At 45.0% G+C, this 72089-nt stretch overlaps 3 protein-coding genes across 7 annotated transcripts in view; 2 read left to right on the top strand and 1 right to left on the bottom strand.

Moving 5' to 3' along the window:
- The first annotated feature begins 27252 nt into the window (after nucleotides 1-27252).
- Nucleotides 27253-51344, top strand: LOC106568457 (alpha-synuclein). Of its 4 annotated transcripts, none has more exons than XM_014138823.2 (7): nucleotides 27253-27513; nucleotides 28522-28667; nucleotides 28884-28913; nucleotides 41984-42126; nucleotides 47793-47867; nucleotides 48985-49289; nucleotides 49371-51344. In XM_014138823.2, exons 2-6 carry the CDS (start codon nucleotides 28547-28549, stop codon nucleotides 49009-49011), a joined length of 396 nt encoding a protein of 131 aa, XP_013994298.1. In that variant the 5' UTR covers nucleotides 27253-27513; nucleotides 28522-28546; the 3' UTR covers nucleotides 49012-49289; nucleotides 49371-51344. The 4 variants fall into 4 exon arrangements, with proteins under 4 accessions (XP_013994298.1, XP_013994299.1, XP_013994297.1 ...); XM_014138822.2 differs by having other exon boundaries at nucleotides 27268-27484; XM_014138824.2 differs by lacking the exon at nucleotides 48985-49289 and having other exon boundaries at nucleotides 27267-27484.
- A 9033-nt stretch (nucleotides 51345-60377) lies between these two features.
- Nucleotides 60378-63659, top strand: LOC106568456 (desmin). Of its 2 annotated transcripts, XM_014138819.2 has the most exons (4): nucleotides 60378-61682; nucleotides 61987-62664; nucleotides 62922-62966; nucleotides 63076-63659. In XM_014138819.2, the coding sequence occupies exons 1-2, from the start codon at nucleotides 61193-61195 to the stop codon at nucleotides 62661-62663; spliced, it is 1167 nt and encodes a 388-aa protein (XP_013994294.1). In that variant the 5' UTR covers nucleotides 60378-61192; the 3' UTR covers nucleotide 62664; nucleotides 62922-62966; nucleotides 63076-63659. The 2 variants fall into 2 exon arrangements, with proteins under 2 accessions (XP_013994294.1, XP_013994295.1); XM_014138820.2 differs by lacking the exon at nucleotides 62922-62966.
- Nucleotides 63660-68139: 4480 nt separating this feature from the next.
- Nucleotides 68140-72089, bottom strand: part of LOC106568461 (nucleolar protein 14) — a gene marked incomplete at its 5' end in the record, with an annotated part of 15855 nt that continues 11905 nt past the window's right edge. The window contains 4 exons of the mRNA XM_045692787.1: nucleotides 68140-68425; nucleotides 68651-68803; nucleotides 69117-69235; nucleotides 69879-70023. Coding sequence (XP_045548743.1) covers nucleotides 68341-68425; nucleotides 68651-68803; nucleotides 69117-69235; nucleotides 69879-70023 — 502 coding nt within the window. The remainder of the gene's footprint in view (nucleotides 68426-68650; nucleotides 68804-69116; nucleotides 69236-69878; nucleotides 70024-72089) is intronic.

A 72089-nucleotide genomic window follows, 5' to 3' on the forward strand; every position in this document is an offset into this window, starting at 1 on the left:
TACTTTTTACTGAAAACAGACATTAGTGAACTAAAGGGGAACCCCCTGGGCAAAACCCAAGGGAACATATCCAATAGATTTGCCTATCCTCATTAGGAAGGATGTAAATTCACTCGAAACTTGGCTAACGAGACACTGTTTGTTGTGTGTTTGTTACCACTGCAACAGCAATGCATGAAGCCAAGTTTGTGTGGAAGTCAGTGGGAAGATCTGAGATCAAGGGAAATATTGCTACAGGCATGGGTGTAGGGGGAGGAGTATTGCCCCAACAACTGCTTTCAGTGTGTTTGCATTCAAGTGATTCACAGACCTTTAAATGCACGCTGGTATGTAAATACTATCAATAGATCTGGTGAAATGACCTGTGTTTAGACATCAATTACTTGGAGTATCTCTCCCACAAACATCAACACAATAATACATTGCTTTGGGTTTGGTGTGTTTCCCAATATGCAAATGTTCACAGAGCTTTAAATATATGCAGGTATGTAAAAAGTATTAGTGGCCATAGATCCTACCTTCCTCATAAATCAATTGTGAGTGGAAATACCTGTTTTTTGGTATCTCCTCCTCCCTCCAACGGTGTTTCCCTCCTCCTCCCTCCACCGGTCTCTCCTCCTCCTCCTCCTCCTCCTATCTCCACCGGTCACTCCCTCCCTCCTCCTCCTCCTATCTCCACCGGTCACTCCCTCCCTCCTCCTATCTCCACCGGTCACTCCCTCCCTCCTCCTCCTCCTATCTCCACCGGTCACTCCCTCCTCCTCCCTCCACCGGTCACTCACTCCCTCCTCCTCCTCCCTCCACCGGTCACTCCCTCCTCCTCCTATCTCCACCGGTCACTCCCCTCACTCCCTCCTCCTCCCTCCACCGGTCACTCCCTCCTCCTCCTCCTATCTCCACCGGTCACTCCCTCCTCCTCCTCCCTCCACCGGTCACTCCCTCCCTCCTCCTCCTCCCTCCACCGGTCACTCCCCTCCCTCCTCCTATCTCCACCGGTCACTCCCTCCTCCTCCCTCCACCGGTCTCTCCCTCCTCCTCCTATCTCCACCGGTCACTCCCCTCCTCCTCCCTCCACCGGTCACTCCCTCCCTCCTCCTCCTCCCTCCACCGGTCACTCCCTCCTCCTCCTATCTCCACCGGTCACTCCCTCCTCCTCCCTCCACCGGTCACTCCCCTCCCTCCTCCTCCTCCCTCCACCGGTGTCTCCCTCCTCCTCCTCCCTCCACCGGCCACTCCCTCCTCCTATCTCCACCGGTCACTCCCTCCTCCTCCCTCCACCGGTCACTCCCTCCCTCCTCCTCCTCCCTCCACCGGTCTCTCCTCCTCCTCCTCCTCCTATCTCCACCGGTCACTCCCCTCCCTCCTCCTCCTCCTATCTCCACCGGTCACTCCCCTCCCTCCTCCTATCTCCACCGGTCACTCCCTCCCTCCTCCTCCTCCTATCTCCACCGGTCACTCCCTCCTCCTCCCTCCACCGGTCACTCACTCCCTCCTCCTCCTCCCTCCACCGGTCACTCCCTCCTCCTCCTATCTCCACCGGTCACTCCCCTCACTCCCTCCTCCTCCCTCCACCGGTCACTCCCTCCTCCTCCTCCTATCTCCACCGGTCACTCCCTCCTCCTCCTCCCTCCACCGGTCACTCCCTCCCTCCTCCTCCTCCCTCCACCGGTCACTCCCTCCCTCCTCCTATCTCCACCGGTCACTCCCTCCTCCTCCCCTCCACCGGTCTCTCCCTCCTCCTCCTATCTCCACCGGTCACTCCCTCCTCCTCCCTCCACCGGTCACTCCCTCCCTCCTCCTCCTCCCTCCACCGGTCACTCCCTCCTCCTCCTATCTCCACCGGTCACTCCCTCCTCCTCCCTCCACCGGTCACTCCCTCCCTCCTCCTCCTCCCTCCACCGGTGTCTCCCTCCTCCTCCTCCCTCCACCGGCCACTCCCTCCTCCTATCTCCACCGGTCACTCCCTCCTCCTCCCTCCACCGGTCACTCCCTCCCTCCTCCTCCTCCCTCCACCGGTCACTCCCTCCCTCCTCCTATCTCCACCGGTCACTCCCTCCTCCTCCCTCCACCGGTCACTCCCTCCCTCCTCCTCATCCCTCCACCGGTCACTCCCTCCCTCCTCCTCCTCCCTCCACCGGTGTCTCCCTCCCTCCTCCCTCCACCGGTCACTCCCTCCCTCCTCCTCCTCCCTCCACCGGTCACTCCCTCCTCATCCCTCCACCGGTGTCTCCCTCCTCCTCCCTCCACCGGTATCTCCTCCTCTGATAATTATCTTTCTGTACCCCCACTCCCCTCTTTGTTATTGGCAGTTAGTTAGTCAATACTTGACCTACATAACTGATTATGAAGACCCAGGCTCTAATTTCAGTCACAGAGAATGTCCACATTACTAACACTTGCTGACCAGACCAGACAGAGGGGCCCAATCCCACCCATCCCCTTCCCCAAACCCACCCTACACCTTCTCCAAATCCACCCTACCCCGTTCCCAAACCCACCCTACCACTTCCCCAAACCCACCCTACTCATTCTCCAAACCCTCCCTACCCCTTCCCCAAATACACCCACCCACCCCATCCATCCCTTTCCCCAAACCCACCCTTCCCCAAATCATCAATACCCCTTCCCCAAACCCTCCCATCCCATCCCCTTCCCTAAACCCTCCCTACCCCTTCCCCAAACCCACCCACCCCCTTCCCCAAACCCTCCCATCCCCTTCCCCAAACCCCCCATCCCCTTCCCCAAATCCTCCCTACCCCTTCCCCAAACCAACCCACCCCAGCCCCTAACTCCATGGCCTCATCAGTCGTGGTGTTCGGGCATTGAGTATGAAGGCTAGCTGAGTGAAGTGGAGGGGTACAGGACAGGCAGGCAGACCCTCTGCAATGGAGGGGTACAGATCTGGTACTGGTACTCCCTGTATATAGCTCCACATTGATCTGGTACTGGTACTCCCTGTATACAGCTCCACATTGATCTGGTACTGGTACTCCCTGTATATAGCTCCACATTGATCTGGTACTGGTACTCCCTGTATATAGCTCCACATTGATCTGGTACTGGTACTCCCTGTATATAGCTCCACATTGATCTGGTACTGGTACTCCCTGTATATAGCTCCACATTGATCTGGTATTTGTACTCCCTGTATATAGCTTCATTCTTGTATATTTTATTCCTTGTGTACATTGTTTAACTCTGTGACATTGGGAAGGGCTCGTAAAAAAGCATTTCACAGTAAAGTCTACACCCATTGTATTTGGAGCATGTGACAAACACAATTTTGTAAGTATGTAGAGATGTTTTTACAGGTAATGAATGTCATTCCACATGGCAGTAAATCCAACATGACATAGAATTATTCACAGAGTGTCATGTTCTTGTATGTAGGTGGCAGGGAAGTCAGGCGCAGGAGAAACCAAGTTGGTTAACATGGAGTATTTAATAACAAAACCAACTCCAAAACAATTTACAAAATAAATGGGTGAAATGACCCGTCGCACCCCGATACACAAACCCACCTAACATAACATCAAAAACAATCACCGACAAGGACATGAGGGGAAACCGATGGTTAAATACACAACATGATTAATTGGATTGGAAACAGGTGTGAAGACAAAACCAATGGAAAATGAAAACCTGATCGATGATGGCTAGAAGACCGGTGACGTTCACCGCCGAGCACCACCCAAGCAGGGAGGGGCATTGACTTCGGCAGAAGTTGTGACACAGAGACTATGTTTATAGCTGAGGTTAAATTAGAGAGAGACAAATGGAATCCACTATAGCTAGAATATATTTCAGATTGAAATGATTTTGTTCATCAACAAAGGTCCTATAAAATGTGCCTACTGTCTTTCACTCTATATACTACATTCTGTAATGTTAATTGGAAACTTTAGATATGTAATGTATGTTATATATATATAGCTGTATGGTTACAGTTCAATTGCAATGCTTGAAAATCCCACTGAACTACTGACGGTGCCTTCGGAAAGTATTCAGACCCCTTGACTTTTTCTACATTTTGTTATGTTACAGCCTGATTCAAAAATTGATACAATTATTGTTTTCACTCATCAATCTACAACCAATACCCCATAATGACAAATCAAAAAACAGTTTTTAGAAATGTTTGCTAATTTATAAAATAAAAAAAACTGAAATATTTCATTTACATAATTATTCAGACCCTTTACTCAGTACTTTTGTTGAAGCACCTTTGGCAGCAATAACAGCATCAAGTCTTATTGGATATGACGCTACAAGCTTGGCACACCTGTATTTGGGGAGTTTCTCCCATTCTTCTCTGCAGACCCTCTCAAGTTCTGTCAGGTTGCTTGGGGAGCGTCGCTGCACAGCTATTTTCACGTCTCTCCAGAGATGTTCGATTGGCTTCAAGTCCGGACTCTGGCTGGGCCACTCAAGGACATTCAGAGGCTTGTCCCGAAGCCACTCCTGCATTGCCTTGGCTGTGTGTTTAGGGTCATTGTCCTGTAGGAAGTCGAACCTTCACCCTAGTTTGAGGTCCTGAGCACTCTGGAGCAGGTTTTCATCATGGATCTCTCTGTACTTTGCTCCGTTCATCTTTGCCTCGATCCTGACTAGTCTCCCAGGCCCTGCCGATGAAAACATCCCCACAGCATGATGCTGCCACCACCATGCTTCACCATAGGGATGGTGCCAGGTTTCCTCCAGTGACGCCTGGCATTCAGGCGTGACGCCTGGCATTCAGGCGTGACGCCTGGCATTCAGGCGAAAGAGTTCAATCTTGGTTTCATCAGACCAGAGAATCTTGTTTCTCATGGTCTGACAGTCTTTAGGTGCCTTTTGGCAAACTCAAAGCGGGCTGTCATGTGCCTTTTAATGAGAAGTGGCTTCCATCTAGCCACTCTACCATAAAGTTCTGATTGGTGGACTGCTGCAGAGATGGTTGTCCTTCTGGAAGGTTCTCCCATCTCCACAGAGGAACTCCAAAGCTCTGTCAAAATGACCATCGGGTTCTTGGCTCACCTCCCTGACCAAGGCCCTTCTCCCCCGATTACTCAGTTTGGCCGGGCGACCAGCTCTAAGAAGAGCCTTGGTGGTTCCAAACTTCTTCCATTTAAGAATGATGGAGGCCACTGCGTTCTTGGGGACCTTCATTTTTTTGGAACCTTTCCCCAGATCTGTTTCCAATTCATGTCCAATCAGTTGAATTTACTACAAGGTGGACTCCAATCAAGTTGTAGAAATATCTCAAGGATCATCCATTTTGAGTCTCATAGCAAAGGGTCTGAATAATTATGTAAATAAGGTATTTCTGTTTCTTATTTTGAATACATTTGTAAAAAAAAATCTTAAAACCTGTTTTTGCTTTGTCATTATTGCTTTGATATTTTGCTTTGTCATTTTTTCTTTGTCACAGAATTATGTGTAGGCTGCTGAGGATTTTTTTATTTAATCCATTTTAAAATAAGGCTGTAATGTAACAAAATGTGGAAAAGTCAAGGGGTCTGAATACTTTCCGAAGACCTACAGTACATACACAGCACTATAGGTAGGAGGGGTTGAACAGGCTGGAGATTTCGGGGTCTTTGGGCGCCCTCTAGTGAAAAAACATCCAATCTCCACTGTTTAACACCTACTCAGGTATCCAGGCACTTTGAAATGTACCATAACCCAAAACAGTTAGACTGTAGGGCTCAATATTAGTAATATAAGTTAATGTCTTGATTGATTCCTCTTTAGCTCTTCGTAAACAAAAGGGCCTCAAGAGGACTTCTCCAACAAACCCTGTTTTGTCCCAGTTTTCTCAACATAATTCAGGTTATTCCTGCCTTCTCTATCTCTTCATCGCTTGTATATTTTTATTTTTTTACATTTACAGTTAACTTGTCCCCAGTTACACCTCACACTATTCCCTAAATATTGTTTCCAGTTCAGCTGCACCCACGGTTAGGTTATTATAAAGTGCACCAACCAACGCCCTAGCCATGACTAACTGTCCCCCACTCCTTAGAGCCAAATGACCAAGGATGATTCATATGGAAGTTGCCCAGCCGGATGGGATGGTAGCCGGGCACAGGAGCCAACCCGTGGGGGAGGAATTTATCATAATGGGCCTGATCATAAGGGAGTGACTGGTGACTGGAATGAATCCATTAAATAAACTTTGCAAATGTATAACACTCCAAAATATAACGTAACCCTAAAGATCTTTATTTATTAAATGCATTTTAAGTTGTTTAATGTGTTGCATCTGCAATGTTTTGGTCTCTCAGAAAAGATGGTAGCCTAACATTGCTGAGAGTACCAGACAGTTGATGTGCAAGTACACCATGATAATATGACACTACTACACTTCAACAGGCTTAACTGAATGAACAACAAAGATGGAATGCAATATGACATTTTACTAAATCGTTTGGAGAATGGCCTTGTCTCCGAGGGAAGATCCTCGGAGCCAGATGATGTGATCGAAATCAACACAATATTAGGCACTTTCAATGCAACATACCGAAACAAAACAAACTATGCATGACTTAGTATGCAAAACTAACTATGCAAGAGATTTTGTTGTAGGCAGAACGCATCAGAGTGGGATTCTATTGCATTGACAGGCAAGACTCAGGCCCGTACGCTACACAGACCGGTGCGCCATAACCAATCAGAGCTGCAGAAGGCCTATATGCAAATAGACCACTGCCATATATGGATCTGTGCCAGTCACTTTGAACTGGACTGTGTTTACAGCATGAGCCGTCATGAGTAGATGAGCTTGTTTTGAGATCAAAGCGAGAGCTACATGTAGCAACATGTGTACATTTGCTCATAACATTTGCTAGTTAGTGAGTTATTAGCCCAGATATAGATCCTTTGTAGTCATCAATGGGGGAGTGATTGCTTCATACAAGAACACAAAACATGTACATTTCTAGACATCTTTGAAAAGCAAGTCAGGTAACAAGCTTTTCTTTTGTCTTAAAGGGGCAGTTTTTTATTTATTTTGAGACAGGTTTCAATAAGCTAAGTAGCCAATAGGCAGAGGGTAGCATAATTTGTCTGATTCTCTGTAATAATGAATGGTATGAGAATAATAATGCATTTTATTTTGTAATGTGGTTTATTGCTTCAAACAACACAGCAACATTTTCAGTCGCCTCCTTGTCTGAAGGACAGGTGGATAAACAGGTTAATGTCAAGCCCTGCATGTTTTTTTCAAAAATCTCATGGATTGTAGGTCTACATTGAACACAACACATTAGCTGCTACTGTAGGCTGAACGATAGAACAGCTATTTCTATGTTAAAATATAATGGGATGCATTTTCTCCATTGTTTTTTATGGTAGGCCGTTGTGGTAGGCCAATATTATGATCAAATAGCCACAGTAGCCTACCTGACCACTGTTTAAACTAACTTAACCATTGTTAGTTGGGTAGGATGTTTTGAAGCTTGCATAGAGAAGCATTTCCCCAAATCATTTCAGGCAAGATGTAACATGATGAGTGAATAAGATTGCCACCAGTAAGCATTTCATTGAACTGTGAATCCTACACCACTATCCTGTACTTGATTTGTGCACTATAGCCACTACAATGAAGGCTACAGTATTTTATAATAGCCAAGCCGATGCATTGTATGCAGAACATATACTGTCTGAACATGTCCAATAAGAAACACTTGTTTTTGTTTTCCTTAATGAACTGTGACTCAGTAGAGGAAGGTTTCAGAGCACTCTGGGTTCTCCACCAGAACAGGTTTCAGAGCACTCTGGGTTCTCCACCAGAACAGGTTTCAGAGCACTCTGGGTTCTCCACCAGAACAGGTTTCAGAGCACTCTGGGTTCTCCACCAGAACAGGATTCAGAGCACTCTGGGTTCTCCACCAGAACAGGTTTCAGAGCACTCTGGGTTCTCCACCAGAACAGGTTTCAGAGCACTCTGGGTTCTCCACCAGAACAGGTTTCAGAGCACTCTGGGTTCTCCACCAGAACAGAGCAGCTACATGACAGGACAATAGGTGGCACTGCATCACCAGACATGTAACGTGGGTCGTATAAAGGGGACCAAGGCGCAGCGTGTAGAGTGCTCATATTTACTTTTAATGAATATACTTAAACAAAACGACCGACAACAGTTCCGTCAGGTGACATACACTAAACAGAAAACAACTACCCACCAAACCCAGGAAGAAAAACCCCTACTTAAATATGATCTCCAATCAGAGGCAACGAGGATCAGCTGCCTCCAATTAGAGATCAACTCAAACAATCCCAACATAGAAATACTAGAACTTAAACATAGAAATAGAAAACATAGAACCCAAAACACCCCCTGTCACGCCCTGACCTACTCTACTATAGAAAATGACATCATACTAGGGTCAGGACGTGACAGTACCCCCCCGCAAAGGTGCAGACTCCGAATGCAACATAATCAAAACCCAACAAAACAACCACAAAAACATAAAGGGAGGGTAGGGAGGGTGACCAAAGTCTATGGCGTAGGAGGCGGCTCCGGTTCTGGGCGTACTCCCCGCTCCACCCGCTGATCCTTCTGCTTTATTACCACCTGACCGTGGATCGTCTTCGAAGGAACCGGACTGTAGATCATTGCTGGAGGTTCTGGGCTGCAGGCTGCCGCTGGAGGTTCCGGGCTGCGGGCCGCCGCTGGAGGTTCCGGGCTGCGGAGCGTCGCTGGAGGCTCCGGACTGAAGAGCGTCGCTGGAGGCTCCGGACTGAAGAGCGTCGCTGGAGGCTCCGGACTGAAGAGCGTCGCTGGAGGCTCCGGACTGAAGAGCGTCGCTGGATGCTCCGGACTGAAGAGCGTCTCTGGAGGCTCCGGACTGGGGAGCGTCGCTGGAGGCTCCGGACTGAAGAGCGTCGCTGGAGGCTCCGGACTGAAGAGCGTCGCTGGAGGCTCCGGACTGAAGAGCGTCGCTGGAGGCTCCGGACTGAAGAGCGTCGCTGGATGCTCCGGACTGAAGAGCGTCGCTGGAGGCTCCGGACTGAAGAGCTTCGCTGGAGGCTCTGAACTGAGGAGTGTCGCTGGAGGCTCCGGACGGAAAAGCGTTGCCGGAGGTGCCGGACTGGGAGGCGTCATAATAGGTTCCGGACTAGTGACCGTTGTTGCTGGCTCCATGCCATGGATCATCTCTACAGGTTCCGCGCCAAGGATCATCACTGGAGGCTTATCTCTACACGTGCCGGGCCATGGATTATTCATACAGGCTTCGTGCCATGGAATATCCCTACAGGCTCCGGGCCATGGATCATCACTAGAGGCTTAGTGCCATGGATCATCTCTACAGGCGTCGGACCATCGATTATCACTGGAGGCTTTGTACGTGGAGCAGGAACCGGTCTCACCGGACTGGTGAGATGCACTGAGGACCGAGTGCTCAAAGCAGACACCGGCCGTACTGGGTTATGGATGCACACTGGAGGGAGAGTGCGAAGAACAGGCACAGGACGTACTGGATTCCGAAGGCCCGCTGGAGGGAGAGCGCGAGGAGTAGGCACAGGACGTACTGTGCTATGGAGGCGCACTGGAGAGAGAGTGTGAGAGGCAGGCACATGCTCACCACAAAAAGCACGAGGAATTGGCTCAGGTCCCAGTCCTGGCCCAGCCAAACTACCCGTGTGCCCCATCCCAAAAAACAATTGGGGGCTGCCTCTCGTTCTTCCCAGGTAGGCTCCGATATCGCTCGATTACCTGGCCCCAAGTCCAGTCTCTCCTCTCAATCCACTCCGGATGCGACCAGGTGTCCATTTCTGCCCGGGCACACCACTTGATCCAATCATGTTGGGTAGTTCTGTAATGGGGGTCGTATAAAGGGGACCAAGGCGCAGCGTGTAGAGTGCTCATATTTACTTTTAATGAATATACTTAAACAAAACGACCGACAACAGTTCCGTCAGGTGACATACACTAAACAGAAAACAACTACCCACCAAACCCAGGAAGAAAAACCCCTAGTGTCACGTCCTGACCAGTAAAGGGGTCATTTGTAATTGTAGTATGGTCAGCGCGTGGCAGGGGGTGTTTGTTTTGTGTGTTTTGGGGTTTTTGGTTCTAGGGGATTTTGGTTCTAGTTTTCTATTTCTATGTTTCTTTTTCTATGTGTGATCAGGTATGGCTTCCAATCAGAGGCAGGTGTCTTTCGTTGTCTCTGATTGGAAGCCATACTTAGGCAGCCTGTTTTTCCTATGTTTTTGTGGGTGGTTATTTTCTGTATAGCCTGTGTGCCTTATAGAACTGTTTCGTCGTCAGTTTATTTTGTTTTGAGTGTTCTTTCTAAATAAAAGTAAGAAGATGAACACTATAACCGCTGCGCCTTGGTCTGTCTTCTTACGACGCCTATGACAGAACCACCCACCAAAGAAGGACCAAGCAGCGGAAGAAGGAGCAGCAGGAGAGGTATTTGGAGTCACGGACGTGGGAGGAGATCCTCGATGGCAAGGGTCCATGGAGCCAGGCTGGGGAGTACCAGCGCCCGAAGGCGGAGCTGGAGGAAGCAAAGAGGGAACGACGGAGGTACGAGGCGTTGTATCCTCCTATTCAGGAGGTGGAGAGGCATAAGGGGAGTGTTGCTAGGTCAGGGGGGGAACCCTGACCTAACTTCCCAGGCTATTCGGAGGGAGCCGTGGAGCAAACCGGAGCCGAGAAAGGAGTCGAGTGCCGAGCTTAACGCGAGATTCCGGAAGGAGGTACTGGCAGAGAGGGCACGACTGAGCAGGTGTGCAGAGGGGCGAGCGATGCATTACGGGGTGATGCGCACTATCTCGCCCATCCGCACGCACAGTCCGGTGCGGTCGGTTCGGACTCCGCAGCGTTGCCGTGCTAGAGTTGGCACTCAGCCAGGAAGGAGTGTGCCTGCTCAGCGCATCTGGCCGCCAGTGCGTCTCCTCGGCCCAGCTTATCCTGCGCCTGCTCTACGCACGGCAGCCCTCATCCCCCAGCACAGCCCAGCTCGCCCTGTGCCAGCGCTCCGCCCGTGCCGGGCTACAGGGACCATCCAGCCAGGACGGAGTGTGCCAGCCCTGAGCTCCAGACCTCCAGTGCGCCTCCACGGCCCAGTGTGCCTCGTGCCTGCTCTGCGCACCCAGTCTCCTGTAAGTCTTCCCAGTCCGGGGAGACCGGTCTCAGCTCCACGCAGGAGGGCTCCAGTGACGCTCCTCAGCCCGGAGCCTCCATTGACGCTCCTCAGCCCGGAGCCTCCAGCGACGCTCCCCAGCCCGGAGCCTCCAGCGACGCTCCCCAGCCCGGAGCCTCCATTGACGCTCCTCAGCCCGGAGCTTCCAGCGACGCTCCTCAGTCAGGAGCCTCCAGCAACGCATCTCAGCCCGGGGCCTCCAGCGACACCTCTCAGCCGGGGGCCTCCAGCGACGCCTCTCAGTCCGGGGCCTCCAGTGACGCCTCTCAGCCCAGAGTCTTCGGAACGGGAGCTACGCCCAGCGCCAGAGCCACCTCCGTAGTGGGAGGATTGGCGAAGGGGGGTGTAGCTCAGGAACCGTCGTTGACGGTGGCCACCCTCCCTTCCCTCCCTTTAAGTTTGGGGTTGGTTTTGTGGGGTTTTTTGTTTTGGAGGCGCAGTCGGGGTCTGCACCTTTGGGGGGGGTACTGTCACGTCCTGACCAGTAAAGGGGTCATTTGTAATTGTAGTATGGTCAGGGCGTGGCAGGGGGTGTTTGTTTTGTGTGTTTTGGGGTTTTTGGTTCTAGGGGATTTTGGTTCTAGTTTTCTATTTCTATTTTTCTTTTTCTATGTGTGGCCAGGTATGGCTTCCAATCAGAGGCAAGTGTCTTTCGTCGTCTCTGATTGGAAGCCATACTTAGGCAGCCTGTTTTTCCTATGTTTTTTGTGGGTGGTTATTTTCTGTATAGCCTGTGTGCCTTATGGAACTGTATCGTCGTCAGTTTATTTTGTTTTGAGTGTTCTTACTTTTATTTAGAAAGAAGATGAGCACTGCGCCTTGGTCTGTCCCTTACGACGCCTATGACACAGAGGCAACGAGGATCAGCTGCCTCCAACTAGAGATCAACCCAAACAATCCCAACATAGAAATAGAAAAACTAGAACTTAAGCATAGAAATAGAAAACATTGAACAACCCAAAACACCCCCTGTCACGCCCTGACCTACTCTACTATAGAAAATTACATCATACTAGGGTCAGGACGTGACACCGTGATTAAGTTTCATTTTTGCATCTTTTACTTTTGGTTTTGTACACCAGCTTCAAACAGCTGAAAATACAATATTTTTGGTTATGGAAAATATATTTCACAGCGGTTTAGATGGTACATTGATTCTCTACACTCTACTTCCTTGTTTTGTCACAAACTAAAATTAGACAAACTATTAGAATTTTAGTAACCAGGAAATGGTGGAGCGATTTCTGCATAGTGCATCTTTAGAGTGTTAACTTTAACGTTAGATTTAACTGCCCTCTGCTCTGTCCCCCTATAAAGCCAATGTATCTATAATGAGAACAGACCAGACCAGACAGAAGGACTGTGGAATTAGTTTTACCGATGAAAAGTTATCTTCTCTCGCTCTCCTACCTGATTCCCCCTCGCTTCACATACCAATTACTGCGTCTATGTCTGCTACTGGAGATGGCAGAGAGAGAAACCCTGTGTGTGTGTGTGTGTGTGTGTGTGTGTGTGTGTGTGTGTGTGTGTGTGTGTGTGTGTGTGTGTGTGTGTGTGTGTGTGTGTGTGTGTGTGTGCCACAGCTCACTGTCATGTCATGTTTAATGTCTCTCCATCCATAATTACTTGTTCTTTATGCTTCACTAATCACACGTTTGTTTCTCTACCTTTTCGTTGTCCCAATTACCCAATGTCATGATATTGCTAATTATATATTTTATGGGTGTACATTTGCAAACCTGAATTGTATTGTGACCGAGGCACTCGGGTGTAATATGAACAATAAGTATTGGACATTCTGTGGTTCTTTAATGTCCAATACTAAATTTGGACACCCAGTCCTTGCATCCATAACTCCATCTATGAATTTGAGAGTGGTTTCATTTATCCAGCCCCATCCTTCAGCTTAACAACAAAAAAGTTGCAGTACTACTCTTTGACTGAAAAACAAATGAAGGATTCTACCTAGGGCATTCTCACGTAATTCTCCTCGACAATGACACAGCTAAGAATGATTGTCCATTAAACACCTATTTCTTTCCTTTTTCTGTAGACATACCATTTATAACATTAGTGTCAATAACCCTAATGATCTCTCTGCACACCTCCCAGGTCTGCTTCAGAATAATGACTATCTGGTGACATCGCAGGCTGCCCAGTTCCGAACACATTCCTTGGTGAAAAACATGTCACAGCGTCTGAGAAATGTCTTTACACATGCAGACAAATTCTGATTATTATTATTTTTTTACTAATTGGTCTTTAGAACAATCAGTTTTTAAAAAGAAGGTGTAATTAAAGGTGACTATTGGGTGATTTGTCACGAAACCCAGACAAAACATGAAATGTAATCCATCCTTTCGAGGAAGGATTGTTGACATACAGTGCCTTCGGAAAGTATTCAGACCCCTTGACTTTTTCCACATTTTGTTACGTTACAGCCTTATTCTAAAATTGATAAAATGTTGTTTTTTTCTTATCAATCTACACACAATACCCCATAATGACAAAGCAAAAACAAGTTTTTCGAATTTTTTGCTGATTCATAAAAAAATTTAATATCACATTTACATAAGTATTCAGACCCTCTACTCAGTACTTTGTTGAAGCACTTTTGGCAGCGATTACAGCATCGAGTCTCTTTGGCTATGACGCTACAAGCTCTGTCAGGTTGGAAGGGGAGCATTGCTGCACAGCTATTTTCAGGTCTCTCCAGAGATGTTCGATTGGGTTCAAGTCCGGCCTTTGGCTGGGCCACTCAAGGACATTCAGAGGCTTGTCCCGAAGCTACTTTCTCATTGTCTTGGCTGTGTGCTTAGGGTCATTGTCCTGTTGTAAGGTAAACCTTCGCCCCAGTCTGAGGTCCTGAGTGCTCTGGAGCAGGCTTTCATCAAGGATCTCTCTGTACTTTGCTCCGTTCATCTTTGCCTCGATTGATACTAGTCTCCTGGTCCCTGCCACTAAAAAACATCCCTACAGCATGATGCTGCCATCCTCATGCTTCACCATAGGGATGGTGCCAGGTTTCTTCCAGATGTGACACCTGGCATTCAGGCCAAATATTTAAATCTTGGTTTTCATGGTCTGAGAGTCTTTAGGTGCCTTTTGGAAAACTCCAAGCGAGCTGTCATGTGCCTTTTACTGAGGAGTGGATTCCATCTGGCCACTCTACCATAAAGGCCTGATTGGTGGAGTGCTGCAGAGATGGTTGTCCTTCTGGAAGTTTCTCCCATCCCAACAGAGGAACTCTAGCGCTCTATCAGAGTGACCATCGGGTTCTTGGTCACCTCCCTAACCAGTTGCTCAGTTTGGCCGGGCAGCCAGCTCTAAGAAAAGCCTTGGTGGTTCCAAACCTCTTCCATTTAAGAATGATGGAAGCCACTGTGTTCTTGGGGACCTTCAATGCTGCAGACATTTTTTGGTACCTTTCCCCAGATCTGTGCCTCAACACAATCCTGTCTCTCCATTCAGGCAAATCTGACCACAACTCCATTTTGTTCCTCCCTTCCTATTGGCATAAACTCAAACTGAAAGTATCCGTGCTAAGGACTACTCAACGCTGGTCTGACTAATCAGAATCCACACTTCAAGAATGTTTTGATCACGCGGACTGGGATATGTTCTGGGTAGCTTTCGAGAATACTATTGATGAATATACTGATACGGTGACTGAGTTTAACAGGAAGTGTATAGGAGATGTTGTACTCACTGTGACTATTAAAACCCACCCTAACCAGAAACCGTGGATAGATAGCAGCATTCGCGCAAAATTGAAAGTGCGAAACACCGCATTTAACCATGACAAGGTGACTGGGAATATGGCAGAATACAAACAGTGTAGTTATTCCCTCCATAAGGCAATCAAACATGCAAAATGTCAGTATAGAGACAAAGTGGAGTCGCAATTCAACGGCTCAGACACGAGACATATGTGGCAGGGTCTACAGACAATCACGGATTACAAAAGGAAAACCAGCCACGTCACGGACACCGACGTCTTGCTTCCAGACAAGCTAAACACCTTCTTTGCCTGCTTTGAGGATAACACAGTGCCACTGACGTGGCCCGCTACCAAGGACTGTGGGCTCTCCTTCTCCATGGCCGATGTGAGTAAGACATTTAGGCTTGTTAACCCTCGCAAGGCTGCCGGCCCAGACAGCACCCCTAGCCGCGTCCTCAGAGCATGCGCATGTGTTTACGGACATATTCAATCTCTTCCTATCCCAGTCTGCTGTCCCCACATGCTTCAAGATGGCCACCATTGTTCCTGTACCCAAGAAAGTAAAGGTAACTGAACTAATCGCCCGTAGCACTCCTGTCACCATGAAGTGCCTTGAAAGACTAGTCAAGGATCATATCACCTCTACCTTACCTGTCACCCTAGACCCAATTCAATTTACTTAACGCCCCAATAGATCCATAGACGATGCAATCTCCATCGCACTGCACACTGCCCTATCACATCTGGACAAGAGGAATACCTATTTAAGAATGCTGTTCATTAACTATAACTCAGCATTCAACACCATGGTACCCTCCAAACTCATCATTAAGCTAGAGGCCCTGGGTCTGAACCCTGCCCTGTGCAACTGGGTCATGACGGGCCAGCCCCAGGAGGCTGAAGAAATTTGTCTTGGCACCTAAAACCCTCACAAATCTTTACAGACGCACAAATGAGAGCATCCTTGTGGGCTATAACACCACCTGGTACGACAACTGCACCGCCCGCAACCGCAGGGCTCTCCAGAGGGTGGTGCAGTCTGCCCAACGCATCACCGGGGGAAAACTACCTGTCCTCCAGTACAGCTACAGCACCCGATGTCACAGGAAGGCCAAAAAGATCATCAAGGACAACAACCACCCGAGCCACTGCTTGTTCACCATGCTATCATCAAGAAGGTGAGGTCAGTACAGGTACATCAAAGTTGGGACTGAGAGACTGAAAAACAGCTTCTATCTCAAGGCCATCAGACTGTTAAATAGCCATCGCCTAGCACATTAGAGGCTGCTGCCTATATACATAGACTTGAAATCACTGGCCACTTTAATAAATAGAACACTTTAATGTTTACATATTTTGCATATTTTGCATTACTCATCTCATATGTATATATTGTATTGTATTGTATTCTATTCTACTGTATGTATGTATGTATGTATGTATGTATGTATGTATGTATGTATGTATGTATGTATGTATGTATGTATGTATGTATGTATGTATGTATGTATGTATGTATGTATGTATGTATGTATGTATGTATGTATGTGTGGAGTCTATGCCGCTCTGACATTGCTTGTCCATATATTTATATATTCTTAATTCCATTCCTGTACTTAGATTTGTGTGTATTGGATATATGTTGTGAAACTGTTAGATATTGCTTGTTAGATATTACTTCACTGTCGGAGCTAGAAACACAAGCATTTCGCTGCACCCGCAACAACATCTGCTAAACATGTGTATAACCAATAACATTTGATTTTATTTGATTCTTGGAGCTCTACGGACAATTCCTTTGAACTCATGGCTTTGTTTTTGCTCTGACATGCACTGTCAACTGTGGGACCTTATATAGACAGCTGTGTGCCTTTCCAAATCATAACCAATCAATAAAATTTACCACAGGTGGACTCCAATCAAGTTGTTGAAACATCTCAAGGATGGTCAATGGAAACAGGATGCAACTGAGCTCAATTTCGAGTGTCATAGCAAATGGTCTGAATACTTATGTAAATCATTTGTTTGTTTGTTTTTAAAATCAAATCTAATCAAATGTATTTGTCACATACACATGGTTAGCAGGTGTTAATGCAAGTGTAGCGAAATGCTTGTGCTTCTAGTTCCGACCATGCAGTAATATCTAACAAGTAATCTACCAATTCCACAACAACTACCTTGTACACACAAGTACAAACAAGTGCAAACATTTATAAAAACCTGTCTTCGTCATTATGGGGTATTGTGATGTCATTATTGGGTATTTTGTGTAGATTACTGAGGATTTGTATTTATTTAATCCATTTTAGAATAAGTCTGAAACGTAACAAAATGTGGAAAAAGTCAAGGGGTCTGAATACTTTTCGAAGGCACTGTATATGTAACGACCGTCGCAATGAGGGGACCAAGGTGCAGCGTGGGAAGTGTTCATCTTGATATTTATTTTTACTCAGAACACTTAAACAAAATAATAAACAATGGAAACGAAAGCGCACAGTTCTGTAAGGTAAAACACAAAACAGAAAACAACTACCCACAAAACACAGGTGGGAAAAGGCTGCCTAAGTATGGTTCCCAATCAGAGACAACGATAGACAGCTGCCTCTGATTGGAAACCATACCTGGCCAAAACATAGACCTAACAAAATAGAGAAATAAACTGACTCTCTCAGGTCAGGGCGTGACAGTACCCCCCCCCACCCGGACCCTCCCCTATAGGTTCAGGTTTGCGGACTCCCGGCCGCAAACCTGAACCTATAGGGGAGGGTCCGGGTGGGCATCTATACTTGGCGGCGGCTCTGGTTCGGGGCGTAGCCCCCACACCGCCCGCTGATCCCCCCGCTTCTGTGTCGCCGGAGGAACCAAACCGTGGATCGTCGCCAGAGGCTCTGAACTGCCGACCGCCGCTGAAGGCTCTGGGCTGCAGACCGCCGCTGGAGACTCTGGGCTGCAGGCCACCGCTGAAGACTCTGGGCTGCAGGCCGCCGCTGAAGACTGGGCTGCAGGCCACCGCTGAAGACTCTGGGCTGCAGGCCGCCGCTGAAGACTCTGGGCTGCAGGCCGCCGCTGAAGACTCTGGGCTGCAGGCCATCTCAGGAGGTTCCGGACTGGGGAGCGTCGCTGGAGGCTCCGGACTGGGGAGCGTCGCTGGAGGCTCCGGACTGGGGAGCGTCGCTGGAGGCTCCGGACTGGAGAGCGTCGCTGTAGGTTCTGGACTGGGGACCGTTGCTGCAGGCTCCATGCCCTGGATTATCCCTACAGGTTCCGTGCCATGGATCATCACTGGAGGCTTTGTGCCATGGATCATCACTGGAGGCTCCGGGCCATGGATTATCACTGGAGGCTTCTTGCCATGGATCATCCCTACAGGCTCCGGGCCATGGATCATCTCTACAGGCTTCTTGCCATGGATTATCCCTACAGGCTCCGGGCCATGGATCATCACTGGAGGCTTCGTGCCATGGATCATCACTGGAGGCTTCGGACCATGGATCATCACTGGAGGCTTCTCTCGTTGAGCTGGAATGGGTCTCACCGGACTGAGGAGACGTACTGACAACCTGGTACGTGGAGCAGGCACAGGGCGTACCAGGCTGAATAGACTCACTGGAGGGAGAGTGCGAGGAGCAGGCACAGGACGTACTGGGCTGTGGAGGCGCACTGGGGGGAGAGTGCGAGAAGCAGGCACATGCTCACCCCGATAAGCACGGGGAGTTGGCTCAGGTCTCAACCCTGACTCCGCCAATCTCCCCGTGTGCCCCCCCCAAAAAAATATGTTTTGGGGTTGCCTCTCGTGCTTCCTTCCTTGCCTCCCCGGCAGGCTTCTGTATCTATCCACTACTTGCCCCCAAGTCCAGTCGATTCTCTCCTCCCACTCTTCTAGAGACCAGGAATCCATCTCCTCCCGTCCACGCTGCTTGATCCAGTTGTGGTGGGTAGTTCTGTAACGACCGTCGCAATGAGGGGACCAAGGTGCAGCATGGGAAGTGTTCATCTTGATATTTATTTTTACTCAGAACACTTAAACAAAATAATAAACAATGGAAACGAAAGTGTACAGTTCTGTCAGGTAAAACACAAAACAGAAAACAACTACCCACAAAACACAGGTGGGAAAAGGCTGCCTAAGTATGGTTCCCAATCAGAGACAACAATAGACAGCTGCCTCTGATTGGAAACCATACCTGGCCAAAACATAGAAATAAAATACATAGAATGACCACCCCATATCACACCCTGACCTAACAAAATAGAGAAAGAAACCGTCTCTCTCAGGTCAGGGCGTGACAGTATATTTGACATTTGTATCTAAAAGCATAATTGAGAAATAGTTAATCAAAGTTGGCCTCCTTTAAATGCCATAATGTTTCATCTGTAGATGCTACAAAGTAATTGATATCATATGAAGCTTTACCGCTTGCTCTGTAATATGAGTGGTATTTCGATTTCAATTAAAACAAATACATTCATTTATGAATATTAAAAAATATATAAACATGAATATTGAATATTTATATTTTTGATTTGGCAAATTTGTCTTTATATTGTTGAACATAATATACTATATGAGCATATCAAAGTTTAAGAGCGGGATCTCTGCTAGTTTTAAAGTTATGGCCCATTTTATACAGAGAAATTGGCATAGTAGACAATGTAACCAATCATAGCCCTCCTTTAACTTGTATAATTGCACATTCTGCAAATCACCAGCAGAGGGTGACCATTTTGAATCTATTTTCACATTCGGGTCTGTAGTCATTTAGGTAAAGCTTACAAATTGATCATAACTCTAAAAGTAGCAGAGATCCCTGTAACTTTGATATGACCGTAGAGTATATTATGTTCGTACTCTAATGTCATAACAGTCTACATAGTACAGTAAAAGATGCCATTGATTTCAGAAAATGTTCAATAGTCTTCATTTTGGCTGAGACTAGCTCATATATCATGTACTGGCCTCTTTCCTTGGCTCTCGGAAAAATAGATTTTGTGATTCCCCTTCCCTCCTGTCACAGGAGAAATATGTTTAATGAACATGGGGAGATGAGGCAACATTGGAGCTTGATTATTAATTGTGTTACTCATCAACAAAAATACGCTGAGATCAATTGGCTGTGTCTGTTTCCATATCTCGTTCACTACCTTCATTAAAATCTAACATAACATAAACATCAGTTTAATTGTCCAGTTTTCTGTTTTGAGAAAAAAAATTAAAAAATATCTCAATATTGATTTTTACCACTTGAGAATGTGTTAGTAGGAGCGCACACACACCAACACACACCAACACACACATACATCTTCTCAAAACAGCCCTAGTTATTTCCTATAATGGGTAATATGGAAATAGAGGAACAGCAATGATCTCCGAAATTCACATTCGTCAACAAGGAAGCACTTCTGTTAACGAGAGAAAGATGATCACTCTTGCAACTAAGCTCAACAAATAATGGCGTAACACCACAATTATGTCTTTGGAAGCAGTCCATGAACACAAGTAAATTGTTGTTAGAGTGGAATATACTACATTCTTTCCTTTGTTATTCCACAGATATGCATCTCTATATTCTCTGTGATGCAACGATCAATTGTAAGTTAGAATGCATATAGAATACATACAGGACATTGATTTATAGTAAATGTGTGTAGCCTTACCTACGGACTTCACTCTTATATGATGTAAACAATGCTGGAGGTGATGACATCTTTAAAAAAAAAAAATGTATTTCACCTTTATTTAACCAGGTAGGCTAGTTGAGAACAAGTTCTCATTTACAACTGCGACCTGGCCAAGATAAAGCACAGCAGTTCGACACATACAACAACACAGAGTTACACATGGAATAAACAAACATACAGTCAGTCAATAATACAGTATAAAAAGAAAAGTCTATATACAGTGAGTGCAGATGAGGTAAGATAAGGGAGGTAAGGCAATAAATAGGCCATGGAGGCGAAGTAATTACAATATAGCAATTAAACACTGGAATGGTAGATGTGCAGAAGATGAATGTGCAAGTAGAGATACTGGGGGAGATACTAGGGTGCAAAGGAGCAAGATAAATAAATAAATACAGTATGGGGATGAGGTAGTTGGATGGGCTGTTTACAGATGGGCTATGTACAGGTGCAGTGATCTGTGAGCTGCTCTGACAGCTCACAGCCGAAAGCTGCCCAGTGACAACGAGCCTAACAGACGAGCTAAACTACTTCTATGCTCGCTTCGAGGCAAATAACACTGAAACATGCATGAGAGCAACAGCTGTTCCTGAAGACTGCGTGATCACGCTCTCCACAGCCGATGTGAGTAAGACCTTTGAACAGGTTAACATTCACAAGGCCGCAGGGCCAGACGGATTACCAGAATGTGTACTACAAGCATGCGCTGACCAACTGGCAAGTGTCTTCACTGACATTTTCAACCTCTCCCTGTCCGAGTCTGTAATACCAACATGGTGTAAGCAGACCACCATAGTCCCTGTGCCCAATAACACTAAGGTAACCTGCCTAAATGACTACAGACCCATAGCACTCACGTCTGTAGCCATGAAGTGCTTTGAAAGGCTGGTCATGGCTCACATCAACACCATTATTTCAGAAACCCTAGACCCACTGCAATTTGCATACGGCCCCAACAGATCCACAGATGATGTATTCTCTATTGCACTCCACACTGCCCTTTCCCACCTTGACAAAAGGAGCATCTACGTGAGAATGCTATTCATTGACTACAGCTCAGTGTTCAACACCATAGTGCCCTCAAAGCTCATCAATAAGCTAAGGACTCTGGGACTAAACACCTCCCTCTGCAACTGGATCCTGGACTTCCTTACGGGCCGCCCCCAGGTGGTAAGGGTAGCTAGCAACACGTTCGCCACACTGATCCTCAATACAGGGGCCCCTCATGGGTGCGTGCTCAGTCCCCTCCTGTACTCCCTGTTCACTCATGACTGCACGGCCAGGCACGACTCCAAAACCATCATTAAGTTTTCCGATGACACAACAGTGGTAGGCCTGATCACCGACAACGACAAGACAGCCTATAGGGAGGAGGTCAGAGACCTGACTGTGTGGTGACAGGACAACAACCTCTCCCTCAATGTGATCCAGACAAAAGAGATGATTGTGGACTACAGGAAAAAGAGGACAGAGCACGCCCACATTCTCATCGACGGGGCTGCAGTGGAGTAGGTTGAGAGCTTCAAGTTCCTTGGTGTCCACATCACCAACAAACTATCATGGTCCAAACACACCAAGACAGTTGTGAAGAGGGCATGACAAAGCCTATTCCCCCTCAGGAGACTGAAAAGATTTGGTATGGGTCATCCCTGTGGCTCAGTTGGTAGAGCATGTTGTTTGCAATGCCAGCATGGTGTGTGCAACGCCAGGGTTGTGGGTGCGATTCCCATGGGGGACCAGTACAAAAAAAAATATATAAAAAAAAAAATGCATGAAATGTATGAAATGTATGCATTCACTACTGTAAGTCGCTCTGGATAAGAGCGTCTGCTAAATGACTAAAATGTAAATGTATGGATCCTCAGATCCTCCAACGCTTCTACAGCTGCACCATCGAGAGCATCCTCACTGGTTGCATCACTGCCATCACTGTCACTACAGAGGGTAGTGTGTACGGCCCAGTACATCACTGTGGTCAAGCTTCCAGCCATCCAGGACCTCTATACCAGGCGGTGTCAGAGGAAGGCCCTAAGAATTGTCAGACTCCAGCCACCCTAGTCAGACAATTTTATTTGATTTGATTTAGTGGGGGCCAGTCAGGAAGACCAAGACCCAGTTGCATTGGAAGGAGATTAGTACCAGGGCTGTGAGCTTTGTGGTGAGCTTAGAGGGCACTATGGCTTTGAAGGCCGGGCTGTAGTCGATGAACAGCATATACATTCCTCTTGTCCAGGTGGGTGAGAGCAGTGCAATGGTGACTGCATCGTACACGGATCTGTCGGGCGGTAGGTGAATTGGAGAGGGTTGAGTGTGTCGGAAAGGGAGGAGGTGATGTACTGTAGTCTTTGACTAGCCTCTCGAAGTACTTGATGATGGCGGAAGTGAGTGCTACAGGTCAGAATGACTTACATACGTCCTTTTTGTAAACCGTAATCATGTAGCCCTCGTTGTCCTCGGGGATTGTCCTCAGGGGTTGTCCTCGGCAGCTCAGAGTCATTTTGCTCGAAACGTGATGTCAGGCCTGTCTCAGTCATACTTGAGATCAGGCACCTGTCCTGGCAAGTGTCACCCCCAGTGCCACCTCCACGCACCAGCTCGCCACAGAGGTCAAGTAAGGAGAGGCTGGAAAGAGTCAGGCCAGTGCCTGCACAAAGGACAATGGCACCACATAAGGTCAACAAAGAGGACACACGTCCACCCCTCCCTGACCTGCCAGTGGCCGCAAAGATGACCTCTCCCCCTGGTCACTCCGCCGAAGCTGTTCATTGGTGTCCCTCTCAGCCTTCCCCTAGAAAGTCGACCACTGTCTCCACCATCACTCCTGAGTCAAGCCTCGTTCCGGGAGAAGAACCAAGCCTTGTCCCGGAGGAGCAACATAGCCCCACTCTGGGGGCGGAATCAAGGCTCATTCTGGGGTAGTTAACCTGGAGAAGCATCCTCCTTCCGCTCCAGCCAACGCCTCGGAGTGCCAGTCAGTCCCTGCCATAGGAGCACTGTCTAAAGTTGATGTAGACGTCAAAGTTAAGCCCTGCCAACCAAGCCTTTCCGACCCTGGTGGGATTTGTCCCCTCTTATTTTCCAAGTTCAGCATGCAGTCTTTCAGAAGTGTCTGCCAGCTGTCCAGGTCCTGTCAGCCCCAGCCTGTTCCGATCTGCCTGTTCCAGCCTTTGAGATCCTACTAGCCTCTGGTGATATGGTCCTGCTTCCTCCAGATCCTCCAGAGATCTTTGTCAAATCTCAGTCTCCAGTTAGCTAGGCTAACTATTTTTCGATGCACAATGGACACGGTGCAGTTATGTTTAAGCTTATAAGTATAAGACAGTCATAGCTTTGTTATAGCATTTATTCTATGCAGAGTTTGTTACACTGTACAGCCGGCTTGTAACTGGGGCAGCTTAGTAGAGATTCATAACAGATTTAAGTTGTATAGTGAGTGCTCTAGCTCGGTACGCCATTTTATGGTCAGTATGCAGTTTATTACACCTGGGTGGTGGTCACGTGTCCTTGCCGGCCACATTATAGTTCACCGTCATGTAAACATACCAGAACTGTACTGTGTAGCAGTATATAGACTGCAGCAGTATTCTACTATTGTAATTAATGTTCTCTTTTACTTCATTATCCTTCCATTTAGATGTAATAGCAGCCTATTAAAACATATATACCATCGGGATTGGATTCTCTTCTGTATTCACTTCTGCTTAGAGCCTTATTTCATTATGTTTACATTGCGTATTCCAAAAAATGAAAATGTATACATTCACTACTGTAAGTCGCTCTGGACAAGAGCGTCTGCTGAAATTACTAAAATGTAAAAATGTAAATATTCTAGTAAACTAAATTGATCCAGCCTTTCTGTTGTATGCCTCTTACAGTTATAATTGCATATAATTGTGTACTATAATATGGTCTCTCTTTTACTCATTAAAGAACCCTTAAGAGCTCCAGTGTGTTGGTTGATGGTGATGTGTGTGACAAGTCAGTCAAGACAGCATCCATACTGCTCTAGCCAGCAACCTTGTGGCGATTCAGTATCCAACCCAGCAAACTAGTTTGGTCGTCAGAGGGACAGGTTTACGCCCTATCCTTTTTTTACAGGCTTCTTCACAGTCATTGTCTTGCATGTTTTAGAATGGCATAGTGGAAGAATTAGTATAATTATGAGAAAGATTGAAATTCAAATACAGTGTATCATTTAAAGGTGAATATAGTTACTGTAGCACAGACACAGCAATATTTTCTGTTGGAAAACTGTGTTACACTACAAACATGGACAGTTACAAGAATCAATGTTTATCTGGCCAAAGCCCTAACCCAGAAAACAAACACTGTAATTAGGCCTATATAGATTTACATATAGTACCTGTTGTCAAGTAAACATTTCAAACAGTGCCATTGTAATGAGCAGGATATCACACCACATTTTGTCATTATGATTTTGACAAAAAAATACAAATTTGGCATCCCGAACCCAGAAGATTTTAGGAGGAAACGCTGTAACTGTAACTATCAGCTTGAAACAGAGAGATGAAACAGAGAAAGAGAGAGAGAGAGAGTGAGAGAGAGAGACAGGGTGCAGAGAGAGAGAGCAAGAGAGAGAGAGAGAGAGAGGGAAAGAGAGAGCTAGAGAGATGGTGCAGAGAAAGATAGAGAGAGCGAGAGTGAGAGAGAGGGAGAAAGAGAAAGAGAGAGATAGAGAGGGTGCAGAGAGTGAGCGAGAGAGAGTGAGAGAGAGAGAGATGGTGCAGAGCGAGAGAGAGAGAGAGAGAGATGGTGCAGAGAGAGAGAGAGAGAGACTGACTGACTGGGCCCCGAGGGTGGTCCACAGGATGTGGCAAGACGAGAGAGGGGACGGGACGGCAGGGGGTATGAGGAGGGCGTGGAGGCAGAGGGAAAGAGGGGGAAGAGGGTGAGGTTGGTGACGAGGCACGAGAAGATGGCAGGAAACACAGAGGGGGATGATGGTGGAGGATGGAGGGGGACGAAGGAAGGAGGGGGGTAGGTTATCAGATACAGAGATGCTATTTGTCATTACAGTGTGTGACATCATCTGTTTGTGTTCCAACGGTCATCATCTCTTCCATGATGCTTGTTATCCAATCATGACCATCCACCATGACCATAGCAAACTGTCATCCAACCACAACCACCCACCACGACCATAACCACCCATCACAACCATGACCAACCACCACGACCATAACCACCCACCACCCACCATAACCACCCACCACCCACCATAACCACCCATCATGACCACCCACCACGACCACCCACCACGACCACCCACCATGACCACCCATCACAACCACCCATCACGACCACCCACCATGACCACCCACCACGACCACCCACCATGACCAACCACCATAACCACCCACCATGACCACCCATCACGACCACCCACCACGACCACCCACCACGACCACCCACCACGACCACCCACCACGACCACCCACCACGACCACCCACCACGACCACCCACCTCGACCACCCACCACGACCACCCACCACGACCACCCACCACGACCACCCACCACGACCACCCACCTCGACCACCCACCACGACCACCCACCACGACCACCCACCACGACCACCCACCACGACCACCAACCACGACCACCCACCACGACCACCCACCACGACCACCCACCACGACCACCCACCACGACCACCCATCACGACCACCCATCACGACCACCCACCACGACCACCCATCACGACCACCCACCACGACCACCCACCACGACCACCCACCACGACCACCAATCACGACCACCCACCACGACCACCCACCACAACCACCCACCACGACCACCCACCATGACCACCCATCACAACCACCCACCACGACCACCCACCATGACCACCCATCACAACCACCCATCACAACCACCCACCACAACCACCCATCACAACCACCCACCACGACCACCCACCACGACCACCCACCATAACCACCCACCATGACCACTCATCACAACCACCCACCACGACCACCCACCATGACCACCCACCACGACCACCCACCACAACCACCCACCATAACCACCCACCACAACCACCCACCACAACCACCCACCAGAATTTACTATATTGGCTAGAACTGTTTGATTAATGATGAATGACGACATGTGTAGGCTAATCAACTGCATTATCCCACAAAGCCGAAGCCTATAGGGCCTATAGAGGCATTAAGTCTTTGGGTCGTCATGCAAGAGTAGCTCAGCGAACTCTATTAAACTCCATTCCAATCAAGCTGTACAGGCCCGATCAAATTCTCTTCATTTTTCTGGAGCATGTAAGATGATCTTTCCTCTGGGAGCCCACAATGACAGGCTCTACATGCTATAGGAGATGGCTTTAGTGTAACTCAGAATCATGTTCTAGGCTAGATGTTTTGCTGTATGTTAAGCCTATACTTTGAATATCAGACAATCGAAAATCAAGCCATCACGTAGTCAAATCGATTATGATTTATTAGCACATTGTCCGATGATGTGAAATGTTCATGATATGGCGGATGGATGTTCAACCACGCATGTGTCATCGGTTTCGTTTATGTGTCATAGACTTTCGTTCAAATGATTGATGACTAACTAGCGTGGATGAACAAGACAAGGTCAACCTTCCACGCACAGGAGAATAGCGTTGGTCAGTTTGGGCTGCCACGTAATCAACGCTCCTATGAGATGGGGATTGGGGAGCGTGTGTGTGGGGGGGTGCACGAGGTTGTGGGATGCAGACGGTAAAGCAACCATTCTGTCTCGAGCTCTCCCAGCATCAGCACCACGCGGTTCCACGCGCTCTCTGACTGGTTCCAAAGCGGAGAAGCGTATCGGTTTCAACACAAGGCAACAGGTTTTTCTCGACCTCTAGGACATAAGGGCTGAATTGTCTTTAAAATAAGAATAATTTCAGCGTCGAAAGGGAAGTTGGAAGGTAATTACTGGTTTGCGAACAATCCACAGGTTTGTAGAAAATCGAATGCCATTTTTTTCAACACCAGTCGATAATATCTTGATAGATTTTGTTTTATAATTCATTATTTCCATTAAAAAAAATGGTAATATGATTTCCTTTCTCTATTTAAAAATGTAAGACGGGGTATTCGGGATTGTTCATCACAAAAGTAGGCTGAGTTGTGGTGACATAATATAGCTATAATACAATTCTTCAAATGGAAGAACAGATGTGATGTGTGCTGCCAACAGGTGTTCTAGGTTAGACTGGTTAGTCTAGTCTAGTTGGCATCACCAGGGCTTCAAACGGGAATTATGCTACCTGCCTTTTGTTTCTCTATAACGTCTGTCAATTGGCATGCGTGTGTAAGCGAATTTTAATACATGTTAAAGGCCCAGTGCAGTCAAAATTCCGTTTTTTCTGTGTACTGTATCATATTGTACAACATCTGATCAAACTAACACTATAAAAGTGAGAAAACATTTGATCAGTGTTATTTCCAGATAGTTGCTGGTTGAAAATATAATTTCCACAAGACCTTAAAATCAGCATGTTTGCATAGGCAGGAGTTTCGGCTTTCCATGGTGACATCCCCATGTGGTAAATTCAAAGAAAGTTCCAAACCTCTATGCCAATAACAGCTTGTTTTCAGTTTTCCCTCCCCACCCAGACCACTCCCAGTCAGTCCTAGCTAAATTCTTGCTTGAGAAATATATTTTGGCTAAAATTGTATTTATTTATTTTTGGTGGGGGGGTGGGGGCTTTGAGCCAGATAACCCCCCCCCCCCCAAAAAAAGCAAGGTACTTAAATGTTACCCAGAAAGGATTTGATATTGATATAAAAATGACTGCATTTGGTCTTTAAGGCAGATAAACCGACCTGGCTGTCAAAAGAAAGACAAAGGTGGGCGGTGACTAGACCCTAAGCTCCTCCTCCCTCCCACACCATAACACCACTTGTTACCGAGAAGTTCTTCACAGAGCTGATTGCACTGCACGTTTTGACACCTCCACAGCTGTTGCTGTTTAATTTGGACAGTCATGGACGCGCTAATGAAGGGGTTCTCAAAAGCCAAGGATGGGGTCGTGGCAGCGGCAGAGAAGACGAAGCAGGGCGTGACTGGGGCGGCTGAGATGACAAAAGATGGTGTTATCTTTGTCGGTAGGTGTGGACAATAGTAGCCTACATGCTGTTTTTTTACTACTTCCTGTTCAATCATTTCTGCAATGTTGAATGTTAGAAATTCTGTATGACAATGGTTTTGATCAGCCAACATAAAGTGATTTTATTGAATGACAGTGGTGCTTTTTTAAGATCAATAAATGGGATGTTAATTATTTGTCACCTGTCTTTCACCTGTTTTTGTTCTTTTCATAGGCAACAAAACAAAAGATGGAGTCACAACAGGTAGGTTGGATGTCACCATTACCAACATTTAAGCTATTTTATAGAATATAATCTACTGTACACAGTTAGTTTAAATCCTGATTTTTACACACACACACACACACACACACACACACACACACACACACACACACACACACACACTAAACCACTAACAGGAAAGCCAGCAGAGATCATATTGTCATGAAAATCAAGGACATGGTCTATATTGTTTGTGACACCAATGCCATCAGAGTAATAATACCAGTGATGTTATACAACTCACCTTAACAGCCTATACACTCCGTCATAGAGTCACTGCTCACAGAATTCATTATGTCCCATTGAATTGAAAGAGACAGCGTCTTGGAGTCACTGTTCAGCTGTTCACATTTGCCGTTGAATTGAAAGATAGGCAACATGTTGAATGTCCTCAGTACCTGAAATGTCTTATGATTGGAGTGAATGGTGTGTGTGTGTGTGTGTGTGTGTGTGTGTGTGTGTGTGTGTGTGTGTGTGTGTGTGTGTGTGTGTGTGTGTGTGTGTGTGTGTGCGTGTGTGTGTGCCTGGCTGCATCCTCCTTTGAGTCATGTCTTGTTGCTGTCATGGCCACCACTCACTAGATTAATCAGGTTTTCTGGTTATAGCCTTGCATAAGCCGTCCCTGCCAAGCCTAGAGTAGAGCAGAAGTTACTATGGTTAATATATACAGAGAGAATTTAGTTCCTGTACCTTAATATTGGAATGGGAATCCATTATCTAAAGGGGAATACCCATCTATCGTGGTCCCAAATATGTTTGTGCTGTAGTAAACAATCCAGACCATAGGATTTGGCTTTATCAAACAGATCTGAGACCAGGCTAATGGGTAACCAATAGCTAGGCTACCGTATGTCTAGGGGTCTTAGACCTAGCTACCTGGTCTGTAACCTGATTTTTAAGATGTGCATTTTGTTATTCTTATCTCTGACTTTTTTTGTAGTTTTTTTCTTAAAACTGCATTGTTGGTTAAGGGCTTGTAAGTAAGCATTTCACTGTAATGTCTACACCTGTTGTATTCGGCACATGTGACAAATCAAATTTGATTTGATTTGCATCTCTGTGAGAAATGAGCGTATGCCTCTAGGTGTTGAATGTACATGTGGCAAGGGAGTCCACAACCTTGATCCAAGGCCAGCTCCAACTCTCCAGACCAGGTAGATTATGATTTATTCATATATGGTGACAAAACATAAATATGTGACCGACCGCCTTGATTCGATCTTATGTAGCAAAATTTGAAATTGTGTTTTTTCATTGGATAAAAGCAGAGACACAAAGCTACAAAATGGTATATCATGCACTGCATTTGAAGGAACAATGGGAAAGTAATTCTGCTTTGAAAGTTGCTAAACCTGTAACTCCACTTTGAGAAAATAACCTTTAAATGTTTTGGTACACCTACTGGAGAGCTCTTCTTTGTCTACACCCAATCAGCATTATTCACACGCTCTTAACCTCTTACATCTAGACGTTCCACTAGCGGAACACCACTCCAATATCCAATGATAGGGCGTGGCGTGAAATACAAACTCCTCGAAAATCCGAAAACTTCAATTTTTCAAACATATGACTATTTTACACCATTTTAAAGACAAGACTCTCCTTTATCTAACCACACTGTCCGATTTCAAAAAGGCTTTACAACGAAAACAAAACATTAGATTATGTCAGCAGAGTACCCAGCCAGAAATAATCAGACACCCATTTTTCAAGCTAGCATATAATGTCACAAAAACCAAAACCACAGCTAAATGCAGCACTAACCTTTGATGATCTTCATCAGATGACACTCCTAGGACATTATGTTATACAATACATGCATGTTTTGTTCAATCAAGTACATATTTATATAAAAAACCAGCTTTTTACATTAGCATGTGACGTTCAGAACTAGCATTCCCACCAAACACTTCCGGTGAATTTACTAAATTACTCATGATAAACGTTCACAAAAAACATAACAATTATTTTAAGAATTATAGATACAGAACTCCTTTATGCAATCGCGGTGTCCGATTTTAAAATAGCTTTTCGGTGAAAGCACATTTTGCAATATTCTGAGTAGATAGCTCGCCATCACGGGCTAGCTAATTTGACACCCACCAAGTTTGGTACTCACCAAACTCAGATTTACTATAAGAAAAATTGGATTACCTTTGCTGTTCTTCGTCAGAATGCACTCCCAGGTCTTCTACTTCAACAACAAATGTTGGTTTGGTTCCAAATAATCCATAGTTATATCCAAATAGCGGCGTTTTGCTCGTGGGTTCAAGACACTATCCGAAGGGTAACGAAGGGTGACGCGCGGACGCGTATCGTGACAAAAAATTTCAAAATATTCCATTACCGTACTTCGAAGCATGTCAAACGCTGTTTAAAATCATTTTTTATGCGATTTTTCTCGTAAAATAGCGATAATATTCCGACCGGGAGTCGTTGTTTTCGTTCAAAGACTGAAAAAGTAAAATGGACTCTTCACGTGCACGCGCGCACTCGTCTCATTGTTCTCAGATCGACCACTATCCAAATGCGCTACTGTTTTTCAGCCAGTAACTGCAGAGTCATCATTCAACGTTCTGGCGCCTTCTGAGAGCCTATGGGAGCCTTAGAAAGTGTCACGTTACAGCAGAGATCCTCTGTTTTGGATAGAGATGACAAAGAAGGCCAAGAAATGGTCAGACAGGGTACTTCCTGTACAGAATCTTCTCAGGTTTTGGCCTGCCATTTGAGTTCTGTTATACTCACAGACACCATTCAAACAGTTTTAGAAACTTTGGAGTGTTTTCTATCCAAAGCTACTAATTATATGCATATTCTAGTTTCTGGGCAGGAGTAATAACCAGATTAAATCGGGTACGTTTTTTATCCGGCCGTGAAAATACTGCCCCCTATCCATAACAAGTTAAGCCAGCCACACCCATCTCATTAAGGATTCACATGTGAGGTCATGTGCTAAACAGTGAGTAGTGTAGTAAAGATTAAGACTAAGTGGTAAAAGTAGTAGCCTACAAAAAAGGAAAAATTCCAGGTAAACAGAAAGTGTCCAGATAAAAATATTTTCTAAATATTAGATGACACACTTGTCTAAATGAATGGGTCACGTGAAAGAAATGCTATAAGTGGATGGGTCTCTACAGAAGGTGTAAACGCTACAGTGAAATGGTTACTTGCATAGTAGCAATGTCAAAAATACATCATGTCAATATACAGGGAAAAAAAACAAGTGTCAATGCCAGTAGAGAAAGAACTAAATAATATACAGTATGTACAAGAACAATAACCATATCAGTGATACTGGTGATAGATGAGGTAGTTATACAGTATGTACAAGAACAATATCAATAATTATATCAGTTATAGATGAGGTAGTTATACAGTATGTACAATAACAATATCCATATCCATATCAGTTATAGATGAGGTAGTTATACAGTATGTACAAGAACAATATCAATAATTATATCAGTTATAGATGAGGTAGTTATACAGTATGTACAATAACAATATCCATATCCATATCAGTTATAGATGAGGTAGTGTTGCGTCAAAAGACAGGTATTCATATTCAAGGCGTTCAGATTTTCAACTGATTTCAAAGATAAAACACCAGCAGGGGGCGAAAGAGTGTATGCATTGTGGAACCCATCATTAGCTTGTGTTTCCCTGGGGAACATATATACTGGTGCACCTTTGTGATAGCAGGTGGTGAAATGTTTGGTGGAAAAGCATTTCACTGGAAGTCCTTCACGGAAGAGGAGACTCTCATCCATACACATTCAGCTCATTTAGGATTCTGGAGACTCAACCGGTAGGCACATGGACATTGTTGTGTAAAATTGTTGCCAGTTAGGTGTTTATTTGTGTTGAGAATTGAGACCAATTGTCTAATTTAGTATATAGTATAATTAAGATAATATGACTACATTAAGATTATATATTTAATTTGAAATGACCTTACTTGAAGTAATGTATATTTCTTTTTGTGTTTTGCCTTTTAAAGGTTATCAACCTAACTAACTAACTAATTAACTAACTAACTAACTGACTAAAGAAATAAAAGAAGTCAGAAGAAAATTTAGTTGTCCCTTGCGTCCTTCAGTCCTTAAAGGCCTTTTTCAAGTTTGGGCAAAGAGCTGCAGTGTGAACCATACACAACTTGACAGTTGATAACCGCGTGGCAGTGAAGACAAAAGGATTAACGGCCTGAAGTCAGGAAAGCTGTCGTCGCAGAGAGGAATATTGACTGACATCTCAACATGGCGGAGGAAGCTCTTGGAATAACAGTGAAGGAGCTGAAGCAAAAAAGAACTTTAGCTAAAAGCACTTTTACCAAACAGGCAAACTTCCTCAGCAGAGTCGCAAAGCACATGACTAAAAGAGAACTACAAGAGGAGTTCAAGAAGCTCAAGTCGGAGGCGAGGACGGTCAGTGAGACAAATGACGAGTACAGGGCTGGCCTTCTGGCAGACATTGAAGCTGGAACCGATGAGGGTGAAGAAGCTGAACTGAGCAAGGAGAAGCAGGCTGAACTTGAGAAGACGTTCCAAGAATGCGAGGCACGATTGGATGAGGTCAAGGAGATGGTCCAATCTATGGCCTAGATATGGCGAAAATGAGGTGAAGTCTGCAATCCATGAAGCCGAGACAGCCTGTGATGGAGTTGCTCAGATACCTGTTACCGCTGTAAACAGAGATGGCTTTGAGCTACGGTGGGATAGTGTGAAAACACAAGTCCAAAATGCAATCACAAGCCTAGCAGAGTGGGAGATGTGGATTCCGGTGGCAGAAAAGGAAAGGCTCGGAGGGAGAGTGAAGGATCTGAAGGCATTCGGCAACAACCTTGAAGCAAGGAGGGCAGGATTTCTCACAGCACAAAGAATTGCAGAAGACGAGAGAGACAGAGGGAGAGTGCCGCATGTGCCCATGCCAGCTCCACAACCGACACTGAGGATAAAGCCAATCTGTCTACCCAAGTTCAGTGGGTATAAAAGGAACTTCCATCGATGGAGAAGAGACTGGGAGAGTCTGCAAAAGCAGGGGGAACCAACAGGCTCAGTCGAAGTAAAGAGGATCCAACTCATTGACAGTATAGATGAGAGGATATGCAGAGGCCTCCGTTTGTCTTCCTACAACACTGCTGAGGACATGTTCAGGGTGCTGGAAAACAGATATGGAAACAAGTCTACAATTGCCTTGGAGATAATGGAGGATCTGGAGAAAATTCCTGCTTTTAGGGCAAATCAGCCTAGAAAAGTTATCGACATGATCCAAACTATAGAGAAGGCCCTGGATGACCTCACGGAGCTTGAAAACACAGGAGCCATCAACAACCCTCTAGTGATCAGATCCATAGAAAGCAAGTTACCTGACGACATCAAGAGAGAGTGGCTTGTCTTCATGGTTAATCCGAGGAATAATGTCACACCAGATAATCACTTTGAGAACCTTCTTAAATTCCTGAAAACACAAGAGGAAATTCTTGAAAAACTGGAGCAGCTGGGAGTGAGTGAAAGGCCAGAAAAGAGAAATGCTTGCATGGAGAGGAAATATGCGTCCACGCGGTCCACAACGAAAGGAGGCTGTGTTGTGTGTGGTGATGAAAAGCACAGAGAAAATATATTCTTTTGCAAGCGTTTCAAGGAACTGAAGCCGGTGGAAAAGTTGGCTGCTGTAGAAAAGCTGGGGGCCTGCAAGAGGTGCTTGGTCTGTCATGGAGAAGATGATGAATGCAAAGAGACATACCTGTGCAGGAACAGAAACTGTAAAAAGACCACCATTTCTTTCTATGCCTGAAGGGAGACTTCAGGAGGAGTGACTCAGAAAGAAGACAATTCAATGTGAGAAGGCATACGCGGACTGAGGAGCAGGAAGAATTTGTATCTAAACTCTCCCCAGAGATGGCGGACAAATTCAAGAGAGCGTTCACCAACATCACCGCAAAGACAAACTGTGGTGAAAAGATCCAGCTTGGAGAGATTGTGTCAGGTGCAGTAGAAGAATTGCCAGTTATTCTAATGCTGCTCGAGGTAACTGCCAATGCAGGACAAAAAATTGGAACCCTGATCGACTTGGCATCAGACACAAATTATATCACCCACAGAGCTGCCAGGAGATTAAATCTTCGAAGTGAAAACATCACTTTAGTCGTCCATGGAGTTGGGGGGATGGCCATGAAGGTTAAAACCAGAAGATATCTCCTCAGAGTGAGGGTCAAAATGCCTAGAGGCACAGAAAGAGCCCATGAGCTTGTCTGCTATGGTTTGAATGAAATTGCCAACATCCACAGAGTCATCAAACCTGAGCAACTCAAGAAGTTCTTCCCAGAAGTCAGTCTAGGAGATCTGAGGAGACCGGAGAGCATTGAGCTACTGATAAGCCACCGCGAAGGAAGACTTGCTCCGCAAAGAGTGAAGGTGATTGGAGACCTTGTCTTAATGGGAGAGCCCGCTAGGAAAGATTGTTGGTGGAGCACATCCAGATCTGTTTGAAGAAGTCGATATGGCCGCGCACAGGTCTGGAACGCACTTTGCTCGATCCATGAGAGCAACCGCTGTCAAGTATCAAGAGATGATTAAAACACAAGAGTTCACAGCTGAAACCAAAAGCACAGTTGCTCGCAGAGAGTTCTTGGATTGGTGGAAATGGGATAGCATTGGAGCAGCTTGCGAACCGAAGTGTGGAGGATGCCGGTGCGGCAATTGTCAACCAGGAGGCAAGGAAATGACTCTGAGTGAGGAAAGGGAGCTGGAGATCATAAGGAAAGGCCTCACGTACATCAAAGCAGATGCTCACAGCGATGAACCGCACTGGGACACAAAATACCCCTGGATTCAAGATCCAAGTTCCCTTCCCTTCAACAGGAGTGGGGTTGAAGCCACCTTCTTAAGAACAGAAAAACAACTCAAGAAAGTGCCAGAGTGGAAAATAGCATACACAGCTCAAGTGCATGAAATGGTGGAGAGAAGAGCAGCAAAGAAACTCACCAAAGAGATGATCGCCAGCTGGAAAGGACCAGTATGGTATGTCAGCCACTTGGTGGCGCCAAACCCACACTCTGTCACAACACCTGTGCGACTGGTATGGAACAGCAGCCAGAAGTTTAGAGGGGTCAGCATGAATGACCTGCTGCTGAAAGGGCCTGATGTTCTCAATCCCATCCGAGCAGTACTACTCAGGTTCAGAAGAGGTGTCCATGCTGCTCTTGGCGACATCAGGAAGATGTACAATTCGGTGTGGTTAGAAAACCTGGAGATGCATCTCCACAGATTTCTCTGGAGAAACACTGAGGAGGAAGAGATTGAAGAGTATGCCATCACCAGAGTCAACATTGGCGATCGACCAGCAGGGTGCATTGCACAACTGGCCATGAGAGAGACAGCAAAACTGCCCATGTTCGCTCACCTGGAGGAGGAACGTAGGATCCTTGAAGAGGATGCCTATGTCGATGACATCCTGACTTCCCATAATGACTTACAAAAGCTGGACAAGGACACCAAAGGAGTTGAAGAGCTCCTGAGGACAGGCGGATTCTTCCTAAAACCCTGGGTCCGGTCAGGCCAAAGTGGGAGGCAGGAGATCGTACCAGGAGAACAAGGAGCGGTGTCAGGCACAGTACTTATTCTCCCAAACCAGATAAGGAAAGGAGACAATAAAGCCCTTGGAGTTGGATACCTTGTTGAAGAGGACAAACTGTACCTTATGACTTCAATCAATTTCTCAAAGAGGAAAAAGAAGATGAGCGTCGGACAAAATCTCCTTGAAGAAGAGGTGAGAGGGAAAACTCCAAACCCACTGACGAGAAGAGAACTGCTAAGCCAAGTAGCTAGCCTGTATGACCCAATAGGCCTCGTCACACCTGCCAAACAAAAGGGCGCCATTCTTGTCAGAAAGGCATTTCAAGAAGCTGGAGGCAAAACTCTGACCCGAAACACGTGGGACAAACCTCTGTCTGAACAATTGAGAGAAGAAGCCATCAAACTGTTTGAGGAGTACACACGTCTTAGCCAAATCACCTTCCACAGAAGCCTCACACCAGTCAACTGGCTTGGTAAACCTTGGGGAATAACATTCTCTGACGGAAGTGAGAAGAGCTATGGAGCCGTAGTGTACTTCAGATGGGAAACCGAGCAAGGCATCCAAGTCAGGTTGGATGAGTCCAAAGCAAAACTCACACCTTTGGACCAAAAGGGGGAGGCAGTGAAAGCTGAAATCTGCGGTGCTGTCTGCGCAGCACGACTTCAAAAGTACATTGAAAAACACAGTCATATAGAAATTGAACGATGGCTCCATCTGCTGGACAGTCAAACTGTGGTGGGAGCTATCCAGAGAGACAGTTATGGGTATCAATCTTTCTTCGCGAACAGAGTCGGAGAGATCCAGAAATCCACATCCGTCGAAGACTGGTGGTGGATCCCGGGAGGCCTGAACAGTGCTGACATCATAACAAGAGGGGCAGCCCCGGAAGACCTCCAAGAAGATTCCATGTGGCAAAATGGACCAGCGTTCCTGCGGCAACCCATGGAAGAGTGGCCACAGAAGTCAGCCAAAGAAATTGCAGCTTATGCCAAGGAAGGCATAAACAAACTTCAAAGGAAATATTTCTCTGCAGCGCTGACCAGAGCGCAGGCCAAGAGAAACAAGAATCATGTACTTCCTGAAGTGGGAGTTCAGAAGGAAAGTCAGAGTGATGCACAGCAAAGCAGGCAAAATAACCCAGATGAACCTAAGACTAAGATCCGAAGACCACCAGCTGGCTCTGCGGTAACAAAACTGATTGACATCAGGAAATTCAGCAGCCTGACCAGGCTGATCCGAGTCACTGCCTGGGTTTGGAGAGCTGCAACGAAATGGAAAGAAGTGTTGACCAGGAATTCAGCCTCAGATAAACCAAAGTGGGAGGAAATTCTTTCAACAAACTGGAAGTCCAGAGGCAAACAAGCTGTACTCACTGTTGGGGAGTGTGAAGATGCACTAGGAGACCTGTTCCTTGCAGCACAAGAAGGTATAACCTTTCAAGGCACCACTCTCAACAGACTCGCTGTTTACAGAGATGAAGAGACTGGGCTCTTGGTTTGTGGAGGGAGGTTCAAGATCTTTGATGAGGACGAGACTGCTGTACCAATTCTACCATATGAGGCATGGATATCCACTCTCCTAGCCCAAGAGGCCCATGATGCAAACCATGAAGAAATAGCAGGTACACTCCTCCGGATGAGGAAGAAAGCCTGGGTGATAAAAGGCCGGAAGCTGGCTAAAGAGAGAGTTGACAACTGTGTGGTGTGCAGAAAGGCTAGGGCCAGAAAGTGCCAACAAATCATGAGTGACCTTCCACCCGAGCGTATAACACCAGCCAGACCATTTGAGTACACAACAGTGGACTTATTTGGATCATATGAAGTCAAGGATGAGGTGAGAAAGAAAGTCAAGCTCAAGGTGTGGGGAATTGTCTTCTGCTGTATGGCATCCAGAGCTATACACACAGATGTTGTCAGTGACCAGTCAACTGAAGGCTTCTTACTGGCCTACCAAAGATTCACGGCACTGAGAGGGCATCCAAAGAAACTGTGGTCAGATCCTGGAAAGAACTTTGTGGGTGCCAGACCTGCCCTCAAAGAGCTCTACCACTTCCTGGATCAACAAATTACATCTGAGCTTGAAAATGAAGCTTCAAAGCATGGAACAGAGTGGAGATGGAAGATCCACCCAGCAGACTCCCCTCACAGGAATGGTGCTGCAGAAGCAGCTGTTCGCACTGTGAAGCGGGCCTTGCACAATATGAGAGGCGAAGGACTCTTCACATGGAGTGAGTTTCAAACATTTATGTTCATGGCTGCTAACCTTGCCAATGAAAGGCCCATAGATGCCAGGACTCAGAGCCGGGAGGACTGCATAGAATACATCAGCCCTAATTCTCTTCTGCTTGGAAGGACTGGACCTAGGGGAGACTTAGGAAGCTTTGAATTTGAAGACTACTCCTACAAAAGGTTAAGAGTCATTCAAGCAGAAGTTAACTGGTTCTGGAGGAAGTGGAGTCAGTTGGCTGGACCTAACCTGTTTGTGAGGAGTAAGTGGCACACAAAGCAGCGAAACGTGGCCGTTGGAGACGTCGTCTGGCTTGCAGACCAGAACGCTTTGAGGAGTCAGTATAAGCTTGGTAGGGTCGTCAATGTCAACGCTGACAAGGAGGGCATTGTGAGAGATGCAAATATACGAACCTTCCCAAGTTATCCCATCTCAACTTTGAAGCATGTTCATGGAGACAAAGCAAAGAAACGTTCAACCAAAATCCCTGCTACAATTCTTCACAGGGACGTCAGGCGTTTGGTTGTGTTATTACCTGTAGAAGAGCAGAAGTAAAGCCATCGAAGATGGAGCCGATGTGACCTCCTTGGGTTCAAGAACCAGGAGATCAAGTGGGAGGTGTTGCGTCAAAAGACAGGTATTCATATTCAAGGCGTTCAGATTTTCAACTGATTTCAAAGATAAAACACCAGCAGGGGGCGAAAGAGTGTATGCATTGTGGAACCCATCATTAGCTTGTGTTTCACTGGTGCACCTTTGTGATAGCAGGTGGTGAAATGTTTGGTGGAAAAGCATTTCACTGGAAGTCCTTCACGGAAGAGGAGACTCTCATCCATACACATTCAGCTCATTTAGGATTCTGGAGACTCAACCGGTAGGCACATGGACATTGTTGTGTAAAATTGTTGCCAGTTAGGTGTTTATTTGTGTTGAGAATTGAGACCAATTGTCTAATTTAGTATATAGTATAATTAAGATGATATGACTACATTAAGATTATATATTTAATTTGAAATGACCTTACTTGAAGTAATGTATATTTCTTTTTGTGTTTTGCCTTTTAAAGGTTATCAACCTAACTAACTAACTAAAGAACTAATTAACTAACTAACTAACTGACTAAAGAAATAAAAGAAGTCAGAAGAAAATTGAGTTGTCCCTTGCGTCCTTCAGTCCTTAAAGGCCTTTTTCAAGTTTGGGCAAAGAGCTGCAGTGTGAACCATACACAACTTGACAGGTAGTTATACAGTATGTACAAGAACAATATCAATATCCATATCAGTGATAGATGAGGTAGTTATACACATCCAATCAGGGGTAAAGTGGCTGAGCAGCAGGATAAAAAAATTATAGTAGCAGCAACGTACAGTACCAGTCAAAAGTTTGGACACCTTCTCATTCAAGGGTTTTTCTTTATTTTTACTATTTTCTACATTGTAGAATAATAGTGAAGACATCAAAACTATGGAAATAACACATATGGAATCATGTAGTAACCAAAAAAAGTGTTAAACAAATTAAAATAAATGTTATATTTGAGATTCTTCAAAGTAGCCACCTTTGCCTTGATGACAGCTTTCCACACTCTTGGAATTCTCTCTCTGACAGGTACTGTATGGTGTGGGTGTTGGAGAGAGTCATGTGACTAGCGGCACTGCAGATAGTGCTGATGACTGGGAACTCGCCCCAGTGATGAACTGGTCCGTCCGGAACACGTATGAACAAGGGAATCTATATTCGGGGAGCCTGTTTCTGTCCTGCCCTTGACTTTGGTGCAGGGCATGTGATGTCCATAGCCTCTTCGTCACAAAATTCCCTGATTTTTCTCAAAAAGATACGTTTGTCTAGCTGTGTCCAGGTGGTGCTTGTACAGGCAGACAATCTATGGGAGGAAGGATGTCAGCATTGCGCATCAGCTGAAACCTGGTCCCGACTGAGTCCGAACGCTCCTTGGAGACAACAACACCAGGCTCCAGAGTATCAAAGCTGTAAAACAGGAAATAACAAACAAAATTGAGAATACATAACAACCTTGCATAACATCAATTCACCTTCCAAGTTTAGATAAGAAGAATAACCTCATACAATGCAATGAAAATTATATTCACCTGAAGTGCTGGTACTGCTTGATCTGTGGCAGCGGCCTGAAGTACAGAGTCAGGTGTTGTTGCCAGCCATAGCTTTCCACCAGCGCCGTACCATCCTCCAGTCCAACCAGCTGTGGGATGTTGACCCCTGTCACAGTGCTGTCCTTCACAACACCAGCAATCTCAGACAAAGTGTTCACTCTGGTCTTTCTGAAGTGCTGCTTGATGAGGCCGAAGCACCAGTCGGGGGCAAACTTGGTGTGGCCTGTGATCAGGAAGTGAAGGTCCAGACTCCATGCCTAACGTTATACCTTTAGAAAAAACTGCAGTAGAAAGGATTATCTACTCATAACGAACAGCTCATTTTATAGACAGAAGGTGCTACATGGCAGACCAATCGGAAACTCATCTCTCGGCATGTTCAGCCCATTCATTATCTCTGCCAATCATGGCTAGTGGGAGGTTCCTGCCTTTTTCTGTGGCTAAACCAACTAAGCTCATAATTTAACAACTTTATTCGTATTTACAGATGGTATACAAGTTTGTTATTAAGGCACATGAAAGTTCAAATGTTCAAGAAGGCATTTCTGCCATAACAATTTTGATTAAATTAAAAACAAATGCTCAAACGCCTCTCCTGTGAAGTTGTGACTTGCGACATACGCCTAGTTTCCTGAAATGAGTCACATATGTACAAAATATTAAAATACCACAGGCATGCCCAAACTAAAGACTCAAAAACAAAGGAAAGGCCTCATGGCCACCAAACAAACCCAGCAGCCTCAGGGGACAGCTGGGACACTGACAGACCAGCACCTTAATTGACATCACCTTATGTGCTTATCAAGGCTTTGCTCAGCACTTAGACCCGGCTGCTGCCACCTGGGGGTGTCGTGTGGAAGTGTATCCTGGTAGTGTGTTTGCCTGTGTCCTAACACTAACCTTCCCCCATATCATAACAGTATCTTCTCTAACCATGAGATACAGTATTTACCCCTGGATGTTAACCTCTTCATATCCCCCCCCCCTCTCGCTCTCTTCCTCCTCTCTCTCCCTATTCTTCCTCCTCTCTGACTCTCTCCTCTCTCTCTCTCTCTCTCTCTCTCTCTCTCTCTCTCTCTCTCTCTCTCTCTCTCTCTCTCTCTCTCTCTCTCTCCACAGTTGCAGGTAAAACAGTGACTGGGGTGTCCCAGGTGGGCGGTGCCATGGTGACAGGTGTCACAGCAGTGTGCAACAAGACTGTGGAGGGGGCTGGGAATATCGCTGCTGCGACCGGATTGGTCAAGAAAGACCCAGCCAAACAGGTGAGAATGATGCTTGAGAGCGATGCCTTTCTTTCTTAATATTTGATACTTTCCCTCAGGCACACACTTTCCACCTCTCTCTCGTCCTTCACAACAACCTATTGAATTGAGATGAATGACAAACAGGTGGCTTACTTTTTTTTCTTCAGCATAAATGTGTTTTCAGGGGGAACTTCTTTTCTATCTCAGCTATGGTCACTGTCTCACCATCACATTAGCAGTGAATTGGTTATGGTTCTCTGTGGCTAAACTTTCTCATAAGGAGAAAGTATTGGTGTGTACTTTATGGTCGTCTGACTGAATACATGTTTATCAGGGGATAAACTTTAACATCACATGCTAGGAGTGAAAACAGAGGCAACCATTGCTAATCGTTTTTATACTGAAACTTCATCAGAACGGTCTGTTGCGTTTCAATGCTGTCCTCCATTTTCAATGAAACATTCGATCCACATTCGATCCATTTTATATGACAGCTATTCACTGGCTGCGCCTGTCTGTGTCAAAATGGACCCTGACCTTCAGTCCTCTACAGCTAGCTTCTTCTTCTCTTATGGTCTCTGGCGTTCTTAGTTCTCAGTCATATAAAGCAGGATGGATTCTCCATCGTCTGTTTGAAAGTCTGTTTTTATGAAGGAAGGCAGAGATAGAGAGAGAGAAGTGAGGTCCAATATCCTGAAAGACTGAGACAATTTGCAGCCCTGACGGTCTCTGATGATGAAAAATGATTGTCTCTCTTTCAAAACAAAAGCCAACAGAGTCTCAGATAAAAGTAAAGCCTTGTGGTAGTAGTGATGATTCATCTTCAAACCAACAGCAGAGCAACAGGGTTTCTTCAGGCTGCTCTTACATGTTCTCTCAGTTAAAGGGACAATGTGCACTATTTACTGCTGTTCAATGGTCAATTCAATGAATAACAAACACCCATTGGTTATTGAAGGGATATAACTTGCCTAATGAGCTTAGTACAACTCAACTCCATCTATGCATTTGAGAATGTTTTCATACTCCAGACCCATCCCTCAGCTCTATAGCAAAACAGGTGGAGGGGCTGTCAATTGTCTAAAAAAACTAATGACAGACTGTGGCTTTAACCGTGTTAATCTGCCAGGTGAATTAGCCACCCAAAGCATACAGCTGATGTGTCTGGTACTCAACAATCACTGCATTCATTATCTGTAAATTGCCCTTATTCTCACACACACACACACACAAACTCACACATGCATGCACATACACACACGTTTCCTGTACAGTGGCATCATCGAAAAAACAAATCAACAACATCAATCAGAGAGAAAAGCTCACTAATTAGAAAAAAAGCGTTTAGCTCCCTTCCTCCTTTGTTTATGACTAGAGGGGTTACATGACACGGACACTCACAGATTCATTTAGTGTTTAGTGGGACATCATTCTAGGGGATTACACAATTAGGCTGTGATTATGCTACTGAGAAGAAATGATAAACAAAATCTGAGCCTGAAAATCAAGGACTTCATAACGATAATTACTGACACACACACACACACACACACACACACACACACACACACACACACACACACACAAATGCCACTGATGAATAACGTGAAATGTAAATAAATAAATCAATAAATATTTGGGTGTGGACAGTAGACAAGGCCTTGTAACCACTCTGGTAATCAGCAGTTGAGTAATGTCTTCAGCGTTATACTGTGCGTTCGGATAGTATTCAGACCCCTTGACTTTTTTTCCCACATTTTGTTACGTCCATTTGATTTGTTTTGAAAGAGGTTTGATTGTGGTATTTCCTGTGGCCATTGATTGGTCACCTAGCTCTTTATCTCCAAACCCTGTGTAACGCTTTATCATGTCCTCTGTGTAACGCCTAATTGTGTCCTCCGGGTGTCAGAGTGAAAACACAGAGACTGCGTCCCTAATTCTCTACATGGGCCCTGGTCAAATGTAGTGCACTATGGGCCCTGGTCAAAAGTAGTGGACTATGTAGGGAATCAGAGTGCCACTTGGGGCGAAGCCAGAGACTGTGCACAGAATTGGATTGATCTCATTTGGAGGTAGCCTTAGTGCCTGTCTGTTCCCTGCTTGTGTTCTGAGCGCCAGTCATTACAGTGCCATTGCTATCGATCAAATGAAAAAGGTCCAATCGACCGACCGACCCCATGTTAGAGCCCATCAAAGGGGCTTCTCTGCCTAGGGGTCTCCGACCCAGGCTCCATCTCTCGTTACCGTTATTTATCCCTTTCTGTCTCACTCATCCCTCCTTCCTAAAGCAAGCAAGCAAGGGAACAGCAGGCGAGGGAACTGAGTGATCCACTTTCATGTGGTTGTCCACAGCAGCTAGCCACCAGCCATCAATTAGACAGTGTGAGAGATGGGCTGTCTGACAACGAAGGAGGAAGAGTGTGGATGCTGCTTGTTTGTTTGTGTGCTGGATAGAACACACACACCGGGGTTTCCATTAGCTGGTAATAGCCGGCTTTTGTCCGATTTAAAAAATAGAAAAGCTGATAAATAAAATTGTCCGGGAAAAGAAGAAAAAACCCTATTGTGAAATAACGCTTTTTAGCCTCTTCATTGATGGAAATACATTTGACTGGTCATGTTTATCGGTCTATAGGTTAATTTGAATCATTTATATTTGTATATTCTTTATGTATCTTTGTTATGTTTATATTGGTTATGTATGTTATTTATCACATGCGTACAGCATACAGATACAGAGCCTTTGAGTGGAAATCTGTCCGACAGTGCCAGAGCTGCTGCTACAGCATCTTGTGGTGCTTTCAAGACAACTGGGAACTCTGAAAAATACGAGGTCAAATCATGACGTCAGTGAACTTCAGGTCAGGAAGTCAGAGCTCTAGAAAGAGGCCTGTGTTTCCGAGTTGGAATTCCCAGTTTGATGACTGTTCAAAACTATTTTTCCCAGTCGGAGCTCGTATTTTTCCCTGTAATCTTGAACCCACTGAAGTTGAAACTCAGAGATTTCCGAGTTCCCAGTTGTTTTGAAAGTGGTATCAAACGGCAACTGAAGGCAGGCTTCATCAGCGCGTCACACATCACTTTGCAATGAGCTGGAGGCAGTATGCATGTGCAGTGCCCGTTTGACAACAGTGGTTTCTCGCTAATTGCATTATGGATGAACATTCACGTCTAGCCTACTGCCTTGTGGGGAGGCAGGTAGCCTACCGCCTTGTGGGGAGGCAGGTAGCCTACCGCCTTGTGGGGAGGCAGGTAGCCTACCGCCTTGTGGGGAGGCAGGTAGCCTACCGCCTTGTGGGGAGGCAGGTAGACTACCGCCTTGTGGGGAGGCAGGTAGACTACCGCCTTGTGGGGGGGCAGGTAGCCTACCGCCTTGTGGGGGGGCAGGTTGCCTACCGCCTTGTGGGGAGGCAGGTAGCCTACCGCCTTGTGGGGGGGCAGGTAGCCTACCGCCTTGTGGGGGGGCAGGTAGCCTACCGCCTTGTGGGGAGGCAGGTAGCCTACCGCCTTGTGAGGGGGCAGGTAGCCTACCGCCTTGTGGGGAGTCAGGTAGCCTACCGCCTTGTGGGGAGTCAGGTAGCCTACCGCCTTGTGGGGAGTCAGGTAGCCTACCGCCTTGTGGGGAGGCAGGTAGGCTACCGCCTTGTGGGGAGTCAGGTAGCCTACCGCCTTGTGGGGAGGCAGGTAGCCTACCGCCTTGTGGGGAGGCAGGTAGCCTACCGCCTTGTGGGGAGGCAGGTAGCCTACCGCCTTGTGGGGGGGCAGGTAGCCTACCGCCTTGTGGGGGGGCAGGTAGCCTACCGCCTTGTGGGGGGGCAGGTAGCCTACCGCCTTGTGGGGGGGCAGGTAGCCTACCGCCTTGTGGGGGGGCAGGTTGCCTACCGCCTTGTGGGGGGGCAGGTTGCCTACCGCCTTGTGGGGGGGCAGGTTGCCTACCGCCTTGTGGGCATTGCTGCACTTATAATGTGAAGAAATATTAGTTTATCAACATTTTAAGCTAAACGTTTTGAGCTGTTGCATCAGACTCATTGTTTTTTAACGTTTATTTAAAATGTTTATGTAGCTTAGGCCAACTGGTTGTATGAATGAGGGATCCATCTTCCCACCACTGTCCCAGAGTCTGTTTGGAATAGGCTATTTAGTTTAAAATGTTGCCGGTCAAATGTTCTGCTCCACATTTTCCTAACAGAAACCCAGACAGACAGACAGACAGATCTGCTGGTTATTGTCTGTGTGAGAAGGAGACGGCTCAGGCTGGTAAATGGATTTGTGCTGGTAAGACAGAACAGAGAACCCACCTCATCAGCTCCCAGAGACTGACTCATGTCACAAATGCTGTGCTGTTTATGTCCTGTTGATGAGCCACTAGACAAGAGGAACACAATCAATATCTCGTCAATGTTTCATATGGGAAATGAAAGGCTCAAGAAATTGTGAAGAATGAACGTATTACTTAGTTACAAGTTAATACTTAGCTGGATAAGATTATCTTTATAGGATAAGTATTATCATGTACAGAACTAACTATACAAGTCACTGAGCTCTTCAGTATGGTCCATTCTACTGCCACTGTTTGTCTATGGAGATTGCATGGCTGTGTGCTCTATTTTATACACTTGTCAGCAACGAGTGTGGCTAAAACAGCCAAATCCACAAATTTGAAGTGTCAACATACTTTTCATGTCTTTTGGTTTCTTGAGATGATTAGCAGAATAGAAAGTAGAACAGTAGAAACAGTATTTATTGGCCATGGTGAGTGTTGGGAGATGACGTGTGTGTGTGTCTCTGTCTCTGGCTCTGCTGCGTGAACAGATGGAGACACGGTGGGCGGTGTTAAATGGAATGGCAGGAGAGAGAGAGAGAGAGAGAGAGAGAGAGAGAGAGAGATAGAGAGAGAGAGAGAGAGAGAGAGAGAGAGAGAGAGAGAGAGAGAGAGAGAGAGAGAGAGAGAGAGAGAGAGAGAGAGAGAGAGAGAGAGAGAGAGAGAGAGAGAGAGAGAGAGAGAGAGAGAGAGAGAGAGAGAGAGAGAGAGAGAGAGAGAGAGAGAGAGAGAGAGAGAGAGAGAGAGAGAGAGAGAGAGAGAGAGAGAGAGAGAGAGAGAGAGAGAGGAGAGAGAGTATAACGAGGGGGAGGGGAGAGATATATAACGAGGGGGAGGGAGAGAGATATAACGAGGGGGAGGGAGAGAGATATAACGAGGGGGAGGGAGAGAGATATAACGAGGGGAGGAGAGAGATATATAACGAGGGGGAGGGAGAGAGATATATAACGAGGGGGGAGATATATACGAGGGGGGGAGATATATCGAGGGGGGGGAGATATATCGAGGGGGGGGGGAGATATATAACGAGGGGGAGGGAGAGAGATAGAGAGAGCACCTGGGTCTGCACTACCCTGTAACTCTGAGGTTCTGTCAGCTGGTAGCCTGGGAGTGGATCTATGTGTGTCACCTGTGTATCTTATTAGAGAAGGTCATACCAATGCCAAGCACCAATCAAGCTCTACTCTCTGCCGTGTGTGTGTGTGTTGTTGTGTTGTGTTGTGTTAGTATGGTTGTCATTACCAACAAGAGGAATATACTGCAGCAGCAACCAACTAACACAAGGTGTTGACGATAGTCTAATAGGGTTATTTCCGACACTTCTCCATTGTTGAACTGGTCAGTGAATGTGTTATTATTGCAGGATGAAGATGCTATGTCTAAAGACTTGCCCATCAACGAGTCTCCAGCAGACCCAGAGGGGGATGATGCTGCAGAGGTAGGACATTTACCATCACTCTTAACATCTTCTAGATCACTATTTCAACAGGCTTTCTGTAGATGAAACCTCAGTGTCTGAGGCTGTACACCAAGGCTCTCCAACCCTGTTCCTGGAGAGATACCGTACCATCCTGTAGGTTCTCTCTCCAACCCTGTTCCTGGAGAGATACCGTACCGTCCTGTAGGTTCTCTCTCCAACCCTGTTCCTGGAGAGATACCGTACCGTCCTGTAGGTTCTCTCTCCAACCCTGTTCCTGGAGAGATACCGTACCGTCCTGTAGGTTCTCTCTCCAACCCTGTTCCTGGAGAGATACCGTACCGTCCTGTAGGTTCTCTCTCCAACCCTGTTCCTGGAGAGATACCGTTCCGTCCTGTAGGTTCTCTCTCCAACCCTGTTCCTGGAGAGATACCGTTCCGTCCTGTAGGTTCTCTCTCCAACCCTGTTCCTGGAGAGATACCGTACCGTCCTGTAGGTTCTCTCTCCAACCCTGTTCCTGGAGAGATACCGTTCCGTCCTGTAGGTTCTCTCTCCAACCCTGTTCCTGGAGAGATACCGTACCGTCCTGTAGGTTCTCTCTCCAACCCTGTTCCTGGAGAGATACCGTACCGTCCTGTAGGTTCTCTCTCCAACCCTGTTCCTGGAGAGATACCGTTCCGTCCTGTAGGTTCTCTCTCCAACCCTGTTCCTGGAGAGATACCGTACCATCCTGTAGGTTCTCTCTCCAACCCTAACCTAGCACACCTGGCTCTTGTAATTAGCTGGTTGATAAGTTGAATTAGGTTAGTTACAACTGGAGTTGGATTGAAAACCTACATGAGGGTAACTCTCCAGGAACAGGGTTGGAGAGAGAACCTACAGGACGGTACGGTATCTCTCCAGAATAGAGAGAACCTACAGGACGGTACGGTATCTCTCCAGGAACAGGGTTGGAGAGCCCTGATTTCTGAGATTACAGAGGCTCAAACTGAGTCATTGAATCAGTGATTAATGGTTAACTCCTCATTATCCTCCCATTTTTACTGAGTCATCATCCTCCATGTTTCATTCATCAGATTGTTTTACATAGTTTTTGTTTGTTTAATTGTTTCTTTTGTTGTGGATTTCCGTTCCGAAGGGCGAGGTTCCTGTTTGTTCACAGTAATGTTTTGGGGTTTCATCCACCATCATCACCCATTATCACCCATCATCCACCATTATCACCCATTAACCACCATCATCCATCATCATCCACCATTAACCACCATCATCCATCATCATCCACCATCATCCATCATCATCCACCATCATCCATCATCCACCATCATCATCCATCATCATCCATCATCATCCACCATCATCATCCACCATCATCCACCATCATCCACCATCATCCACCATCACCCACCATCACCCATCACCCATCATCACCCATCATCTGTGGTATGTTTTGGATTCACTTTGTGATCATTTGTTATCAGTTATTACACAAATAGGATAACTTTTCCCTCTCTGTACTTGCAGGAGGATTCTGATGGCTATTAGAGTACAGTGCATTATCTCACAACGAGCATTATCCAGCACTACTGTAACCATCCAGACTCAACGAGTAAAACATTCCATGTCGCACTGCCAAGTCCCCTCGTGCCTCGTTGTGGTCCTCAATGGAGTCTGTGCTGTGTGTGTGACGATATGTGTGTGTGTGTATAGCCTACGTCAGTGTGTGTGTGAGAGTGTGTATATTTGTTTCTGTACATCAGTGAGTGTGTGTGTGATGGTGTGTGTACTTCAGTGTGTGTGTGTCCTGGTGTCTCAGTCAGTCAGTCAGTCCTGAGGGCAGTCTATATGCCCTTCTGGTCCAGCTGTCACCTTCAGTGAAAAGCTGTTAGTGAATACTGTATACAGTATACTCTGTTCATAGTGAATACTGTATACACCACTCTGTTCATAGTGAATACTGTATACACCACTCTGTTAATAGTGAATACTGTATACACCACTCTGTTAATAGTGAATACTGTATACACCACTCTGTTAATAGTGAATACTGTATACAGTACACTCTGTTCATAGTGAATACTGTATACAGTATACTCTGTTCATAGTGAATACTGTATACACCACTCTGTTAATAGTGAATACTGTATACACCACTCTGTTAATAGTGAATACTGTATACACCACTCTGTTAATAGTGAATACTGTATACACCACTCTGTTAATAGTGAATACTGTATACAGTACACTCTGTTAATAGTGAATACTGTATACAGTACACTCTGTTAATAGTGAATACTGTATACAGTACACTCTGTTAATAGTGAATACTGTATACAGTACACTCTGTTAATAGTGAATACTGTATACAGTACACTTTGCTAATAGTGAATACTGTATACAGTACACTCTGTTAATAGTGAATACTGTATACAGTACACTCGTTTAATAGTGAATACTGTATACACCACTCTGTTAATAGAGAATACTGTATACACCACTCTGTTAATAGTGAATACTGTATACAGTACACTTTGCTAATAGTTAATACTGTATACAGTACACTGCTAATAGTGAATACTGTATACACCACTCTGTTAATAGAGAAGACTGTATACACCACTCTGTTAATAGTGAATACTGTATACACCACTCTGTTAATAGAGAATACTGTATACACCACTCTTTTAATAGAGAATACTGTATACACCACTCTTTTAATAGTGAATACTGTATACACCACTCTGTTAATAGAGAATACTGTATACACCACTCTGTTAATAGTGAATACTGTATACACCACTCTGTTAATAGTGAATACTGTATACACCACTCTGTTAATAGTGAATACTGTATACAGTACACTTTGCTAATAGTGAATACTGTATACACCACTCTGTTAATAGTGAATACTGTATACAGTACACTCTGCTAATAGTGAATACTGTATACACCACTCATTTAATAGTGAATACTGTATACACCACTCTGTTAATAGAGAATACTGTATACACCACTCTGTTAATAGAGAATACTGTATACACCACTCTGTTAATAGTGAATACTGAATACAGTGCACTCTGCAAATAGTGAATACTGTATAGTGATCAACCGCTGACAGTCCTGCACAGATTATCACTATATGTGAAGTGCACTGTATTACAATTTATGAAAAAGCACCTAAGTAGCTACATAATGATATAACGACTATATGAATTTGAAATTAAGTATACCATACTCTATTTTTGTGTGTAAATCTTCACAGTTGTTTGTGGTGGACTACAGTGCTATATGAGGTATTTATGGATTCATATGCTGTATTTTGATGTTCTGTGAACGCTCTAAGAGACTCTGGGTTGAGGTCAGTGATAAAGATAAAATATTGGGTGGAGTTTGAAACAAACACAAGCATGGAACCAAACAATTCAACTAACTGTAACATGGAGTTTAGTTACATTTGTTAAATGTTGAATAAAGTATAAATTAAAAAAATGAAGAATATTTATTTATCAGTTTGCCTTATTTAATCTATTCACAACAACTGTGTGTTTGCCTGTTTGCCATAGAAGGGTTATAGAACCTCTCACTATGGCTGTGACTGGTAAACTCAAGGCTACACTCAATATGGCTGACCTGGTAGAGGATTTCCATTCTAGACATTCTATTTCTATGGTTTGCCTGCTTTCTCACAGTACAAGATTAGTATGTGACAGGCGAGCCGACTGAGAGATGAGAAGCAGTAGACAATCAATAAGAGGTCCTGTTTTGAAGACTTATCACCATCATCCAATACCATCACAATAAATCCTATCTGTCATACTGTTGTCAGGAAGAGGGAAAGTTAAGCTCTGAACAGGAGAGAGGGAGGGGAAGTTCAGCCCATTACTGGAGTGGGAGAGAGGGAAAGAGAGAGAGGGACGGGAAGTTCAGCCCATTACTGGAGTGGGAGAGAGGGAAAGAGAGAGAGGGACGGGAAGTTCAGCCCATTACTGGAGTGGGAGAGAGGGAAAGAGAGAGAGGGACGGGAAGTTCAGCCCATTACTGGAGTGGGAGAGAGGGAAAGAGAGAGAGGGACGGGAAGTTCAGCCCATTACTGGATAAAACAAGTTCAGCCCATTACTGGAGTGGGAGAGAGGGAAAGAGAGAGAGGGACGGGAAGTTCAGCCCATTACTGGAGTGGGAAAGAGAGAGAGGGACGGGAAGTTCAGCCCATTACTGGAGTGGGAGGGAGGGAGGGAGGGGGGGGGGAATACTGTATACACCATATATGCCCCTTCTGCCCACCCCATGCCCCCCACCCTGTGACCGAGGTATGTATCAGATGCTCAACATGCTCTGCTCACACCTACTGTGATGGTCCGGGCATAAACCACACAAAAACAACACTAGACACTATGGAACACAAAGCTTTTACTACCTCATCCTGGAATAAAACAAGGTCTGAGGTAATCTACCTTTGACCTAAAGAGCAGGAACCCAGACTTCATCAAATAAAACAGAAATACAGACATTGTCATCCTACAAGAAAAATGGTATAGAGAGGGACCCACTAGTTGCCCTCTAGGTTACAGAGAGCTGGTTGTCCCATCCACCAAACTACCAGGTGTGAAACAGGGAGGAGACTCAGGGGGTATGCTAATTTGGTATAGAGCAGACTTAACTCACTCTATTAAATTAGTCAAAACAGGAACAATTTACATCTGGCTAGAAATGAATGAGGAAATGATCTCAACAGAGAAAAATGCCCTCATGTGTGCTACCTATATCCCTCCAATAGAAGCCCCATACGATGACAGCTTCTCCATCCTGGAGGGGGATATCAACCATTTCCAGGCCCAGGGACATGTACTAGTCTGTGGCGACCTAGCAAAAAACAGTTAGGCAACAACAAATTCAATCCCTTCTAGACAGTTTCCTGGACAAAATGTTCCACTGTAATAGTGAAGGTGTAAACTTAGCAGTAAAAAAACCTAAACAGTATATTTGATCTCTCAGCTTCCCTATCAAATCAAACAATTTAAAGCAGGCAACCTAAGAAAATTAACAACAATGACAAAGGGTTTGATGAAGAATGCAAAAACCTAAATAAGAAATTGAGAAACCTATCAAAGCAAAAACATAGAGACCCAGAAAACCTGAGCCAATGCTTTCACTATGGTGAATCACTAAAACAATACAGAAAACCTGAGCCAACGCTTTCACTATGGTGAATCACTAAAACAATACAGAAAACCTGAGCCAACGCTTTCACTATGGTGAATCACTAAAACAATACAGAAAACCTGAGCCAACGCTTTCACTATGGTGAATCACTAAAACAATACAGAAAACCTGAGCCAACGCTTTCACTATGGTGAATCACTAAAACAATACAGAAAACCTGAGCCAACGCTTTCACTATGGTGAATCACTAAAACAATACAGAAAACCTGAGCCAACGCTTTCACTATGGTGAATCACTAAAACAATACAGAAATACACTACAGAAAAAGAAGGAACAGCACGTCAGAAATCAGCTCATTGTAATTAAAGAATCCATAGAATCTAACCACTTCTGGGAAAACTCTAAACCAACAACAACACGAAGAGTTATCTATCCAAAACAGCAATGAATGGATAAACACTTCTCCAATCTTTTTGGCTTTATAACAAAGAACAAACATCAAAAGCATATACATGATAAAATACAAATCTTAGTATCAACTACTAAAGACTACAAGATCCCACTGGATTCTCCAATTAAATTGAATGAACTACAGGACAAAATACAAACCCTCCAACCCAAAAAGGCCTGTGGGGTTGATGGTATCCTCAATGAAATTATAAAATATACAGACCAGAAATTCTAATTGACAAATCTTAAACTCTTTAACATCATCCTCAGCTCTGGCATATTCCCCAATATTTGGAACCAAGGGCTGATCACCCCAATCCAGAAAAATGGACACAAATTTGACCCCAATAACTACCGTGGGATATGCATCAACAACAACCTTGGGAAAATACTCTGCATTATCATTAACAGCTGACTTGTACATTTCCTCAGCGAAAACAATGTACTGAGCAAATGTCAAATTGGCTTTTTACCAAATTACCGTACGACAGAACACATATTCACCCTGCACACCTTAACTAACAAACAAACAAACCAAAACAAAGGCAAAGTCTTCTAATGCTTTGTTGATTTCAAAAAAGCCTTTTGACTCAATTTGGCATAAGCACCTGCTATACAAATTGATGGAAGGTGGCGTTGGGGGAAAAACATAGGACATTATAAAATCCATGTACACAAACAATAAGTGTACAGTTAAGATTGGCAAAAAACACACACATTTCTTTCCACAGGGCCGGGGGTGAGACAGGGATACAGCTTAAGCCCCACCTCTCTTCAACATATATGTCAACGAATTGGCGAGGGCACTAGAACAGTCTGCAGCACCTGTCCACACCCTACTAGAATCTGAAGTCAAATGTCTACTGTTTGCTGATGATCTGGTGCTTCTGTCCCCAACCAAGTAGGGCCTACAGCAACACCTAGATCTTCTGCACAGATTCTGTCAGACCTGGGCCCTGACAGTAAATCTCAGTAAGACAAAAATAATGGTGTTCCAAAAAAGGTCCAGTTGCCTGGACCACGAATACAAATTCCATCTAGACACCGTTGCCCTAGAGCACACAAAAAACGATACATACCTTGGCCTAAACATCAGCGCCACAGGTAACTTCCACAAAGCTGTGAACGATCTGAGAGACAAAGCAAGAAGGGCCTTCTATGCCATCAAAAGGAACATCAAATTAGACATACCAATAAGTATCTGTCTAAAAATACTTGAATCAGTTATAGAACCCATTGCCCTTTATGGTTGTGAAGTCTGGGGTCCGCTCACCAACCAAGAATTCACAAAATGGGACAAACACCAAATTGAGACTGCATGCAGAATTCTGCAAAAATATCCTCAGTGTACAACGTAAAACAGTAAATAATGCATGCAGAGAAGAATTAGGCCGATACCCACTAATTATCAAAATCCAGAAAATAGCCGTTACATTCTACAACCACCTAAAAAAAAGGAAGCGATTCCCAAACCTTCCATAACAAAGCCATCACCTACAGAGAGATGAACCTGGAGAAGAGTCCCCTAAGAAAGCTGGTCCTGGGGCACTGTTCACAAACCTAAACAGACCCCACAGAGCCCCAGGACACAATTAGACCCAAACAAATCATGAGAAAACAAAAATATAATTACTTGACACATTGGAAAGAATTTACAAAAAAACTGAGCAAGCTAGAATGTTATTTGGCCCTAAACAGAGAGTACACAGTGGCAGAATACCTGACCACTGAGACTGACTATGTACAGAATCCGTGAGCATAGCCTTGCTATTGAGAAAGGCCGCCGTAGGCACAAAATGAGGTGGAAACTGAGCTGCACTTCCTAACCTCCTGGCAAATGTATGACCATATTCGAGACACATATTTCCCTCAGATTACACAGATCCACAAAGAATTCTAAAACAAATACAATTTTGATAAACTCCCATATCTATTGGGTGAAATACCACAGTGTGCCATCACAGCAGCAAGATTTGTGACCCGTTGCCACAAGAAAAGGGAAAACAATGAAGAACAAACACCATTGTAAATACAACCTATATTTATGTTTATTTTTTTCTTCCCTTTTGTACTTTAACTATTTGCACATCATTACAACACTGTATATAGACATAATATGACATTTGAAATGTCTCTATTCTTTTAGAACTTTTGTGAGTGTAATGTTTACTGTTCATTTTTATTGTTTATTATCTATTTCACTTGCTTTGGCAATGTGAATAAAAAAATATAAAGCCCTTAAATTGAATTGAAATTGAGTGAATTTGATAGAGGCTTTTCCACCACCAACGCCAGTCTCAGCATGGTCTTAAGGCAACATAGCCTCATTATATCAGCTCAGAGAGACACGTGACACGGTGGGGGCTGAAGGAAATGGGACAGAAGGCAGTGACAGTCCCCAAAGACACTAGTTGTGTGTGTGTGTGTGTATGTGTCAGTTGTGTGTGTGTGTGTGTGTATGTGTCAGCTGTGTGTGTGTGTGTGTGTGTGTGTGTGTGTGTGTGTGTGTGTGTGTGTGTGTGTGTGTGTGTGTGTGTGTGTGTGTGTGTGTGTGTGTGTGTGTGTGTGTGTTGCAGCTGTGTGTGTGTGTGTGTGTGTGTGTGTGTGTGTGTGTGTGTGTGTGTGTGTATGTGTCAGCTGTGTGTGTGTGTGTGTGTGTGTGTGTGTGTGTGTGTGTGTGTGTGTGTGTGTGTGTGTGTGTGTGTGTGTGTGTGTGTGTGTGTGTGTGTGTGTGTGTGTGTGTGTGTGTGTGTGTGTGTGTGTGTAGTCAGAGCCAAACACATCTTAATCACCAGAGACTCAAGATGATGTAAATCAGATGTTTCAGATAATGCTCTTCATGGGGTTTTAACGAGGTGATTCTCACACAAAACAAAGAGAAACACACTTGGTGTTCATCAAAAAAAGCATCCAAGTTTTATTGATAATGAAATACAGAACCATCATTATTAAGTTATGGTACAATACTTATCTAAAATGATAGTGTCATTGTTACCAGGCACGAGTCACCCGTCAGAGCTTTAACGTTAATATATGAATAACCCAGTATCTGATTTGGTTCTGTTGTAAAGGGGTGCGTAACTGGTGGCAGTGAAGTCAAACGCAGGAGAGCAGAACTAGGTAATAGCCGGAGCAGTTTAATTTCAAAACCAACGGCATAAAGAAATAACCAACATGGGTACAAAACCTGACCCGCACCAGTAAACATGTGCACAAGCACTTACAACAAACAATTCCACACAAAGACATGGGGGGAACAGAGGGTTAAATACACAACACTTAATGAGGGAAATGAGAACCAGGTGTGTAGGAAAACAAGACAAAACAAATGGAAAATGAAAAGTGGATCGACGATGGCTAGAAGACCGGTGACGCCGACCGCCGCCCGAACAAGGAGAGGAACCGACTTGGGTGGAAGTCGTGACATCTGTTGTCAGTTCTGGTGCCGTAGAGACGTTTATTTTCTACACCCTTCTGCCACTAAACAACCCTAGAGTCAAAAGGGCAACTGTGCACTTCAACAACACTAAATCAAATCCAATTTTTTGTGTCACATACACATATTTAGCAGATGTTATTGCAGGTGTAGCGAAATGCTTGTAACAGCGTCCTCTAAAGTCCTTGTAAACATGGTTACAGTTATCAGGTCTACAGGGTAGGTTAGGTCACAAACTTAAGTGACAGTTGTAAACCTGGAATGCGTTAAGTAGACACGAAATGACTCGCCGAAGTGGTACTACCTGATCTTGTTCAATAAGAAAGCTTGTTTCTGTCCGTTTTCCATTTCATAACACATATTCCTCCTACCTACTTCCTCAATATGACCCTGGCCTGCATTTGGGACGAAAACCTAGTATGTGGTTGGAGCCTGCAGGGTTGGTCTCCGTGACTCCTGTCACAGCAGAGGCCCAAGCCAATTAACATGCGCCCTAGAGATTGAACCTGCTCAGTGCTGATGACCTAGCAGGGGAATGACTGAGGCTGGATGCATTATACAGATACAGAGACACACCCACACAGAGATAGCCATGTAATACATAGCTAATGTTTGGGTAATACAACAGTATTACTTCATTTGGTCAGAAGAAGTTATGTCAAGTTCATGAATGTAGACTAGAGATTAAACCTGCTCCGTGCTGATGCCCTCACAGGGGAATAAGGCTGACTGGGACTGGGACAGGCAGATGCATCCCTCTACACAGCACACATAGCTAATGTTAGCTAATATTGGGTATTACTTCACAATTTGGTTATGCCCATGAATGTAGAGGGAAATTGTTATGAAAAGAGGTTATTGGGTTCAATGGGGGGGACTGGCTGGGGCTGGAGGCATCATAGATACAGATACACACAGCTAGCTAGCTAATCATCATGACTATCTACTGGACATGAGCTATTATATAAAATATCAACGCAACATAAATGCAAACGTAAAGTGTTGGTCCCATGTTTCCTGAGCGGAAATAAAAGATCCCAGAAATGTTCCATACGCACAAAAAAGCTTATTTCTCATTCCTGTTAGTGAGCATTTCTCCTTTGCCAAAGATAATCCATCCACCTGACAGGTGTGGCATATGATTAAACGGCATGATCATTACACAGGTGAACCTTGTGCTATGGACAATTAAAAGCCGCTCTAAAATGTGCAGTTTTGTCACACAACACAATACCACAGATGTCTCAAGTTTTGATTTGCAATTGGCATACTGACTGCAGGAATGTCCACCAGAATTGTTGCCAGAGAATTGAATGTTAATTTCTCTACCATAAGCCGCATCCAACCTTGTTTTAGAGAATTTGGCAGTCCGTCCAACCAGCCTCACAACTGCAGACCATGTGTATGGCGTCATGTGGGTGAACAGTTTGTCAAAGTTGTAAACAGAGTGCCCCATGGTGGTGGTGGGGTTATGGTCAGTATAAACTACGGACAACAAACAATTGCATTTTATCATTGGCAATTTGAATGCACAGAAATACTGTGATGTGATCCTGAGGCCCATTGTTTTAAGGTATCTGTGACCAACAGATGCATATCTATATTCCCAGTCTGTCACGATCGTCGTTGGTTAAGGAGGACCAAAACGCAGCAGGTATATGTATGCTCATCTTGACTTTTAATAAATTCCAAAATGAACACCAAAATAACAAAAAAAAGAGAACGACCGATCAACTAACAGTCTGGCAAGGCACAAGGCTAAACACAGAACAATCTCCCACAAATACAACAGACAAACACACCCAACTAATATAGGACTTCCAATCAAAGGCAACACCACACAGCTGCCTTCAATTGGAAGTCCACCCCAATTAACTCAACATAGAAATAGATCAACCAGACTACACATAGAAATACATCAACATAGACCATAAATCAAACGCCCTAACACACCACCATGAACCACATAAAACAAATACCCTCTGCCATGTCCTGACCAAACTAAAATGACAATTAACCCTTATACTGGCCAGGACGTGACACAGTCATGTGAAATCCATAGATTGACTGTTTCCTTATATGAACATTGTTGAATGTTGTGTTTATATTTTTGTTCAGTACATATTCATTAATTCATGATTACTTTGGTCAAGAAGACAAGTCATCTCATGTCAATGAATGTAGACTAGCGATTGAACCTCACAGGGGAGGCAGGCAGATGGCTACACCCACTCACATCACGCTAACAGCAAGCTAATCATGACTCACTACTAAACATGTGGTACAGTATATCAAGGTATTCACCATTTGGTGAAGACATGTCATCTTATATCCATGAATGTAGATCCCTCACAGGGGACTGCCAAGGGGCTGAAGGCTTCACACAGATAGATACACACATAGTCCACAGCTAGCTATGTTAGACACAGCTAATGTTAGCTAGTACAAGGGTAATACCTCACCATTTGGTAACACCATTGATTTATTTGGCTAACAGACATATATATATATATATTTATTTTATTTAATTGTACCTTTATTTAACTAGGCAAGTCAGTTAAGAACAAATTCTTATTTTCAATGACTGTCTAGGAACAGTGGGTTAACTGCCTTGTTCAGGGGCAGAACGACAGATTTTGTACCTTGTCAGCTCAGGGATTCGATCTTGCAACCTTTCGGTTACTAGTCCAACGCTCTAACCACTAGGCTACGCTCAGCGTAACAACTTGTACAATGTGGACCCAGAGGATATCACTTAAAAGTGCAATAATCTCATGTCCATGAATGTAGAGTGGATTAAAAATGTCATGAAAAAATAGGTTGTATATTGATTTTAAATGTGATTCGAGTGTGTCACGGTTGTCGTGGGAAGGAGCGGACCAAAGTGCACCATGTGTGTCGTTCCACACTTTATTTTCACTGTGAAACTTTGCAATACATACACAAATAAACTGAACGAACAAAAACAACAAACTGTGACGCAGAGTAGAAACATACACTAACTCAGAAATAATCTCCCACAAACCCAGGTGGAAAAAAAACCCTACTTAAGTATGAGCTCCAATTAGAGACAACGAGGACCAGCTGCCTCTAATTGGAGATAATCCCAAACAAAACCCAACATAGAAAAACTAAACTAGAAAACCCCCCTGTCACGCCCTGACCTACTCTACCATAGAAAATAACAGCTTTCTAAGGTCAGGACGTGACAGAGTGAGGAGGAACAGAGTGTGTGAACCAACTGTACAAACTACAGAAAATAATAGTGTCTCATCAATCATAACCAATAGTGTCTCATCAATCAAAACCAACAGTGTCTCATCATCAAAACCAAGTGTTTCATCAAACATAACCAGTAGTGTTTCATCAATTATGCAGATTTCCCTTTTTGTCAATTCAGATTACCACTTCAAGTCAAAACATCGCCAAACATTTCAATAGTGTGCAGTTGCAGGTGCTTTAAACAATTTTTACTAATAAATAGTGGTTGTCCATAGTTCCAGTAAAATACTTTTCTAACACAAATAGAGGCACCTGAATCTAAAATATCAAGACATAGCTTTACTATTATTACTGCCCTGTTTGGCGTAGTCCATATCCTGAGACTACAGAGAGACTCAAATGAAGCAGGAGCCCTACTGCTCTCCGTAATACCATTACCAGCCTTAGGAAGTCTCTTGGTATTCTTGGAGAAGGTTAATTGTATTGTTTAAATAATGTCTTCTCTGGAGACTGGTGTCTGACACCTTGATTCATATATGATGGACCATGTGTCAGAAAGTCTTACAGGAAAAACTGTTGCCGAAGAACATAAGTCACTTCGTCATCGTTTTCCAATGCGCTTAATGCCCTCCCTACCCTGCCTCACACCCTCCCGAGTCCCTAGCGGCGCCCTAAGTGAGAAGAGAGTGAAAAATAGCGGGCATACATGCTCATATCACTATTTCATATGGAGGCGTTAGGGCCGAGCAAACTCCACCCACCCCCACTACTAACAATGCAATGCTAGCTAGCAAATGAAGACTGTGGTGCTGCAGGTCTTTGAAGAGAGTAATGATCCACATTTAAAACATGTCAAAACCCTGCAAGATTTTCAAGGGAGTCTGAGACATTCTTTGCGGCCCTATAAAAGCCACAGGTCGATCTGAGAGACTGTCAGCACAGCAGCAAGGTGGGCGAGCCAGCAAAGGGAGAGAACACCAGAAGAGGCCTTCCTTTTTAGTGGAACAGGAACTATATTCAAGAACAAACAAACAATCTGATTATAGAAGACACTTTGTAGCACACTGAGAACCAAACATGAGAGGATCTTCCTATTCCCAGAAATCCCAGTCCCTGCAGGTGAGTGGGACACGCAGCAGTATGCGGGTTCAGAGCCCCTCTCCCTCCCGGTGCCGTGGATCCTCGTACAACAACCGTGGACGCTCCGGATACCAGGGCGGCCAAGGGTCCTCGGCCGTGGAGTTGGGCACAGAGATACACCAGGTCCATGCCAACGAGAAGGAGGAGATGCAAGAGCTAAACGTGAGGTTCGCAGGCTACATCGAGAAAGTCCAGGCCCTTGAACAGAGGAACGCCCTGCTGACGGCCGAGCTGGCTGCGCTACAGGGCCGCTTCAAGGGAGGCCCCACTGGCATCGGAGAAGAATACAACCTGAAGTTCAAGGAGATGAGGGAGCTGATCGAAGCCTTGACCAATGAGAAGGGAGCTGCTGATATCGAGATGGGATACATTGAGGAGGAGGTGGAGGTGTGGAGAATGAAACTGGAAGAGGAGCTGGCACTGAAAGGTAGGGTCTCAGTCTCACACTGACCACTGTCTGGGGAGTGGGGAGATTTGCTGAAACGAATCGTATAGATTCACGTCACTGTTATATAGACATAAACAGTTGTTGGAGAGGGTATGATGTACTTTTGTTTGCATGAAAAATGGAACCAGATATTTTCCTCCTATGTACAATCACATTTGATTAGTGTGTATACAGGCTTATCATACACCCCATCAAATACAATTGATGCCAATACTGTATAGAGTACTAACATCACTGCTGTTGTGTTTCTAACTAATCCACTCTCTATTTGTCCCATCTCCAGAGGAGGCAGAGATGATCCTGAGGGAATTCCGTGAAGACGTTGACAACGCCACTCTGCAGAAGGCTGAGCTCGAGAAGCGCGTCGAACAGCTGGTGGCCGAGATTGAGTTCCTCAAGAAGTTGCATGACGAGGAAGTTGCCGACCTTATGAAGCAGATCGAGGACTCCAAGGTGACCACAGAACTCGACGGTGACCGCCCTGACCTCGCCGCCTACCTCCGCAACATGCGCGCCGAGATTGAGACTGTGGCGGCCAAGAACGTCCAGGAAGCCGAGAAGTGGTACAAGGGCAAGTTCGAAACTCTCAAAGAAGTCGCCGGCAAGAAAGAAGAACAGATGAAGTCCATGAAAGAAGAGATCACCACCTTCCACAACCAGGTGACAGACCTCCAGAACCAGATCGACGGGCTGAGGGCGAGCAACGCGGCCCTGGAGCAGCAGCTGGAGGACATGGAGATGGCCCACATGGATAAGGTTGGAGGCCTGGAGGGCATCATTGCTCAGCTGCAGCACCAGCTCTGCGAGACCAAGATGGAGATGGGCAAGTACCTGGCCGACTACCAAGAGCTGCTGCACATCAAGCTGAAGCTGGACGCTGAAATCGCCGTCTACAGGAAGCTGCTGGAGGGAGAGGAGAGCAGGCTGGGGATCTCTGCAGGGAAACAACCAGAAGCTTAAGGTGTGTTGGTTAATGGTCATCGTGGATGGGTAACAGCTCCCCTAGTAGGGCATGAGTCATGTCAGATTGGAGGGAAATGTTGGGGAAACATTAATACAAGTTTCTTTAGCGCTCATCAAAGTGTGAGGCTTACAGAAGAAACGTGGTGATATCAGAAAATAATTCCCAAGTCAAATTTACAAAGCACTGATCATACTGCTTGCAAGCAGAGCACTGTTAACACTTAAAATAGAGCAACTTTTATTCCCATTGTTTAGGTGTCTAAATATCATTCCAGACAGAGGAGCACTTCAGATCAAAAGGTAGACTCCCAGATTAGATCATTCCTAAATTGTTCTGTTTAGTTTCTGTCTATGCTCCCTGTGTTTTTGACAACCTCTATACGTACCATGTTTCTCTGCTCCCCTGTAGGAGCTGTCACAGAGGAGAGGACCACCTCAGTGTCCTGCAGTGTGGAGACTCACCCAGCTGTCAGACGGTCTGTCTGAGCACCCCACGTTCTCCCCTACCACCAAGCTTGTCAACTCCCCCTATCTTCACTCCTCTGTTCCACCTACCCTCCCACCCCATCAGCCCCCCACCTTCCCTCTACCCCTACCCACTGTCAACCCCAGCCCAACCCCTAGCACATTCCATTACACCTTCCCAACCAGCCCACCCCTGTCAACCTCCCACCACCTCCTCCCAATCCTGCCTGCCCCTGTCAACCCCCCCCCCACCACCACCTCCTCCCAACCAGCCCACCCCTGTCAACCCCACCCCCTCATCCCAGTCCTGCCCGCCCCTGTCAACCTCCCACAAACGTTGGAGTACCCTTGTCATGTCACGCTGTGCTACCGTATGGTTAACTCGTCAAAACAACACAGCACCTTTATTTGAAATGTAATTTAAACCCCCTTTACCCCACATATTTTCATTTGATGTAACATAACTGAAGACGTTCACATAAATGTATACCAAATACTACTTAATAAACAAAGCTTGACTTGAGTGCATTACAGCTGCTGTGGTTTGTTTCTGGTAAGAATTGTGCATCTCTAAACAGTGTCAATCTAAAATGACTGGGTTTGTTGTTACAGAAGTAGAAGTTCTTATCCATCTTGTATTAGAATATCATCAATACAAATATAATGTTTATGGCTTTGAACAGATGCATACTTCTTTTGCAAATGTGCATGGTAAGATAAGTCAACGAGAAGGCAATTGGGACAGAGGAAGAACATTTGAATTCCATTTCAAGTATTGCAAATAGATACTGCATACCCTGGCCTTGACCCATAGTGGTGAAAGGAGTCGACACTCAAAATGTAGAACACATTTTCATGATAGGATGTGTCATTGTCAAGAGTCAATAACATGAAAACCATAAGCATTCTATACACACTGGTTAGAACAAAGCGACTCGATTAATATCAACCAACACAAACAGTGCTTTGCAAAAGTATTCAGACACCTTGGATTTCTTCACATTTTATTATGTTACAAAGTGGGATTAAAATGTATGTCTTTTTTGTATTTTATATATCTACATAAAATACTCTGTAATGTCAAAGTGGAAGAAAAATTATAAAAAAGATGAATAGAAATTAAATATCTCAAATGTAGCTCCCTTTGGAATCGAATACAGATGAGTTTTCATAGGTAAGTCTATAAGAACTTCACACACCTGGATTGTGCAATACTTGAGCATTATTCTTTAAAAAAAACATTAAGCTCTGTCAAGGTGTTGGGGATCATGGCTAGACAGCAAAGTCTTGCCATAGATTTTCAAGCAAGTCAAAACTGTAATTTGACCCACTCAGGGACATTCACTCTTCTTGGTTAAGCAACTCCAGTGTAGATTTGGTATTGTGTTGAAGATTGTCCTGCTCCCAGTCTGGTGTAAAGCAGACTGTGCTTATCTCCATCCCGTTTCTATTTAGCTCGATGTCAAGCATACCCATACCATGACACAGCCACCACCATGAGTGAAAATAAGGAGGCAGTTATTCAGTGATGTGTTGTGTAAGATTTGACCCAAACATAAGGCTTTGCATTTAGGCCAAAAGTCTATTCCATTGCTGTTTGTTTTAGTGCAGTATTACCTTAGTGCCTTGTTGAGCAGTTTCATTCCTGCTCAGTTCAGGACGACTGCATCTTTGATGTGTCCGGGTGGTTTAATAAATCATCCACAGCATAATTATTAACTTGACCGTGCTTAAAGATATATTCAATGTCTGATTTATTATTGTTACCCATCTACCAATCATTGCTCTTCTTTGAAGCTTTTGAAAAGCTCCCTGGTCTTTGTAGTTGAATCTGTGCTTGAAATGAAACACTTGACTGAGGGACCTTACAGATGTTTTATGTATAGGGGACAGAGAAAGGGTTAGTCATTCAAAAAGCATGCCAACCCCTATTATTTAACACAGACTGAGTCCACGAACCTTAAGTAATTTGTTAAGCAAATTTTTACTCCTGAACTCATTTAGGATTGCCTAAACAAAAGGGGCAGAACACTTACACACCAACTATACAAATGTGCAAGTGTACAAAACATTAGGAACACCTGCTCTTCCCATGACAGACTGATCAAGTGAAAGCTATGATCCCTTATTGATGTCAATCATTAAATCCACTTCAATCAGTGTAGATGAAGGGGAGGAGACAGGCTAATGAAGGATTTTTAAGTCTTGAGACAGATTGTGTATGTCCGCCATTCAGAGGGCGAATAGGCAAGACAAAAGATTTAAGCGTATTTGAACGGGGTGTGATAGTAGGTGCCAGGCGCACTGGTTTGATTGTCAACAACTGCAACACTGCTGGGTTTTTCACGCTCAACAGTTTCCTGTATGTATCAAGAACGGTCCAACACCCAAAGGACATCCAGCCAACTTGACAAAACTGTGGGAAGCATTGGAGTCAACATGGGCCAGCATCCATGTGGAACGCTTTCAACACCTTGTAGAGTCCATGCCCTGATGAATTGAGGAAATTCTGAGGGGAAAAGGGGTGCAACTATTTTAGTTAATGTATCAAAAATAAATGAAATCCATTTTAATCCCACTTTGTAACTAAATGAAATCCATTTTAATCCCGCTTTGTAACTAAATGAAATCCATTTTAATCCCACTTTGTAACTACATGAAATCCATTTTAATCCCACTTTGTAACTAAATGAAATCCATTTTAATCCCGCTTTGTAACTAAATGAAATCCATTTTAATCCCACTTTGTAACTAAATGAAATCCAAGGGGTCTGAATACGTTTCTACTATAGTTGTTCTCAGCAATATTAGTCAACAATGTTGAAAACAAAAAAAATATAAAAAAAATACTACAAAGTCTGTAACTGACAAAGCAGTTATGAATAGATCAGTGTCTGCTGTTCCTCCTCCTCCTCTTCAGTTATGAATAGATCAGTGTCTGCTGTTCCTCCTCCTCCTCTTCAGTTATGAATAGATCAGTGTCTGCTGTTCCTCCTCCTCTTCAGTTGTGAATAGATCAGTGTCTGCTGTTCCTCCTCCTCCTCTTCAGTTATGAATAGATCAGTGTCTGCTGTTCCTCCTCCTCCTCCTCTTCAGTTATGAATAGATCAGTGTCTGCTGTTCCTCCTCCTCCTCTTCAGTTATGAATAGATCAGTGTCTACTGTTCCTCCTCCTCTTCAGTTATGAATAGATCAGTGTCTGCTGTTCCTCCTCCTCTTCAGTTATGAATAGATCAGTGTCTGCTGTTCCTCCTCCTCCTCTTCAGTTATGAATAGATCAGTGTCTGCTGTTCCTCCTCCTCCTCTTCAGTTATGAATAGATCAGTGTCTGCTGTTCCTCCTCCTCCTCTTCAGTTATGAATAGATCAGTGTCTGCTGTTCCTCCTCCTCTTCAGTTATGAATAGATCAGTGTCTGCTGTTCCTCCTCCTCCTCTTCAGTTATGAATAGATCAGTGTCTACTGTTCCTCCTCCTCCTCCTCTTCAGTTATGAATAGATCAGTGTCTGCTGTTCCTCCTCCTCCTCCTCTTCAGTTATGAATAGATCAGTGTCTGCTGTTCCTCCTCCTCCTCTTCAGTTATGAATAGATCAGTGTCTGCTGTTCCTCCTCCTCCTCCTCTTCAGTTATGAATAGATCAGTGTCTACTGTTCCTCCTCCTCCTCCTCTTCAGTTATGAATAGATCAGTGTCTGCTGTTCCTCCTCCTCTTCAGTTATGAATAGATCAGTGTCTGCTGTTCCTCCTCCTCCTCTTCAGTTATGAATAGATCAGTGTCTACTGTTCCTCCTCCTCCTCCTCTTCAGTTATGAATAGATCAGTGTCTGCTGTTCCTCCTCCTCTTCAGTTGTGAATAGATCAGTGTCTGCTGTTCCTCCTCCTCCTCTTCAGTTATGAATAGATCAGTGTCTGCTGTTCCTCCTCCTCTTCAGTTATGAATAGATCAGTGTCTACTGTTCCTCCTCCTCCTCTTCAGTTATGAATAGATCAGTGTCTGCTGTTCCTCCTCCTCCTCTTCAGTTATGAATAGATCAGTGACTGCTGTTCCTCCTCCTCTTCAGTTATGAATAGATCAGTGTCTGCTGTTCCTCCTCCTCCTCTTCAGTTATGAATAGATCAGTGTCTACTGTTCCTCCTCCTCCTCCTCTTCAGTTATGAATAGATCAGTGTCTGCTGTTCCTCCTCCTCCTCCTCTTCAGTTATGAATAGATCAGTGTCTGCTGTTCCTCCTCCTCCTCTTCAGTTATGAATAGATCAGTGTCTGCTGTTCCTCCTCCTCCTCCTCTTCAGTTATGAATAGATCAGTGTCTGCTGTTCCTCCTCCTCCTCCTCTTCAGTTATGAATAGATCAGTGTCTGCTGTTCCTCCTCCTCCTCTTCAGTTATGAATAGATCAGTGTCTGCTGTTCCTCCTCCTCCTCTTCAGTTATGAATAGATCAGTGTCTACTGTTCCTCCTCCTCCTCCTCTTCAGTTATGAATAGATCAGTGTCTGCTGTTCCTCCTCCTCTTCAGTTGTGAATAGATCAGTGTCTGCTGTTCCTCCTCCTCTTCAGTTATGAATAGATCAGTGTCTGCTGTTCCTCCTCCTCTTCAGTTATGAATAGATCAGTGTCTGCTGTTCCTCCTCCTCCTCCTCTTCAGTTATGAATAGATCAGTGTCTGCTGTTCCTCCTCCTCCTCCTCTTCAGTTATGAATAGATCAGTGTCTACTGTTCCTCCTCCTCCTCCTCTTCAGTTATGAATAGATCAGTGTCTACTGTTCCTCCTCCTCCTCCTCTTCAGTTATGAATAGATCAGTGTCTACTGTTCCTCCTCCTCCTCCTCTTCAGTTATGAATAGATCAGTGTCTGCTGTTCCTCCTCCTCTTCAGTTATGAATAGATCAGTGTCTGCTGTTCCTCCTCCTCCTCTTCAGTTATGAATAGATCAGTGTCTACTGTTCCTCCTCCTCTTCAGTTATGAATAGATCAGTGTCTGCTGTTCCTCCTCCTCCTCTTCAGTTGTGAATAGATCAGTGTCTGCTGTTCCTCCTCCTCTTCAGTTATGAATAGATCAGTGTCTGCTGTTCCTCCTCCTCTCTTCAGTTATGAATAGATCAGTGTCTACTGTTCCTCCTCCTCCTCTTCAGTTATGAATAGATCAGTGTCTGCTGTTCCTCCTCCTCCTCTTCAGTTATGAATAGATCAGTGTCTGCTGTTCCTCCTCCTCATCTTCAGTTGTGAATCAGAGCCTTCCACTCTCCCTCCTGAGTGGCCAGACTGCCAAACAGCTCCTTCACCTTCCTCTTCGCATCCACACACACACACACAAAAACGTCAGGTCATTTCTACAGGGAAAAGTATATTTTGCAGTGTGTAGACCTGGAATCAAATAGTAGTTCAAATAGTTTAGCTGTGTTTAATTGAGCCTGGCTGCCTGGAACCAATTAAATAGTCCCAAAAGTGCAAACCCTAGCCAGACCAAATCAAATGAAAAAATGTAGTAACTTTTTGATTGATTAAGAGAGAAGTGGATGTCCTACAGACCTGCCCATGACCTCTCTGAGTTTCTCTGGGGCCAGGAAGCTGGTGTCTTTACGGATCTCGGTCAGAGCTCCCTTAAACTCCTTCTGATACTTGTGGTTTAACCTCTCCTTCTCCTCCTTCATGTTCCCTCGCTTCTTCCCATAGTCCAGTCTAGAGAAGAAAAAAAAAAGAAGCGAAAGTTCAAAATGAATGCCATGTAAAAAATTTCATTCAAATGTTAAGGTTTACAGCTAAGTGAAGGTAACACACTAACGAGGAAATAGTTCCACTACCTAAATCTTCAAGGAGTAATGCTTCACAACTAACTCAAATCAACGGTCTCTCACACTTCTACAATTGTTCTACTATCTTTGGTGTGAGCAACATGGGTTAAGGTGACACTCCAGAGGAATATCTTCCTTCTCTATCCCAATCTTCAGAAAGGCATACTATACAAATGACTGAATTCAGAGGTCTTACTCACACTTCCACAATCTTTGGTGTGAGCAGTTCAGGAGGAATGGGTTTCTTCTTCTCAAAGACCAGGGGAGGATGTGATGTCTTGGAGCCGGATATGGCCCCAAGGACTTCTCCATGATCCTCCTGGGATAACAGAAACACAAAGTACAAGGTTATATTACAACTGTCTAATATGAGTTAAATCAGTCAGTCAACATCCACAGATAAAAGGAAAATAGGAAGCGCTGCTTTGGTAAAAATGTAAAAAGGGTGTTAATTGGAAACATTGTGTTTTGCTGTCAGATACCATCCACTCACTAACCAGCTAGAAGATCATACGTGTTTAGAATACATTCCATTGTGTAGAGGAAAACCTCCTATAACAAAACATGTAGACTTGCAATCATTGACAACTAGTGGTGAAATAGTCTACATTTCAGTGAGGGTGAGCTGTGAACAAGCGTCTTTCTACTGATTGACCACTATTCCCATTTGGCGATGGACAAAACCAAGGACTCCCTGTAGCGGCAGACAGGGAAATTAGGGCTAGTCCGGGGTTGGGGTCAATTTCATTTCAAGTCAGTCATTTCAGGAAGTAAATTGAAATTCCAATTCTCCTTATTGAAATTGACCCTGACCATAGTGTCCCTGTATGTAACACTAAGGTGACCACTGCTTCTTTTAAGCAAACAAACTTTTTTATTTTTCCATGCTCGATTTTTGACACTAATTTAGCGTCAAAAAGCAACATTTGCCCAGGGCTTGCTGACAATGCAGTTCCACTCACCTGTAAGGCTGTAGGGCACATTTTGACACGCCGGTGTTTGGAGAGCAGTATGCTGATTGGCTGGAAGATGTGGCTACAGGAAGTGAGTTCTCTGTAGAGTGAGGAGCAGCACTTCAGCAGGTCCAGACAAGTGGCCAAAGACAGCCTAAGGAGAGAACAGACGGTGGGACATCATTAGGACAGAAGTACACACTGATTTAATGACCATTTCAACAAACAGGCACATAGGAATTAACGGAAAAACACACTCACTCCGACACACAGAAAACATACACACTTCTCTCTCGCCCGGGGGAGGAGTGTGTGAATGCAGTCCACTACCCTTCAGGGTCATACTGACTCTAATCTCTTGAGGCTGATTCCTAGCAGCTAACACAGTGTTGATAATTACCACAGGGCTGACACTTCACACACACACTCCGTCTATTCACTCAGCATAGCCCTGCATCGGTCTTTGTAAGCCCCACAAGAATCTAGACAATTAGGATATAACCACACACCAAGTGGCTATGGGTATAAATGGTTTATGAGTAGAGGGTGTGTGTGTGTGTGTGTGTGTGTGTTTGTGTGTGTGTGTGTGTGTGTTTCAGAGGAAACAGTCAACTGATTTAAAACAGGAAAATGGGTGCCAGTATCATTACTGCTCAAATAAACTAACTAGGGCTGTGACGGTCATCGGTCCTCTCCTTTGCTCCTGACTGCCACGAAGTGGGTGCTGTTTTACTAAGGAATTGGGTACATGTATTTAATGATACTCATTTGCTACAAAACAAAGAGCAACAAAGTTTCATCACGTGAAGATTCCATGTTGCCACGGAAACAGACTCAACAGCACATTGGCTGCAGCCATCTTCAGTCAGCTGTTTGTTCCACAACACCATTCTAAAACTGGCTAGACTGTTTGGCCTCCCGAGTGGCGCAGCAGTCTAAGGCACTGTACCGCAGTGCTTGAGGCATCACTACAGACCCGGGTTCGATTCCAGGCTGTGTCACAGATGTCTGTGACCGGGAGACCCATGAGGTGGCGCACAATTGGCCTATCATCGTCCGGGTTAGAGGAGGTTTTGGCGGCCGAGATTTCCTTGTCCTATAGCACTCCAACAACTCCTTGTGGAGGGCCAGGCTCCTGCATGCTGACTTCAGTCGCCAGCTGGACGGTGTTTCCTCCGACACATTGGTGCGGCTGGGTTCTGGGTTAAGTGAGCAGAGTGTCAAGAAGCAGTGTGGCTTGGCGGGGTCGTGTTTCAGAGGACGCATGGCTCTCGACCTTCGCCTTTCCCGAGTCCGTAGGGGAATTTCAGCGATGGGACAAGACTGTAAACTACCAATTGGATATCACAAAATTGGGGAGAAAAAACTTGAAAATAAGTTCTTAAAACGATTATGACGATTATTTTATTTTCATGGTGGTGTACCTCCATAAACATGATAAGGTCTCTACACCTGTTGTATTCGGCGCATGTGACAAATAAAATGTGATTTGACAATCGTCAGTTACACAATTATACAATTACCGTGCCAAGCCAACAACTAACAGCAGCACATATCTTGATGACAATGATGACAGAATAGCACTAGTTCATCCACCTCAACACTCTTCACTCCCTCCTACACTACAACGGCATCCCAAATGGCACCCTGTTCCCTAATGGCCCTGGTCAAAAGTAGTGCACTACATAGGGAATAGGGTGCACCCTACATCGTCCCACTCAATAACTTCAGAGGAGGGGTCCACTTGAATTTGACACCTCATTACTAAACCTATTATTGAGAATAAGGGCTTGGATAATGGCAGAGGAGGTCCTGGCACTTTCATAGGACATGGCCTACTTGCTATACTGCTTCAGTCCCTCTCTCTCTCTCTCTCGCTCCCTCCCTCCGCCTACACACCAGATGTAGTGTGAAGGAGCAATAGAACACTGCTGACTAATTCTGACCAATTGTAATTATCCCATTGCCCACACTCACTGCCTGCCTGATCTCGGTCTCATCTCTGAAGACACACAGCCCAATTTTTTCCCTAATCCCTTAACATTGGGCCTAACCGTTCAACATAGAGATCTAAACAGGTCTGGATAGGTAGAATCAGTGTAGCGGTGTATCTAAAATAGGTCTGGATAGGTAGAATCAGGGTAGCTATGTATCTGAACAGTCTGGATAGGTAGAATCAGTGTAGCTGTGTAGCTGAGCAGTCTGGATAAGTAGAATCAG

Source organism: Salmo salar, chromosome ssa13, assembly GCF_905237065.1.
Source record: "Salmo salar chromosome ssa13, Ssal_v3.1, whole genome shotgun sequence".
Classification (NCBI taxonomy): Eukaryota; Metazoa; Chordata; class Actinopteri; order Salmoniformes; family Salmonidae; genus Salmo; species Salmo salar.

What these genes read in the sequence shown, in the direction of transcription:
- LOC106568457 (XM_014138823.2), top strand. Translation starts at nt 28,547, where the DNA reads ATGGACGCGCTAATGAAGGGGTTCTCAAAAGCCAAGGATGGGGTCGTG. An exon ending in AGATGGTGTTATCTTTGTCG is followed by an intron (nt 28,668 to 28,883) that starts GTAGGTGTGGAC and finishes TTCTTTTCATAG; the next exon opens with GCAACAAAACAAAAGATGGA. An exon ending in AGAAAGACCCAGCCAAACAG is followed by an intron (nt 42,127 to 47,792) that starts GTGAGAATGATG and finishes TTATTATTGCAG; the next exon opens with GATGAAGATGCTATGTCTAA.
- LOC106568456 (XM_014138819.2), top strand. Translation starts at nt 61,193, where the DNA reads ATGAGAGGATCTTCCTATTCCCAGAAATCCCAGTCCCTGCAGGTGAGT. An exon ending in AGAGGAGCTGGCACTGAAAG is followed by an intron (nt 61,683 to 61,986) that starts GTAGGGTCTCAG and finishes TCCCATCTCCAG; the next exon opens with AGGAGGCAGAGATGATCCTG.